The sequence below is a fragment of the Cajanus cajan genome, chromosome 2 (genome assembly GCF_000230855.2).
Source record: "Cajanus cajan strain Asha chromosome 2, NIPB_CcT2T_4, whole genome shotgun sequence".
NCBI lineage: Eukaryota > Viridiplantae > Streptophyta > Magnoliopsida > Fabales > Fabaceae > Cajanus > Cajanus cajan.
This window is the reverse complement of record NC_138518.1, coordinates 80,862,725-80,934,519: the sequence shown is the minus strand read 5'-3', so window position 1 is coordinate 80,934,519 and position 71,795 is coordinate 80,862,725. Positions and strand designations below refer to the sequence as shown.

General features: G+C 32.0%; 7 protein-coding genes across 13 annotated transcripts in view; 3 read left to right on the top strand and 4 right to left on the bottom strand.

Moving 5' to 3' along the window:
* LOC109799763 (lysine-specific demethylase JMJ18) overlaps positions 1-4,216 on the bottom strand; it is an 8,458-nt gene extending 4,242 nt beyond the window's left edge. Inside the window, exons 1-7 of one of the 2 annotated variants that reach the window (XM_083069284.1) lie at positions 3,784-4,216; positions 3,482-3,575; positions 2,074-2,145; positions 1,829-1,906; positions 1,225-1,737; positions 913-1,134; positions 257-418 (exon numbers count right to left, since the gene is read on the bottom strand). In XM_083069284.1, coding sequence (XP_082925410.1) covers positions 257-418; positions 913-1,134; positions 1,225-1,737; positions 1,829-1,906; positions 2,074-2,145; positions 3,482-3,523 — 1,089 coding nt within the window. In that variant the 5' untranslated portion in view covers positions 3,524-3,575; positions 3,784-4,216. The remainder of the gene's footprint in view (positions 1-256; positions 419-912; positions 1,135-1,224; positions 1,738-1,828; positions 1,907-2,073; positions 2,146-3,481; positions 3,576-3,783) is intronic. The other variant, XM_020360385.3, reaches the window with a different exon arrangement.
* Positions 4,217-8,210: 3,994 nt separating this feature from the next.
* On the bottom strand, positions 8,211-9,475 carry LOC109799362 (CASP-like protein 1B1). Its single transcript, XM_020359895.3, has 3 exons — positions 9,181-9,475; positions 8,931-9,054; positions 8,211-8,699 (listed from the first exon to the last, which is right to left on the bottom strand). Exons 1-3 carry the CDS (start codon positions 9,414-9,416, stop codon positions 8,475-8,477), a joined length of 585 nt encoding a protein of 194 aa, XP_020215484.1. The 5' UTR covers positions 9,417-9,475; the 3' UTR covers positions 8,211-8,474.
* Positions 9,476-18,602: 9,127 nt separating this feature from the next.
* On the top strand, positions 18,603-24,820 carry LOC109799407 (protein LOL2). 4 transcript variants are annotated; one of them, XM_020359957.3, is made up of 7 exons: positions 18,603-18,931; positions 19,294-19,407; positions 19,650-19,763; positions 22,148-22,254; positions 24,094-24,174; positions 24,266-24,337; positions 24,454-24,820. In XM_020359957.3, the coding sequence occupies exons 2-7, from the start codon at positions 19,296-19,298 to the stop codon at positions 24,493-24,495; spliced, it is 528 nt and encodes a 175-aa protein (XP_020215546.1). In that variant the 5' UTR covers positions 18,603-18,931; positions 19,294-19,295; the 3' UTR covers positions 24,496-24,820. The 4 variants fall into 4 exon arrangements, with proteins under 4 accessions (XP_020215546.1, XP_020215547.1, XP_020215543.1 ...); XM_020359958.3 differs by having other exon boundaries at positions 18,604-18,931; positions 19,653-19,763; XM_020359954.3 differs by having other exon boundaries at positions 18,604-18,931; positions 22,148-22,260.
* An 11,304-nt stretch (positions 24,821-36,124) lies between these two features.
* LOC109799632 (cationic amino acid transporter 1) lies at positions 36,125-42,293 on the bottom strand. 3 transcript variants are annotated; one of them, XM_020360230.3, is made up of 3 exons: positions 42,091-42,293; positions 41,608-42,020; positions 36,125-37,701 (listed from the first exon to the last, which is right to left on the bottom strand). In XM_020360230.3, exons 2-3 carry the CDS (start codon positions 42,017-42,019, stop codon positions 36,305-36,307), a joined length of 1,809 nt encoding a protein of 602 aa, XP_020215819.1. In that variant the 5' UTR covers position 42,020; positions 42,091-42,293; the 3' UTR covers positions 36,125-36,304. The 3 variants fall into 3 exon arrangements, with proteins under 3 accessions (XP_020215819.1, XP_082925409.1, XP_020215820.1); XM_083069283.1 differs by having other exon boundaries at positions 42,095-42,293; XM_020360231.3 differs by lacking the exon at positions 42,091-42,293 and having other exon boundaries at positions 41,608-42,077.
* Positions 42,294-50,390: 8,097 nt separating this feature from the next.
* On the top strand, positions 50,391-52,832 carry LOC109799492 (cationic amino acid transporter 1). Its single transcript, XM_020360062.3, has 3 exons — positions 50,391-50,531; positions 50,769-51,188; positions 51,271-52,832. Exons 2-3 carry the CDS (start codon positions 50,780-50,782, stop codon positions 52,698-52,700), a joined length of 1,839 nt encoding a protein of 612 aa, XP_020215651.1. The 5' UTR covers positions 50,391-50,531; positions 50,769-50,779; the 3' UTR covers positions 52,701-52,832.
* Positions 52,833-55,954: 3,122 nt separating this feature from the next.
* LOC109799478 (Ubiquitin carboxyl-terminal hydrolase family protein) lies at positions 55,955-60,486 on the top strand. The gene is made up of 2 exons (XM_020360050.3): positions 55,955-56,062; positions 57,339-60,486. Exon 2 carries the CDS (start codon positions 57,428-57,430, stop codon positions 58,703-58,705), a length of 1,278 nt encoding a protein of 425 aa, XP_020215639.1. The 5' UTR covers positions 55,955-56,062; positions 57,339-57,427; the 3' UTR covers positions 58,706-60,486.
* DDB1A (damaged DNA binding protein 1A) lies at positions 60,133-70,764 on the bottom strand. The gene is made up of 19 exons (XM_020359945.3): positions 70,451-70,764; positions 70,322-70,370; positions 70,180-70,239; positions 69,988-70,079; positions 69,024-69,075; positions 68,812-68,874; positions 68,645-68,694; positions 67,754-67,829; positions 66,999-67,208; positions 66,756-66,862; positions 66,466-66,574; positions 65,539-65,739; positions 65,187-65,402; positions 64,000-64,110; positions 62,789-63,064; positions 62,168-62,442; positions 61,684-62,035; positions 61,312-61,596; positions 60,133-61,091 (listed from the first exon to the last, which is right to left on the bottom strand). The coding sequence occupies exons 1-19, from the start codon at positions 70,552-70,554 to the stop codon at positions 60,510-60,512; spliced, it is 3,270 nt and encodes a 1,089-aa protein (XP_020215534.1). The 5' UTR covers positions 70,555-70,764; the 3' UTR covers positions 60,133-60,509.
* Between the last annotated feature and the right edge of the window lie 1,031 nt (positions 70,765-71,795).

The following is a 71,795-nucleotide window of genomic DNA, read 5'->3' as shown; positions in this document are numbered from 1 at the left end:
ACTTGTTCATAGTGACTTAAATATTATGTCATGGATTGGATAACCTAAATACATGTGTTGCCAAGTGGAGGCCCAAAAATAGTTTTTCATCTCCAACACAGGGCGAACAACCCTGGGGGATCAGAGCGTCATGCCTTTAACTAAAACATGAAGTGACACTCTAAAGTCTGTGTTTATGAAATTTCTATATGGAAACAGAATGAAAGCAACCGAAAAACTGAAATCAATGAGGGAAGTACAAATCCAAGGAGTATACCAATTCATTGAGTAGATTTGGTTGTTCTTCAAATAAATCAGGCAAGTACTTTCTCATCGCATCTTCCAAACCTGGAGCATGGCTTCCAGGTACTCCATACCATACTTTTGGGTCACCCCAATGCAGATAATTAAGTGAATAAAGATGATGGTCCTCCACATGCTGTTCCAAGGAGAGGAAATGAGAAAAAGGTGTTAGTTTTTATAGGAAAGTGTGAAGATCTGAAACAAAAGAAATGCAAAATTCAAGACATTATTACTTGCTTTATAGCTCAATATTTCAAACAAATCGACATTAAGCAGTGGAACCTAAAATATTATGAGAGAATGCATGCTGAGGATTCTATTATATTAGACATGATTCAGTAATCATGCAGTTCATAGTGACCCCTGTCTATATTCTAGTCTATGTCTAATACTAGTTCTAGTAGTTTATCTTCTCCATTGAACATTTAATTAAATTATATTTTTTATAAAAGAGACAGATGTTAAAAATTTCAACTCAGCTTTCATGAAAAATAACTACAAACTACATAACTCAATAGACTAATACAGAAAGTGATTCAAATGAAAATAAGTAATAATATCTTTTATGCTTTAAACATTGTTCTTTTGTAGATTTAGACTTCAAAAAAAAACGTAGTTCTCACTACTTACCCAGCAAAATGAGGAAAAGCACATTCCAACATACAGCCATGGAACTACAACTCCTGAGATATCACTTCCTTCAAAACATAATGCAGAACCTGGCAATCGAGGGAAGTTATTCAGATTCCAGCCAGACAGAGCATACAAATCTGAATCATTCTTAGTTAAGGATGATGTCTTAGGAAAACCACTTCCAAGTGCTCCTGTTTCCAAGTCAGCTCCATAATACACCTACAAAAAATAACAAAATAATATATAATTTCTTTGCTTAATTATGTGACAATAACACTAACAATGTCATCAACAAACTGCAAATAGTACCTCAACCTCATCGGTTGGTTTCTCTATTATTCGCCAGTATTCGCCTTCAATTTCCTCCACAGAGGGCCCCCATCTCTGCTGGTGACTATTATAACTAACTTTTCCATGTTCATTGGTGCCATTCAATCCAAAATAGCAATTTTTAAAAACATTAGCATATTGCTGAAAGTCTTGAAGTGTGAAAGCTGACCCTGATTGGAATCCAAACTTCTCATCAGGTTCAGAAGCAACATTAGCTTCAGAACCTGATTTGGCAGTTCTCCTACCCATGCCCATCTTTGACTGCTTTCTACGTTTTCGTTTCCTTCCCCTAATTTTCTTTTTCATGGGCTCCCTGTTCTGAAGCAAGTCAACTTGCTGAATACGAGTGGGAAATTTTGCATTTTCCCATAAATCTTTCTCCTTAAGAGGGCAAGGTGGTACCCAGCAAGCTGGAGGGACGATTCTACATATGCCATAAGGTTCAGCTTGGGGGCGAATCTTAGCTAAGTAGCCAAGTGTGTCTTCAAACTCCTGATAAGAAGAGTATAAACAAAAAGGTTAATTTAAAATACAATATTACCACCACCAAAAGCTATAATAATAATATCACAATTATATGCACCTCGATAGTTGGATAAAACACAGGTGCTTCATCAATTGTAGGCCGACATGCTCCAAGCGGATCCCATCTGGCTGCTATCTGCAGCATGACAACAATATACATATAAAATAATTTTTAAATTGATTTTTTCTTTTGAATATCCATACTGATATTTATAGGAAATATGTTTAAAAGACTGAAATTAGTATCTGATTTCATTGAGTACACCAAGACACAGTCACAGTGCAGTTGATCATGCTAAATACCTTTCTATGTCGTGGACTGCCAGAAGACTCAAGTGCATTTTCCATTTCTGGCTTATTTCTAAGAGGATTGTCCTGCAAAATATCACGTGTAAGAATGCTAAATTTGTTGACTCAATAAAAATTTATTGGAAGAAACATCAAAATCTAGCAAAGATCCATATTATTACAGCCACAGTATGTCCTTTCCAAAGGGATTGATTCAAACACTGTAACAGCTTACAGCTTAATTTCAAAGAGATTGAACTGAAAGTGTACATAAGTAAAAGTATGAAGGCACAAAGATAATCAGTGAATTGCAATCTCATGAAAAACAAATTAAAGAAATAGCCAAGCATTTGTGTTACACCAGCTAGAAATCGTGTGGAATTTCTGGAGTTTCTGGTAAAGCCAGAATAATGACTCGATCATGCAGTTAGTGCCATCTAATCTTCTAAAACAAGTCATACAACTTTGATGCCCTTTGTTTTGTTATACTTGTTAGGTATCAGCAGTGGAAGCCATGAGATAGATTTTAAATTTGATTGAAGTCCCAAGTAGGACCTCTTATTTGCATAAGCTTCCTCAAAAAATTCCCAAAATCAAATATAAAAAGAAGTGAGAAAGTAACAGTATTGACTTTGCTGCAGGATTGGAGATAACTCTCAGAATTAAAAGATAACAGGATGCCACCTTGTAGAAACCAAAACTTCAGTATCATAGCTGAATAAAAAACACTTGAAACGATGACTGAAAGATTCACTAAATTTAAGTAAATCGCATTTTCATAGCTCAAAAAAGAATGCTACCTCTTATTTTTAAGCTTTAACAAGATATAGAATTAGATTAACATTTTCAAATTTCAAATGCATGCAATGCTCATGAAACTGTATAACAAAAATGCAATTCAATACAAAACCGCGATCGAATGCCAGACATAAAACGTTCCAAAATGCTAAACAAATTACTTAGTCATCAGACCACCTGAGTGGGAAATTTCCAATCTTTCCAAACCCCAGAAAAGAAAAGTCATATAACATGTAAAGGCCTGCCTACAGTAAAAAGCTAAGGGTTTACAATTCCTGGGTAAATTACCATCATCCTTCTGGGGAGCAGAAATTAGCACAGCAACTAAACTAGAAATACCAAATGTGAAACAGCAATAGCTATCACAACACAATCACAAAGTCATAAGCAGAATGAGAAAAGATTAAAAAGAAAGAAAGAAAGAAAGGAAAAGATACAACAAAATAGCATCAGTTTTCAAATTCCATAAACAAGGAAAAGATCTGCAATTTGTTGTGATCCATAATAACAGAGGATAGAAAATTTAAACAGATGAACAGCACACGACTAAGAAACGCTCTAAAACACATAGCACATTGCCAAGGTTTACATCCAATAGAAAGAAAGAAAGAAAGAAAAAACCAACCTCTTTGGCGTGAGATTCTGCAGCCAATTTCAACTGTTTCATTCAATGCAAATTGTAAAATGAAGGATAAACCCAATTGAACAAGTTATGCAGCCTGCAACGAGAACAGAGACCATTGTAACTAACCTTTTCAGAGTCCCAATTAACCAAAGAAATATTCCACAAACAGTTTCCCACTTATCTATTACCCAACTAACTGACCCCAAACAGACCTTAAAAACTGCTAAAAGCAAAAACAAAAACAAAAACAAAAATAAAAACAAGAAAAGAAAAGCAACAACAAATGCAGAACGCAAACATACTCAATGCAGCAAAGTTCTTCGCAAAAAATTGTTTCCACCTTCTGAATTGAAACGACAACTGTTGCGTACAGAAGAATTAACCACCAAAATTCCTTCACAAATCAACACATCAAAGAAAACCCAAATGCAAATTCAATTGCATGTGTATATTATTATGATTATTGTATCTATCTATGTATGTACCAATCAATTTAGCAAACCCCAAAATTTTTTGTACAAATTGAAAAAGAATAAAATTCTACAAATCTTGGATTCTAATGCCCCAAATCAAATATTTGAGTGGCACGTAAGATAAAAATAGAAACAAAAGAATAGAGTGGGCTTAAAAAAAATGTAATATATTTTGACAGGTGGAATGGGAAAAAAATAAATTGATAGTTATTGGAAATAATGAGATGGATACGGGGCCCCAGCTAAAAACCCAACAGTGGTTACACTTACTCATATACAACAACACAAGACTTTAATTCCATTAATAATGATAATAACTCTTTTTTACCCAACAATTAAGAATGTAAAAAATGAAAATAAAATTATTGATACACATGAATATTCATAGATAAAATTTATTATGAATAAAAAATAAATATTATAAATAAATAATAAGTTATAAGTATTTTTTATACTTAAATATTAATGAGACGAATATAGATATCATAATATTATTCACGTATATATCTATTAATATTTAATTACATAATTATATTTTAAATTTATAAAAATAAAATATTTTAATAATTAAATTAAGTTTTTAAATTAAATAATCTTGATTAATAAAATTATGTATAATATTTGAATAATTTTAATTTTGACTTTTAAATTATTACTTTCAAAAAAGTTATTATAATAAATAAAAATTATTATTAAAACATTTTTAAAATTTTATTTATTTTATAAAATAAATATTTATATATATTCAAAAATATTAAAAATATATATATAAATATTTACTTAATGAATATTCGTACAAATGGAAAGACTAATATAAGATAAATAGTTATTCAAGAAAATGAATAATAGCGATTATTAGTTTATTATCTAAATCCACTCTATACCCACTTCACCTCAATGACATTCCTATCAACAACCAAAAAAATAAATAAATAAATAAATAAAAATAAAAAATAAAAATAATATTATTATTAAAGGGGAAAAAGAAGATATTTTTATATCTTTGAGAAAATTAGGGGACACGAAAGAAAGTGAACTGCTGTCTGCTATGGCAGCTGCTAAGATTCTAAACTGAAAGACGTGTAAGTGTACTTGAACTCGAACACTTCTGCTCTTATAATAAAAAATGAAAAATAAAAATTGTTGCCGACTTATAAATTTTAATTAATAACTTAATTATCTACTTCTAAGATTATGCTTTCAAAAATAATGTACCAGCAATGAGTTAGCATTGATTTAAATCTTATTTTAGTATCAAATATCATCGATAATATACTAAATAAAAATCATAACTAATTCATCGTTTTAGAACCTCTTTCGGGATTAGATAAAAATAACCATCTTTAGTAAAAAAATCATTAATAAATATATTTATAATACATTTTTTATTAAAAGATGTCGTACTAATATATCGTTTTAAAATTGATTGATGATAAAATTTCTTAAATATTTAAAAAAATATATTAGATTTTATCTTTTCATTTTTAGATAATCATGTTAATATAATTTATTTTATATTCAAAATTAGAATTTAAATCATGAATACTTTAGTTAATGAACACAAGTCAGATCATTTATATCAATCAGGTCGTCTTTCTTTCAAAAAAAACATAAAATAAAAGAGAAAGTAAGTCCAATAAATTATCAATACAGTTAAAATTGAACTCATAATCTTTAAGCAAGTATCGGGTTCAAGTTAAATGAAACATGATTAAAAAAACTATACTAAAAAATAGCTATTCAGGTTTTTCCTGTAAATAATAATAGTAGATATCATATGTAATTAAAATAAAAAATAAAAAAAAAGCAGGGATCAAAAGACTATTACAATTAAATATTGTTATAAATTATAGGGGGAAATCACAGTCTAATAGCATGTTTGAATACCTTAAAAATTGAGGTAACCATTAATGGATTTTCCTTGGGTTGAGCACAAGTTGCAGGAAGGGGATGATTATTTTAAAGATGAAGGTATTAAGGAAAAGGGATGGAAGAAAGCAACGAAGCACATAATGAATCTCAGCTTGCTTTCTTTCGGAGTTTGGTTTGTTTCACAAGTTGGCCTTACTACTCCTCATTACAAACTTTTTCATTTGCTATTATAACCATCACTTGGATTTTCTGCCATACTTGCATTTTTTTACTGATATATATATATATATAAAGTTTTTTTAGTGCATATATCTTTATTTTACTTTTTTTTCTTAGACTAATTTGCTTGAGACGAAATGTAAATAAAATTTAGTTAAAAATTATTTGAATTCAAATACTATTTATACAAATTAACTATTTATATCTAATTAGTTTACATTTTAATAACATATTATAATTAATTTAATTTTTTTTATTTTTTGGTTAAAAAATCTGATTAGTCATTTTTAGTGTGAAATATTCTCTTAATCACATTCTTTCATTCATAAAATTTAAATTTGATATTTTCCTTTTAAAAAAGTATAATACACTTATAATAATGATTTATGAATCACTTATATTTAAGTGTTTTTTTTCTTTCGAAATATCGTATTTATCATTCTACTAGTATGTAATAAATAAAATATTATATGTTATGAAGGGTCTTAGTAACAAATAATGATATTAAACTAAGAATATAATTATTTCATGAATAGGACTAAAAGATATTATTTAAGTATATTTTTATCTCAAATTTTGGATAAGTTGAATAAAAAAACTTTTAAAAAAATTAAATTAGCATAAATTAATTTTAATTTTTAAAAATATTTTTATACCATTACTTTTTCTCTTATAAATACCTATTGAGAAATTGATCTTATTTGGATCTTCATTTTTACAAACATATTTACACAAACTATGTATACTACACTACAACATTTGTTTCATTTAAGGGTATGTGGATCTTATTTAACTATATATAAAATCTTAATTGAACTACTTTTTAGATCCGGTCTTAGCTAGCCTAGTAATTATGATCAGGTCGACTAAAAATTTAAAAGAATATGTAAAAGTATTTATTATAGCTGAGCCATATAATTTTGTAAAATTTAGTAATTTAAACTATAAATATAAAATATATATACATATATATATATATATATTCATAAACAAAATATATCAATATATAAATATATCTTGGAATATATAAATTTTATTTTAAGAATAACATTTTATCATTAGTTTGGCAAAATTATATGCTTTAAAAATTATGTAATCTATACCAAAGAAAAAAAAAAAACATTATGTAACATCAAGGAAAGTTAAAATAGGCTAGCTGAGAACATAAACCGAATTTGAAAAGATCCTATAGAAAATTTTTTGTAGAGGGTGATAATCTTAAGGGGAAGGTTAAGATTAAATTCATAGAATATGTTTGAAAATAAGTTGGATGTATTTTTTTTTATTGAAAATAAAGAATATTTTTGAATAAATAAATTTTTTTAAATATTTAAATTATATTCAAATATGTTCATAGTGTACGTTGGGTTTATCGTTGAAACCCTATAAATTTACATTAAACAAAGAAAAAAATCTTAACTTGGTACGTTAAAATATGTGAATTTTTGTTTACATGATAGAAACGATTCGAAACACACTCTTGAATATGTTTCCTATTTGGGAAGGTTTTTCTTTTTGGTAAATATTTGGGAAGGTTGATTACTGTTAGATTTGATGTTTTTAAAATTAATAGGTCGATTTTTCCCCCTTCTACAACACCGTCCAAACAATGAGCAAGCTCATCCCAGACAGAGCCCACAAGCCCATTGTGAACATTCCTTTTCTCAGCCCAACCTCTTCACCACTTCCTTTTCGAGCCCAAACTGAAACTACTATAAAAACTCGTGGATTTCCATCGCACACACCCCAAAACTAAAACCTATTGACCACATTCTGAACATTCATTTCCTTCGTCTCTAAGAAGAGAATGTGATTTTTTTTTTAAAGGAATTCAAAATACTGATAATTCAAAAAAAAAATCAAAAGTATTTTTAGCAAATAATAATAATATACAGTTCAAAACAAAACACAAATTGAATAACAATATGAAAAGATAATATGTAAAAAAATCTTATACTCAACTCTTCAATTATATATTTTCATCTATATATGTTTGAGTTGGATCTGTCCTCTAACTAAGATATATCTTTCACATCTAAGTATAAAAATATTTTCATATATCTCGATTAAAGTTAACAGTGAATGTATGTATTGTAGACATAAACATCATTTTGAATTATATTTTTTCTATGTGAACTTTATTTTCTCTTCATAAAACATCTATATTCTTTTAATAGTCTCATCGAACCTTTCTCTCTTCAATATTACATCTTTCACATTTTTTGGGCATGTATCTCTTTTTCAAAAGTAGATACTTTATCTAATCTATAATATTACTGTTGTGAGAGGGGAGCAAAACTAAGAGCATTTTAAAAAAGATGAGGCAATATAAAGATAATAAAAGTACATGACATAATGTATCACACTGCACTAAACACAGGTGCATATAGAAAGCAGAATATGATGCATTAAGTGTAAGCATGCAGATGCTAAATGCGGTTTAGCTTGAGCAGCTTGGTGATGGACATGACAGTAACAACGAGGAGGAGAATGATGCCAATGAAAGATGCAACGAGGGCACCACCACCTCGGTTGCAGTATGCTTCGAATTTGTCACATATCTTCTCCCATCTTGCATGTGAATTACCATTCCTTCCTAACTCTGCCATGAATGTTGCTGCACCATCTCCCGTTGCTGCCAGAGCCATAATCATCTTCACCAAAAACTATATATAGTCAAAAACACTTTTCATATACTATTACAATAAGACTAGCTAGCTATTTTATTTATCCATTAAAATTACAATGTTTGATACTAGATTCAATTTTAAAATTATGTGTACGTTATTTCAACTCTTTATCATTAAATTGATTGTAATAGATCATATTAACTATTTTAAGAAAAGTATCAAATAAATGAAAAATTGTGTAAAATTTGAAGGTACCACGTCTAATATTGCAATGAGTCCAAGGCGAAGTCCTTTGTAATCATATTGGGGTCCTAATATATCCACTGCTATCACCATCAAGCTATAGACACTGGCAATTCCATTCACTATCACGAAGAATCTGCCTCATCGTAAATAAATAACATATACACAAGAAGGTTAAAATGTCTAATATAGTAATAGTTGCAATTCTAAGAAGTTATAAACGAAAACAAAGGGAACTTAAATCATGATTTGTAGAACTAACATAAAAGCAGGAGTGTGGTTAAACTTGGCAGTAAGGGGAATTGTTACTGGGGTGGTTCCAATGGTGGCAACTACCAAATTTTTGGTTTGTTTGTTAAGTGCCATAAGAAGTGTAGCAGATGCTGTGGCCAAAAATGAGATCACCCTAAGGGACAAAAGGACCCACTCCTTGTTGGGCTTGGGATCAGGAACAGCATTGAAACTAAGATCTAACTTTTCACCATTTTCTGAGGCCATTGAGCAAGTATTGGGCACTTCCTGAAGTCAGAAAATGAATGGAGATAATGCAAATGGCATAGGGGGATGGGTTATTATAGATTGGATAAAGCAAAATTGATCAACCATATCATTTGTTAAGTCTAAGAAGCTAAATCTGGGTTCTATGGGAATTCCTAAGGTTGTCTAACCAACTAAATTCAGTTGTTGTTAATTGGTGAGAAATATTATCTGAGTAGCTGCAACTCCATCATTTCAATTGAATCATGTAGCATAAAAAAATAATAGAGAATGTAGTGTTTCATATATCATACACACCCGGAAGTGAGAATTTTGATGGAAGAATTATTATTATTACTACTATCTAGCTAGTACGATGATGATGATGTTAGAACTTCTTAAGTATTTTTTCTTAAAAAGGAAAAAATATAAATCCATGCGATTGATTTATGAATCGATGAGCATGTAAGGTATGAATAAATTAACATATTGTTACAGGTTCAAACTTTATTTATAGTAGCTGCGTCCCCATTGAACTTTGACATTGAATAAATGAAGATGTGCCGTGTGCGTGGTGTGGGTGACATTAATCGGGCTTATCTAAATCAACAAGTCCCTATTAGTGTTGAAGTTTCTAAAAGAATGAGAGATTGGAGAAAACTTATGGAAGAGAAAATATTATTGTATCAGTGAGTTACATCTAAGGTGATAAACATCTATTTATAAAGTCATCAAAACTGTAACTAACTAACAGATTTTATTCTTTTTCTGTTATCCTTAACATCCCCCCTCAAACTCATGTTATCCTTGGAGGTAACCATGAGTTTGTGTCGAAATTCTTCAAACTGGAAACTGGAGAGAGACTTTGTGAGGATGTCAGCAACTTGAAACCTTGCTGGTAGGTGAATGACTTGAATTTCTCCTTTCATCACTTTGTCTCGGACAAAATATAAATCAAGTTCGAAATGTTTGGTACGAGAGTGCAAAATAGGATTGGCTGCCAATAGAACTGCACCAAGGTTATCACAATATGTTTTTGGAACAGGAACAGAGATGTATAGTTCACTAAGTAGTGACTTTAACCAAACCAACTCTGCAGTGACAGCTGCGATTCCACGATATTCTGCTTCAGTGCTACTTCTGGAGACAGCTTGTTGTTTTCTTGAACACCAAGAGACTAGGTTCTGCCCTAGATAAACACAAAATCCAGTGGTGGATTTTCTATCATCCAAATCTGATCCCCAATCTGAATCAGAGTATGCAGTTAAATTCAGCTGAGAAGATTTCTTGAGGTGTAGGCCATAGTGAACTGTTCCTTGTAAATACCTCAGTATTCTTTTTACTGCTTTCCAGTGATGTTCTTGAGGATTGTGCATGAATTGACAGACCCTATTGATGGAAAACGAGAGTTCAGGTCTTGTAATAGTGATGTATTGAAGTCCACCCACAATTGATCTATAGAAGGTGGGATCTGTCACGGCAGCTGAACCATTTGCTTGAAGTTTAAGGCCTGAAACCATTGGTGTTGGTTGTGATTTGGAGTCAGTCATCTTGGCTCTATGAAGAAGATCTCTAATATACTTTGCTTGTGAAAGAACGAGTCCTCCATCTGTAGTGTTACTTACTTCAATTCCCAGAAAATAGTGTAGAGGTCCAAGGTCTTTAAGCTTAAACATAGAATTGAGTTTAGTAACCAAAGAAACAACCTCAGATTTGGAACTGCCAGTGACTATGATATCATCCACATAGACCAGGACCAAAAGAGTGAATGTTTGAGTGATTTTAATGAATAAAGAGGTGTCACTCTTTGCTGCTGTAAAACCCATTGTGATGAGAAAGTGACTAAGAGTTTGAAACCAAGATCGCGGAGCCTGCTTAAGGCCATAAATTGATTTTTGCAGCCTGCACACTTTCCCTTTCTCTCTGGAATCAAATCCAGGAGGTTGATTCATATACACAATCTCTTTAAGAATACCATGAAGAAATGCATTATTGATGTCAATTTGATGCATATGCCACTGTTTTGAAAGAGCTAAGGTTAAGACAACTCTTACTGTTGTAGGTTTTACCACAGGACTGAATGTGTCTGTAAAATCAAAACCCTCTCTTTGATGATAGCCCTTGGCTACAAGACGTGCTTTGTGTTTTTGAAAACTACCATCTGCATTAAATTTGCTTTTAAAGACCCATTTGCACCCTATTGCTTTACATCCAGGAGGTAAATCCACAAGGGTCCATGTATTGTTCTTTATTAGAGCTTCATATTCTTCTTTCATAGCTTGACACCATTCGGGTTTGGAGAGAGCTTCCTTCACTGTGTGTGGCTCAATTGTGCTATCATATATGTGGTCTGTAGCTTTTGCAGTATATATTTTTGGCCTAAAAATGCCTGCCTTAGCACGAGTTGTCATTGAATGAGCATTAGTTCGAGATTGTAGAACTGTAGAGCCTGTATCAGTAATAGAACTAGAAACAGGAACAATTGGATTAGTAGTATTTGCATCATCATTAGGAACAATTATAGTAGCATTAGTGGTATTAGCAATATTACAATTTTCATGAGAATTATTGTCAGCAGTAGGAATGAGCACAGTGAGTGGAGGACTAGGATGAGAAGTATATATATCTAAAATAGAAGATGAAAGGAAGGGATTCGGAGAATGTTTATAAGGGAAAAAAGATTCATTAAATTTGACATGTCTGGATATATAGCACTTGCCTGTAGGAGACAGGCACTTGTATCCCTTATGTTGGTTGCTATACCCCAAGAAAAGACACTGATGAGATTTGAAATCAAGTTTATGTTGGTTATATGGTCGAAGAAGGGGATAACAGGCACAACCAAAAGTTTTCAAAAAGTTGTAGTCAGGGGGTTTATGAAAGAGAATTTGGTAAGGGCTTGTGTTTTGCAAGGAAGGTGTTGGGAGGAGATTAATGAGAGTTGTTGCAGTGACAAAAGCTTCACCCCAAAAAAGAAGAGGAAGAGAGGCATTGGCAAGTAAGGTTAGGCCAGTTTCAGTTATATGTCTATGTTTTCTTTCTGGTCTGCCATTCTGTTCATGTGTGTGAGGACAAGACAGCCTGTGTTGTATTCCATTTTCAGTGAGATATTTGGTAAATTTTAAGTATTCTTTTGCATTATCCGTTTGAATAGCTTTTAATCTATAGCCTAATTGTAATTCAGCAGTAGTTTTGAATTTATTGAAAGCATCAAAAGCTTGAGACTTTGTATGAAGAAGGAATATCCAAGAATATTTTGAAAAGGCATCAATGAAAATTATATAATATCTAGCACCAGAACTAGATGCCACGGGAGAAGGACCCCAAATATCAGAAAAAACAAGTTGTAAAGGTGTATTATATTCAGTTGTTGAATCTGCAAAGGGCAGTTGATGTGCTTTACTCATACAACAGGAATCACAAAGAAAAGAATCTGGAATTTGATTACATGTGATGTTGTTTTTATTTAGAACTAATCTAACAATCCTAGGAGATGGGTGACCAAGCCTTGAGTGCCAAAGCTGGAAAAGTTGTTGTGAAGATCTTTGAGTGGGATGGGCAGAAATTGGCTGAACTTTTTGTAGTTGAGGAAAGACATACAAGCCTCCTCTAAGCTGTCCTTGAAGGATTATTTCCTTGGTATCCTGTGTTTTTACATTACAATGGTGAGGATAGAATTCAAAAAATACACCATTGTCAAGGGCAAACTTTGAGACACTAAGTAGATTTTTAGTTATAGAAGGTACATGTAGTAGATTATGCAGAGAAAACTGTTTTGATGATTGTGGAGTATGAACATAAGAATGGCCAACATGAGAAATTTGTAAATTTGTACCGTTACCAATATTCACTGAGTCTGCTCCTGTATAAGTACTTTTCGTAGAAAGATTAGATTCATCATGTGTGATGTGATGGGATGCACCTGAGTCAGGATACCATAGAGGATCCAACACGGTTGAGGGTGTGGCAAGAGAAAAAGACTCGGAGACTTCATTGCCACGATTTGTATATTGAGTGTTGTTTGCTTGAGGTTGATTCTGATATTCCTGATTGTACCTATGCCAACAATCAATAGCAATATGTCCAGTTTTTCCACAAATTTGACAAGGAACTTTACCTTGGCTCCACGAATTATGTCCTGTGGCGTTCCAGTTGGATCTGCCATTGCCTCTACCATTTGTGAATCTACCCCTATTATGAAAGTTTCCACTTCTGTTGTTTGATCTACCACCACGAAAAACTCCTCTAAAATTAGAATCACTTCTCCCACGACTTTGATTTGAATTCTGCCATTGGGAGGGTCCAGAAACAATGTTTGCTTGAATCAGAACTGAATCAGAATGCTTTCTTTTCTCAATCCTTTCTTCTTGAGCTAGTAAAAGAGCCTCAATCTCATCGACAGTATATGGGTCTAGTCTTGATGTAACCGAAGTTACAAATCCATCAAAATCTTCTGGTAAACCATCTAAAATTGCATCAATGTGATCTTCCTCTGAGAGTACAGTACCTACAGCCGCAAGAGAATCAACAATTTTCTTTATTTCTAAAAGATACTCATTTACCCCTTTATCTTTCTTGATCATTCGGAGTTGAAGTTTGAGTTTCTTGATCGTTGCACGAGTATGTGATGCAAAATAGACTTCCAATCGCATCCAAATTTGATGTGCGTTCTTTAATCCCACCATTTTCGTCAAGATCGGGGTAGACATGGAAGCAAGTAACCAGGCAACGAGCAATTGATCTTGTTGTATGTAATTTAGGTATTCTGAATTCTCAATTTCTTTGGCTTCATCTTCTTTGGATGCATATCGCGATGGAACCTCATTCCCACGGATAAATTTCTCAAGTTTCCATCCACGAATGCTTGCAAGAACCTGTTGCTGCCATACCAAGAAATTTTCATCGTCGAGCTTGATCGCAATTGACGTTGCAAATGTTTGAGGGGTGAATTGCGCCGCAGAAGTCATGTTGAACCGTTTACGCTCTGGATACCATGTTGAAGTTTCTAAAAGAATGAGAGATTGGAGAAAACTTATGGAAGAGAAAATATTATTGTATCAGTGAGTTACATCTAAGGTGATAAACATCTATTTATAAAGTCATCAAAACTGTAACTAACTAACAGATTTTATTCTTTTTCTGTTATCCTTAACAATTAGAGGGTAAAATAAGTAATTTTAATTTTGTACTACTTTCAAGCTGACTTTTTTTTTTCTTTGAACATTATCTCGATTTCATTTATTGCAATCTTTTTCTCATGTCTTATTCTCTCAACAATATAATTATTGTTTTTATATTTAAATATTACTGTCATCTAGACTACATTAAAGTTTCTTTTTTTCAAAAGCTTATTATATTTACATCACGATATTGATATTTTGATGCAAAATACTTTATTGATATTGAATTTATTAAAAAAAATTAATTATTAACTCTTCTTTACTATGCTTAGATACCAACCACACCGTAAGCACGATAAAAAATAATAATAAAGCTATTTTGTCTTTTTAATACACATTATGAGAAGATATTTTTTTTTTAAAAAAATAAATTTAAAATTATTTACAGTGAGGACCATTTTAAGCAAACATATTATCTTCAATAAATCAATAGATGTCATTATATAAATATATAAACAAATTCAACGGTTATCGATGAAAACATGAATCAACTAATAAAGTCTATGCAATTATTATGTTAAATGTTTGAATAAAAAACTTTGTTGTATATAGTAATCTTATTTGACTTGAAAAATATTATCTACAAAGTTTACGATTTGACTTAGATTGATTTTGAATATGATTGACCTAATGATAAGGTTCTTAAAGTTTAAGTTTTAGGTTCATTAATAAAAATTTATTTATTATTAGTTTTAAAATTTTTATATAAAACAAAAAAAAATCATATGTATTAACAAAATACCTCATATATTTTTGCTTTCTCTGCTTTCTTTTGTATTCCTACGTTAAAAGAAATACTTCATATATTAACATCCTGATTTTTCAGGTAAAGACTTATTTCATACAGTCATTTGAAAAAACCTGTACTTCAAAGAAAAATCAAATTTAATCAATCAAATATAATCTTTTATGAATTTGATTAAATAAATGGTTTCAATTTTTAATTTATTTTTTGAGGGGAAACTATTTATATTTTTAATCACTAAACAAATGAAATTTCATAAGATTAGAATTTCGGACCGGTACAAATTCCTCTATTAGTTAATTTTTCAGTTAAGGAAAAATACTTATTATATACTAAAATAAATATAAAAAATTATTCAGATATTAAATTTCATCATAAATGGTGCCATAACTTTGCATTTAACTTACGAATAGCAAGTGAAAATGATTTCAATTTTATGTTAAGATAGAATTGGAAAATATTACAAGTTTACTATATTCATGGTTTTTTTTAATCAATTTGAATGGAATAAATAAAATGAAGTTTGCTTGTTTTCAAATTTTTCAAACAAGGATTTTAATGATTTATTTGATTTTTATTGTTAAAATAAATTTAGTTTTCTTTTTTACTGAGACCTTGTTTAAGGTGAAAATAAAAAAACGATACCACTTGGTTTATTGTTTTTTTAATTTTTTTTTAGAGCAGTTTCATATGTTGAATAGTTTGAATCAAATTCTCAAAAGTTTATCATTCTAGAATAAGCAAAAAGGTGACTTTAAATTACTGTCAAGGGACATTTTGCTTATGCGTTACGAAGAAGTATACTATATTTTAGGTTTAATGCTTTAATTAATCATCTAAATCAACATCATTTTGTTTTAGTTTCAATACTTACAAATTTTAAGTTTTATTCTCTGTACAAACATTTTTTTTACGTTTTAATTTCAATGTCCTTATATGGTTAGAAAATTCATAATATGGACTAAAATATATATAAAAAAAATTACTCGTATAAAAATTAAAACGGATAATTTTGAATATAAAAACTTAAACAAAAAGATAATTCAAGTATAATAATCAAAGAATTAATTAAACTTATATTTTATGATTTTCAATCTCATTTATATCCTTTAAAGATAATTATTTAAAATGAAAATAAAATAAATATATCAATTAGATACTAATTATTATATGCACATCTATCTATTTATTTTTATAGATTAAATATGTTTTGTTCCTTAAATTTAAGATAAATTTATTTTTTATCTTTCAAATTTAAAACTATTTTTTTAGTCATATAATTTTAAAAAAATTATTTTAGTCCATTAAATTACCAATAATACATTTAAAGGTTACATATTAAAACAATTATACAATATTAATTGAGTTTAATGTGATATTTTCAGTGATAAATGTACTAGTAAATAAATTTAATGCGACGATGTTTTACATGTTCTCTAACTAATTATTATACATATATGTGTCTATTTATTTTTATGACTTGAATATGTTTTTGTCCATCAAATTTAAGGTAAATTTATTTTTGATTTCTTAAATAGTCATGTAATTTTAAAAAAAATATTTTAGTCCTTTAGGTTACTAATAACACATCCAAAATCTTATTATAGTCTGTATAATTTTTGAAATTTTATTTTAATTATTATACTTAAATTTTGTTAAAAAATCTGTTAAACGATAATGAGTGTGTTTATTTTTTTTATATAAAAGTATTTTTTAAATAAAATAAATATTTTTTATTCTTTGTGTGTTTGGTTAAACCTTTTTTTTTAAATAAATATTTTTTTTTTATTTTTTTAGAAACAACTCTTGTATGTTTTTTAAAGACTTGTTTTTTTTTTAACTTCTTATTTAGGAATACTCCTTATTAAGTTTAAACAAATAAATCTAATATATTCTACCTTAATAATTACTGTTTTTTGAGGCAATCTACCACCACTTTTACAGTGAAATTTGACTTCATGCTCCATTTCTCTCCCATGAGTAAGAACTCATGAAACACAAAAGTATCTACTATTATAGTGGTATCATTATCAATGTTCCTTTCTTCAAGATCAAAAATAACTATATTGATTAATTTAAGATTATCAAGATTATTGTCACTTATCGCAATTGTTACAGTAACCACAAATAGGACACCTCATTGGAGAAGATAAATTATTGGTCCAATTTTACTATTGATAATAGTCAAATATGACATTTCACAACTCGAAAAGGACGCACATGAAAAATATGATGAAATGTATTTTAAAATTTAATCTAAAAAATTAAAAATAATATATCTACGTGATAATAATAGAATGAAATATAAAAAATATAATATATATTTCATTTGTAACATAGAAATTTTTTTTTAACATAACGATAAAAATTATTTTTAAAATATTGTAAAAGATTAGGGATGAAATAATAAAAAAATTTATGAAAATTAAGAATGAAAAAAATATAAATTATATGAACCAAAAATTATATTTAAACTTTATTCTTTTCAACATTTACTTTTTTTTAATAGTTAATTTAAGTATGAATTATGACCTTTTATTTGTTTTGATAATATGCTGTTGTCATTTCTGTATGTCGCATATATTATATATATCATTCACAGATAAATTATTGTTAACGAAATATAAATTCTTTCATAAATCTATCCACAATTTATTTTGAATTATAATATGTAAATAACTACTACATACCATTATATAAGAAACAACTGTACGTCCCAATCCCACGCGTAGCATCGGTGCATGTTGTGGGAAAAATAAAAACACCTCATATTAGGACATATCCATTTTATGAAAAATAAGAAGTTGTTGATGAAATTAATTAATTTCATTATATGTATTATTGATGAAAAAAATATATTCAATTGTCCAGTTAAATTATTATTAGTACTTGATTTAAAAAAAAATATTTATTACAAAAGTTAAAAAATATAATTTTTATTTTACTATGTCTAAACAACAACAACAATAATATTTTTTTAACTATAATAAAGATGACAACTTTTTTGGATCTACACATTTTTTTATTTGAATCATTTTTTAAATTATTCTACAAATTATTTACACTCTTCTATTAATTACCCATTAATATATAATTTTTATAATTTTTTTTTAAATAAAGAGACACTTCGATTTTTTTTCTAATATAATAATGATGATGAATTCAACAGATTAGTTTTTACCATAAATGAATAATAATAAAGCGAGTAATGTTTTATACTTTTATGATCATTTAAATGAATGAATGAATAATAATAATAAATAAATAATAAAAAGTGGACTAATAGTCGCTGAAGAAATTTCCGATGAGAAGATGATGAGGAAACATTGGTAGAAGAAATTGAAGAGAGAGAGAGAGAGAAAGAGGGTTGGATTGGTTTTCTTCTTCTTTTTTCCAAAGAGAATCTAATCTCAATCCTCAACCTCTTCATTAGTCATTACACACGTATCTTCTGATTTCTTCAATTCCTCCCTCAATCTTTTCTTTTCCTCCCTTCACATCCTCCTTTTCTCCGAAGCGAAACCAACAAAGATTTTAGTTTTTTGTTTTCTAGTTTTGTTATTTGGCTTGCTTCTCTGAATCGGTTGTTGCAGAAGGGTCGGGAGCCGCAGGTATTGTCAGATCTTTTGTTATTTTCATTATTTTATTTGTTTTTAATTTTCTGTTTTTGGGTTTTTTTGGGGTGTTTTGTTTGGTTATCGGAACCATACGTGTCGTTTTTTTTGGCATTTAATGTATTCGAAGCTTGAACATCTTGTTTCTCGAGCTTTGTGGTTGGTAATATTTGTCTGCAGAGCAGGTGCCGTATGTTTTTGATTTGGATCAGGCATTCTGGTGTATGGTTACCTGTTTTACTAGCAATGGGAATTTTGGTTAATTGATTATTGATTCAATTGTGTGTGACTTGTAAGGGGTTGTATTGTATGGTTTCATTTTGGTAGAGTTTCGTGGTGAATTGCGTTTAAATTTGCAGCTATGCAGAGCCAACTTGTGTGCAATGGTTGTAGGAGCCTTCTGCTTTACCCGAGAGGGGCAACCAATGTTTGTTGTGCATTGTGCAACACCATTACCTCTGTTCCTCCACCTGGTAATCTCATTGGCTGTTTATGTTATTGAAATTTTAAGATTAGGGAAACTTATATGTTATATATCGGTTTGTTTCCCTCTTCATCTGTTTGGTATGTGCTAAATTGCTAATTATTCAATTTGGAACAAATGTGGAAGATTAAGCTAGCAACAAATCATGCTTCTTGCTGGATTAATTATTTAATGTAGTCAGATACCATTTTGATGTTTATTCTGACGAGCCTTACCGTAATAACGCTCCAGCAGGGATGGAAATGTCTCAACTTTATTGTGGAGGTTGTAGGACATTGCTAATGTACACACGTGGAGCTACAAGTGTGAGATGTTCCTGCTGTCACACTGTAAACCTTGTTCCAGGTACTACTACATATTAGTATGCTGCCAGCATGTGATGTGAGGCTTAGTGGTATAGTACTGATTTTGGTGGAGTGTATGTTAATTTGCTTGTTAGTATAAATGTTCTATTTTATATTTGTGGTGATGTTTTGTTGGATTACTTGGTGGTTCAATATGGTTAATCATGAATGGTGTTACCGAATCCTAGTGTATCCTCACTGTTTATATTTTTTTTCTGTTTGTTGATAAGAGGCGGTAAATGGGGGCTTAGTGAAAGGTTTGATTGTTGGACCTGAGAGCATGGAGGTCTGTCACCTACAATTCAGTATTCACAGATGATACTGCTCTTTTGGACACAGATCAAAATAACTATTAAATGTGTTTACTTTTTTCTTTGCATCTCACTTTTGAGGTCATTTATGGTCTTTCTTAGTCTTGCTAAATGCACTTTGGCTGTTATCTGTGTTGTGAGTAATTTAGTAATGTTAGTCATTGAGAAAAAAAAAAACCAAAAGTTAGGTTGTCCACAAATTCTTTCTGGTACTGGTCCATTTGTTAATCTTAGTGTTTCATTGTGGGAAACTCTAGTGATCCTTTGTTTTGAGATGCTGCTGGCCTGCCGCTTAAGAAAATTGTTTCCAGCTGGGCAATTAGAAATAATATTTCTCTTTTTGGGAGGTCGTGTGAGCTTGATTCAGTCTTCCTCATCTAGTATCCCTCTCTACTTTCTTCTTGTTTGAAATTCCTCTAGTGTGTAAGATAAGATTGAAAAAATCATGTGAGATTCCTTTCACATGCGGTTTGAAATTGTAATAGGGTCATCTGATTATTTGTGAGTTTGTTGTAAGGCTAAAACAAGGATGATGGCTTAGTCTTGGTTGTTCAGTTTCTAAGAACATCACTCATGGAAAAATGGTGGTTGCTTCCCTTGGATAATTTATAGTATCTACAGTATTCACAACAACAGCTGGGATGCCAAGACTGCAACCTATGTTACATTTGCAATTCCTTGGAAGTTTTGAGCTGTTCAACTGTGATTTTGGACAGTGTGTTCACTTTTCTTGTCTTTGGCCGTGGTTTGTGTGAGTTTTTGTTTTCTGTAGGATTACAATATTGTTATTTCTTGTGTTCTTGGTATTTCATCTATTCTGACTTCCTTGTTTTTATCCTGTTATTTTCTGCTGGTTTTGGTTTTTATTCTTGTCATTCTCTGCTTATTTCTGCAAAAAGGTTTTAGATTAAAAATGGCATCTCTTGTAGAGTACTATGTCCAATGGTTGTTGTGATCGTAATTTTATTGTTATTGGGCCTGTGTTATTTTACATGGACATATATATTCTTGAATATAGTTTTGATAATAAGTAGGAACTGACATCTCATGTTACGATTTCACTTTTTACATTTTTACCTGTGTACTAGAGTTTGAATCCAAACTGTTTACTTCCATATCCTTTTCTGCAACACTCTAATGAAGCTAAGAACAAGCAGATTTGATGTAAAGAAAACCCCATATATCTATGACACTGTTATTGAGATTTTGAACTCATTGGGTTCATTATCTGAAATGAGGTTTGGTTTTGCCAAAATGCTTTCCAAAAAATGGTTGCAATTGGGATCCTAAGCTGATGAATGCATGTTGGACAATGGAGACAATGGAGGGAACACAAATGAAACAGAAATGGAGTAAATGATGAGAATAGTGCATGACTGTGAAGCCTTAAATGAGAAAAGTAGTAAAAGAATATGTTTCTGTATCAGAATTTCCCCCTCCTCCCCCCAACAAAAACAGAAGAAGCGACCTTCATCAATTTTCCTTCATGATCAATCAATAAATATGTTGATTTTTGACTTTTATCCTTGCTTTCATGCCTTTTTACAGTCTAGAGAAGAACAATCTTAAATCACACAGATATAAAAATAGGATTGTGTTATTAACTTATTATAATTGGCCAGCAGATGTTATGTTATTTATAGCCAGCTGCTTGTTAATCTGGCATTAAGTTTATTTCTTTGTTAAAAAAAAATATTTTTTCATAATCAATTTTTCACTTTCATTCTGGAATTTCGATATTCATAATTTTGAATTGCACTTTAATTATTAGTCCAAGTTTAGTGTTATTTTCATTCTGTCCATTTTATTCTTGGTGACTATGTCTATTTGTACTGATGAATGCAATTTGTTTACTCTTTTGAGCTACCTCAAGGACCTTATAGGCATAAAGTTTTACTCTCTCATATGATATAAGATGTTGGTGCTATGCAATGTTGCTTTAATCAGTTCTGTTTTCTTATCCTCATGTTAGTCCAATGATGAATTCCTTGTTATATTTCAATAACCTATGCTTATTATTTAATTAGCTGTTTACTGACTGTCTGTTTATGGGCTTTGTATGTTCATTATAAAGCATCTAATCAAGTAGCTCATGTCCATTGTGGGAACTGCCGGACAACACTCATGTATCCCTATGGAGCTCCCTCAGTCAAATGTGCTCTTTGTCACTATATTACCAATGTCAGTGTAAGTTTTTATTTATAGAACTATGTTAATCTGGCGATTGACTTTTTAGTTTCAACTAATGCTTTTAAGGTTTTAAAATGAAACTCAAGTGATTTTCTGTCCTTTGATCTGGGCTCCATTTTAATGTAAATTTATATGACTTCCTGCAGTCATGTTATTGTCAACTTTATTAATGCATTTAATGTCCATGGCCTCTTGTTTTCCCTCACTCAGAATCTTGTTGAGACTATGTATGTGCTAGAAATTAGGATTGATTGGATTTGAAAAATAGGAAGTTATGGCTACTTAGAAATTTGAAAAATCTTAAAATTCAGGAAAATCTGGTTTGTTGGTTTCTTTTCAGATCCTGAAACTCATTTCTCTCTCTTTGCTCTAAGACTATAAGAGACTTGAGACACTCTATGTATACTTGATTTCAGATTCAGTAACATCCAAGGTTCAATGAGAAAACCAACCACCATGTCCATACTTTTATAAAGAAATCAGTGCTCTGAATGGCTAAGGACTGAAAAGAGAAGCTAAAAATAATTTTTGCTTTGGAGTTAATTGGGGAGGAGGGAGAAGTTACTCAATTTTTGTTTACCAGTTTTTTCTACAAGATGCAATTGGGTATAGTTCATGGTCATGATCAAGCCTCGGGCATTTTGATATCAAGAATATAAAAAAATTTCATCGATTTGTACTATGAAGAGCACATTAACATCTGATTTTGGACCTTGGTCTTTGTCAAACTGTTCATATAAAAGTGTTTCAATAGGTCTTTCATACACAACTCCACTCCATTCCTTTTTTAAAATCATAGAAACAAGAGATTTCCTCTACCTTCCTCTTCTGTGCCATTTACTCCTACAACCACTTAGGATTTGTTGGGAGCATGAGGGGAGTAGGAAAGCAAATTGATAGCAAGAGGGATAGAAGTTTAACTTTCTTTCCATTGTTTCGATTTTTAAATATTACAAGAAGGGATAACATGAAATTTCCCTTTCTCTCTCTCTTTTTTTTTTTTTTGAACTCAAGTTGAATTTGGAGGTTTACTTGTTAACTCTTAATTTCTACTTTTATTTTTTTAATTAAAAAAAATAAGGGAGTGATAGAAACCTTTACTGACTTTTTTGTTCCAAGACTCCCATTTTTCTCTTTCCAAACACAGGATTAGGGACTCTGTTACTGAATTTAGTGCTTGATCACGGTGTTTAGAATTTGAGCACAATAGATTAAAATGCAGTGTCTGCTATTAGTTATCTCCTCTTAAAGTTTTTGGTTGTTGGGTAGCTTCTGCTGTAAATTAGTTTCCTCTATCATGTCATAACTGGACATACCTAGAGAGAAATAGAGAAAAATACTAAAAAAGTTGGTATAGGGAAGGTAGAGTATGTTACATGGTAGGTATTTATTTTTTATAACTTGTGACCTGTGTTTTCTAATGGGAAAGGCTTTCATATATCAGTAGCTTGAACTCCGAAGATATTTAGCTATTATGGTAGTGGCCTTTTTGTTACCATCCATGTCCTGTTTAATCTTCATAAGCATGGCCATTTGAGTAATCTCATGCTTGCAAACACAGGTTGGGATCCAGCCTTAAAAAAAGATTGGAGCCTATAGTGTGTTCAAACCTACTTATATATCCTACCCCTTGGGTAACTTACTAGAATCTCATTCAACGTTGGATGCATCTGGAAAGGGTTATGATATACTGAATATATTATTATGAGATTGTCAATTCTCCTTTAGACTTCTCAATTTTTGTTTCTTGGGAGCATGATATGTTTAATCTTTTGGACTTGGTTTTTATACTGTTTCCTCGTTTTTGCTCCTCTGTCCTGTCTTTTGTAGATGAACAATGGAAGGCTTCCAATCCCTGTTCATAGACCTAATGGGACAACCAATGCTGGAACCTTGCCTTCTACTTCAACAGTATGCTTTTATTTTATTTTTGTGACTACTCATACTAAGGATGTACTAGTTGCTTTTTCTTTTCTGATTATATGATTTCATGTACCTGCAGTCAATGCCCCAATCTCAAAGTCAAACAGTAGTGGTAGAAAATCCTATGTCTGTGGATTCAAGTGGGAAATTGGTAACTATTATTTCTTTCATTTTTAGTTTGGTTATCTATTTTTCTTTTGCTTATGAGTGATTCTCCGGTTGCCATGATCATAGCAAGATTTCTTAAAAGAATTTGACATGTCACAGGTGAGCAATGTTGTTGTTGGAGTTACAACAGATAAGAAATAATGGCAGCACATATAGAGGGTACAGTACCACCTTTGCTGTCACAAGAAGATATTGTTTGTGTATATGAATATATGATATTGCAGCCTGAAACGGTTTATTTGAAATGAATACTTTTCCAATACAAGGGTTGGACGGATATCATGTATGTACGTATTGTATATGAGGAGAACAAATCGTGAAAAGGGCATAAAACCTGTTAGTGTTTTGTGTGATTGCCAGAGCCTACTTTGTTGTTTCCTTGGTATCCATACCCAAATCAATTGGTTCATTCAGATTATATGTTATCCTACAAGTCCTAAACTAGAAAATGCTACTTTTTCTTTCATGGCTTGTGAAGCTTGTGCTTTTCTTGATGATCTGTTAGATACATGTGTTGTAATATTTGATGATGTTGTGCAACCATTGCATGATAAATTATCTCATTTGACTCTTAGCTAAAAAAAATAAAAAAAGCTGTTGAAAAGCATTTTCAGGAAAATTTTGAACATTTGTCATTATCTTTGCTCAAATGCCACCCATTGGCTGCGTTGGTATAAAATGTATGCTATATTTGTTGAAAAATCTTTGTTTAATCACTTGAAAATAAAATAAGAAACACATAAAAAGGAGGAAGCATTTGGTAGTATCACGTAGGTAATTCATAGATCGTGACTTTTCTTCTGAGTAATTTTTTTTTTCAAAAAAAATAACTTTTAAGAGAGTAAAATAATAAAAATAAAATAAAATAGATTTTTCTGTAAGTTAAAATTAGTTTATATATATGTTTTATTGTTGAAGCTCTTTTTTTTTTTTTTTAGTTTTTTAAAATTTTATTTTTAATTTATTTATAAGTTAATTCTAATTTATTGAGAAGTTTATTTTAACTTTTTCTCTTGGAGAAATTTATATTAGAAGCTTGACCTTTTTTTTTTTTTTTTAAGATTTTGTGTTAACAGTTAATTTGAATGTTAATGAAATGTTAGGCTCGCCATTACTTATGTTACGTGGGTGAATATCTAACTCTTGGTCATTTATGACTTATAAGAATAACCCTTAAAATTTAATATAAATCATAATTATTAAATAGAGTAAATAAATTTCTTATCATATATATATACATATATATATATATATATATATATATATATATATATATATATATATATATATAATTTAAGCAACTCTTCACTCTAATTTAGTATTTTTTTTTCATTCTTTTTACACATTTTAAATAGGTTTTATTATTTCACAATTTCTATTTAGATGTCACAATTCTTAAATGGGTCACTTGTACACATAACACCTCAAATACTACAGTTCAACTCAACAATGCTCGATATCAAAGTCTAAATAAATGTATAATTTAGATAAAGATAAATTTGTATTTTCTAATCATGGACATGAAAAAAATAAATAAAATCAGCAAAGTATCAGATTTGGATATTATATGATAAGGAGATTTGAAATATTTTACAGCAATATAGATTTATAATTTAGGTAAAGATAATATAATATTTGATTATAATATCCAAGATTAACTCACTGACACAGCTATCTTAAATTACTAAATAGTAATGTATATAAAATTTAGGACTCTTTATAAAATAAATAAATTTTGATTTTAATTTTTAAAATTTTAAATTTTTTATTCTTTTAAAACTTGTAAATATTATTTTTGGTATTTGTGAAATGAATAATTTTTTTTATTTTAATTTCTGTAGTATGTTTTACTTCGATTTTTATTCTTTTAAAATTTAAAATCATTATTTTTATTATAAACAATTATTTTAAAAATAGATAAATAATAATTATTTTAAAGATTTATACGAATTTTCAGAAAGGTCAAACATATAATATCATAATAGTCGTAAATAATACTTATATAATCACTTAACATTTTAATAAACAAAAGGTAGTTAAAAATAATCATATAAAAATAAAAATAAAAATTAAAAACAATAGTTCCAATTTTAGAAGATGAAAAACAAAAAATATATTTTACAAGAACCAAAATCAAAATTAGCTAATTTATATGAATTAAAAATATATTTAAATAAAATTTTAATATTTGATTTACCTACATAATATCTTATTGATCTATATAAGAATATAATATCTGATTGATGCAACTACCTTAGACTTTTAGTTATTTAATAATTATATATAAAGAGATTAAATGACTCCAAAAATAATTTATGATAAAATTACTTTACTTAATAACTCATAATATATTTTAATTGAGGATTTGAGTATATGTATATGTGTGAAAGAACAAATTAAATTTGAATTATTAGATAAAAATGATAGTGATGGATTGACACTTCTAATAAAGAATAATTCATTTGATTCTTAATACAATAGTTCTTTTGATTTTGATTATTTAGTATATATTAGATCAATTTATTTTCATTTATTGAGAGCTTATTTGAACAATTTTTATAATATAAAAGCACTTTTTTTCTTTTTATTTGAATCACAACAATTGAAACATTTAAACAGGAGATGGAATGAATAAAAGAAATTGTATTAGTGAACTAAAAAAAATTAAAACAACAATGTTATAAAATATTAATAGAATGAATTACTATGACAAGATATTAAAATTACTTGATTATAAATTTTTAATTAATATTACATTTCAAATAGTTATTAGAATAAAATAAAAATTAATAACTTCTACTCAAATGGCTAGAGAGAAAAAACTGTGGGTTGTATCAAAGAAAATTCAAGGGGAATTATAAGCCTATTAAGTCAATCCAATCCTTCATAATCTCGTTCCATACTAATAATTTCTCAAGCAACACCAAATATGAATATGTTCGGATTAAAGTTACAAAAGTAATTTTGAGAATTATAATGTATATATACTTTATACTTTTCATTACAACTAGCATTTTGTCTAGTTGGATTTTTCCTAAAGGGTGTCACATATATTTAGGAAAAATAGAGATAAACAAACTGTTGACGGTAATAGAAAATGTAAGATATATGAAGTTAAAAAAAATATTTATGTGAATGAAAAGTATATATGGTATATTATTTTCATTCCCATCAACAAAAGTTACTAAAGTTCAAATTGTACGCTAAATTTATATTATTATTTTTATTTAAATAATAAGATAAAAATTGATGTTAAATATACTTTTTTAATATTTCTATGTTTTTAATTTTATTTTTACATATGAATCTTAAACAAATAATATAATATTATGTATTTATAACTAATTTTTAAATAAAAAATTTTAAAAATCACAAAAATTAATCAAATTATATTGCAAAAAATTTATTTTACCCTCCAAAAAAAATTATCAAGCATGTTGAAAATATAAATATTATTGTTAGTACTAACAATTGAATATTATGCTAAGTGAGTGATACTTTGAGCTCATTAATGATGTCTTTGATTACTTGTTCTTTATGAATAAATGCATATTTATATTAGAGTAATATAAACAACTATCTTGAATAAAAACATTATATTGGACCAATCATGTGGTCTTTATTAATGGTCATATTAAGGAGAAAAACTGTAACGACCTGGCTGGTCACTACACCCGGCATAGCACACTAGAAACACCAGACAAATAGAACAAGTATATAAATATAGGATCTAGAATATATAGATATACAAGGTTCCAGTCTGACTAGAGTTAAAGTGTACTAAAGAAAATTACAACCAAATGCTACTATCCCAAGTAGCCACAAGCAAAATAACATCACCAAGCAAAACAGCTGCAAAGTCCGCCAGAGACTCACCACAAGACGCCCATCTATTCCTGCCCTGCTCCCATACATAGTATGATCATCGCAGTCCAATAACATGGAAAGCAACAAAAAGGTAAGCTAGTGAAATAAAAATTCAACATACAATTATATAAATATCAATATAAATAACAACAGATACAGTTATCAGCACACTTGTACAGCTTATACCACTCAACAATATCAGCACCGCAATGCGGCAATATCAGCACTGCTCAGCAGCAACAACAGCACCACTCTAGTGGCTATAACGGCACCGCAAAGCGGCAACAACAGCACCGCCTTAGCGGTTAGAATCAGCACCACATGTGTGGCTAACAACAGCACCGACTTAGCGGCTATAATATCACCCAACCCAGCATATCTCAGCACAGCACAACACAGCACAGCACAGCACAACACAGTAATTCAACAAAATTATTACTTTCTACAATTCAGCCCAACGGTCTATAATTCCGCTATACTATATAATTTCTCTTATTAATCCATTGATTCCAGCTCAACAATACACCTCTAATACCACTAACATATTTATCTCAACTTTATCCCCTAATCATCACAGCATATTCATCAAATTCACTTGGCTCAGCATATAACATCATTGATTAACAATTTCGGCACAACTCAACAGTCAACATCATATAGATCATCATCTCCTTGCGCGCCCGGCGCACTCGAGGTCGCGCCCAGCGCGGCTCAACCCGAGAGCACCAAGGCTCTCCCGCGCCTGGCGTAATTCCAAATTGCGCCCAGCGCCTGCCTGGCAGAGACTCAAGGAGTCTCGTGCGCCCAGTGGGGCCTAACCTGCGCCCAGCGTGGGGAAGGCAGAGACCTACCAGGGTCTCGCGCCCAGCGCAATTCACAATTGCGCCCGGCTTGCTCTTGGCAGAGACTCCCAAGGAGCCTTCGCGCCCAGTGAGTCCAAAAGTGCGCCTAGCGCGGTCCAAGTATCCCAAAAACATGTTACTCTTGATATCGCGCCCAGCGCAGCTCGAGTCACGCCCGGCGCGGGCCAACCAGAGACTCTCATTTGCAAGCTCGCCCAGCGCACACAGCCTTGCGCCCGGCGGGCTTGCCTAAACAGAGTCTCCTGGTGGTCGCGCGCCCGACGCGAAGAACAGCGCCCAGCGCGAACTCATCAGTAACTTCCCCAAGTTTAAAAAAATTGCTCAAAACCTGCAAATCTTAACAGAAAACAAGCATGCAATCCAGCCAAAATGCCACATTCTCATCAAACATCAAGAAAAATACCTCATTTTCCACATGCAACCACAATCCAAGAATTTCCTCAAAATTTCTCAAAAATCCCGAAAACCCCAAAAGCTTAACTTTAGAAGTTCTCAACCAAAATCATCAGTTCTCAGCTGTTTAAATGAGTCCCCAGACCCCCCGTTAACCAAAACACAGCATAAAACTAATTTCCCTTACCTCAAAATGAAGATCGCAACTTCCGGGAATGAGAAAGGAGAAGAAGGAGAAAAGCTCCACGAAGAAGAAAGTAACCCACGCCTCAGTTAGTCCTCAACACCCGAAACAGCACCTTGAATTCACACCCCAAGAAGAAAGATTAGTGAAGTGAGGAGGGAGGAGTAAGGAGAGTAAGGGTGAAGGGAAATGGAAAGTGAGTGGGAGAGGGGGGTGTCGGGGAGAGAAAAAAAAATCAAAAGGGGAAGTAGGGTCTCACAAAAACTAATTTGTAGTATATGAAAGAGACTATATCGATTAAAGTGATGTACAACTATCATGACATAAATTAATTCAAATTTTTAATTATGAAATTACGATGAACCCAATATATAAAATAATTTAGTCATTTTAATATACATTATGTTAGTTTAATTAATTTTCATTATGAAAAATGTCACATGAGTCAAGTGAAAGAATGTAAGATAATTATGTTTAATGTGAAGGGCATGTGACGTATAAAAGGACCAATGAATAAATAATTAAATAATTAATGACTAAATTGTAAATGAGTTTAATAAAACAATTTATGAAAATAATTATTATTTGATGGGAATAATAACTTTTATGGTTATAAATACTCATTAATATGAAACAAGATTCCCTCCCTAACAAAAAATATTCTTTTAAATCCTAGTTAATGAGTAAAAAAAAAGTCAAAGGAAGTAACATTTTAATTTCCTTTTTCTCTTAATAAGATTAAAGTGTTCTAAGATTTAAGAAAAATTTTACGATAAAAAAAGTTATGCATAATATAATACTATTTCTTTGTTATATAAAAAGGTAAACAATAACCTACTATTCATTTATTATATAAAAATCGTGAATTTCAAAAATTATTTTAATTTTCTATAATTGATAATGTTAGAAAACTATACAAATTACACTTTTTTCCTCTTTTGGTTTATGTTCAAAAAGTCGTGACTCAATCTCAATATCTTTGGTCAAAGAAAAAGCGTGAATTAATATGTTTAGAATTTGAATTTTTCATGCATTTACTAGAATTGTTTATTTTTCTTTGAGTTGGGCAGGTTAGTATGAATAAGACTCGTTGAGTTCCGCAGTTCAGTAAGAGCAAACACAGCATTGATTCTAAAATTCTAAACAACATTGAGCATAAACGAAGAACAACAACAAAGGAGAAGCATATGGATTCTTCTCCCTCTGATTCACCAAACAAACAGGTAACAAAAATGTTTTCCACCCTCTTGTTTCCAAACATTGTGGTTATGCATGAACCTCGTAGCATATACAACACCCATAAGAGAACATACAGGGACATATGTTAGAGTTAGAACAAAAGAAAACATTTTAATTGAAAACGAGAAGTAATGCTAAATTTCAAGTATGTGTTGAATAGGAGATGAATTTTATTTTCGATAATCATGCCAAGTTTCTACAATAAAATACCTAACCTTCATCAAAGAAATGAATCTAAACAGAAAACCACTGTAAAAATATATTAATAACATTTTAAGTTGTTCAGTTTTTTGTTTCCAAAACAGGTAACATCTCTTGTTTTAGAAACATTGACAGAAAAATCTCCATGAAACGCGATTTGATTCTTGATTTGATAAAGGAAAGCGTGGCTGTTGTGGTGCATATAAAATTTAATGGTCAAACAAACATATTGCATGAAAAGGTTATATTGTAGCAGAAGAGAGACAAGGGTATATTATAACACTGCACTGACACTGGACTCGTACACAACCACAACTGCTCTTTTCTTTGTCCTAAGAAACGATCTTCTTAGAGTCTTATTGTTTGGTAACTCTGAGAAGTAAGAATGTGTCACTAAACAAGCATAAAGAAGAAAGAAGAACGAGAAGGGGAAGCAAGTTGAGTAGAGGTTATGGATTCTTTTCACTCTGATTCACCCACCAACCAGGTAATTGTTTACAACTATCGTGGTTATGTGTATACCTTGTAGCATTTGTTTACAATTTTATTTCTACAAAAATGTTTCGATACCATGACATGTATTCCACAAAGAATGAAACTGATTTAATGGAGGCATTTTGTAGAAATAAAATGATATTAAAAAGATGATTTTTCTGACCTGTCTTTTCTCTTTCCCATGTCATTGGTTACTTCATAATTTACGCATTGTTGGTATGTGTTCAATGTTTGTTCAGTCAGAATCTTGGGAGTTCCCTCCTTCCCAGAGAAAGCATTTGATTCCGGATTCCTCTACAATATATGACCGCCGTGCCTCTTTGAGATCAGCAAAGAAGTTTGTAGAAACTAAAAAAACATCTGAGGTCATTTTAATATGGGTGCATTGAAATTTTTGCAAACTCATGATATGGTAAAAGACATACTTATGATGAGTATTATTGATGATTTATGTGATGCTTGTCAATTGGGAAAAATGCATAGAAAGTCTTTTTCATCAACAAATGTCACACGAGTAAAGGAAAAATTGGAGCTTATTCACACTGATTTGTATGGTCCAATGAGTGTTCCTTCTCTTAGCCAAAGCAAATATTTTCTTCTGTTTATTGATGATTTGACAAGAATGACATGGGTGTATTTTTTATCAAGCAAAGCTCAAACTTTTGATGTCTTTAAAAAGTTTAGAGCCATGGTGGAGTCTTAAAGTGGCTGCAAAATTAAAATGTTTAGATCTGACAATGGGAACGAGTATACATCTAATGAGTTTAATGCATTTTGTGAAGATATAGGCATTGTTCATCAATTGACAGTAAGTTATATTCCTGAACAAAATAGAGTTTTTGAGAGAAAAAATAGAACAGTTATGGAGATAGCAAGATGTTTAATTGCTGAAAAGAAATTGCCTAAATGTTTTTGGGCTGAAGCTGTTTATGCAGCCGTGTATCTTTTGAATAGGCTACCAACAAGAGTTGTTCAAGAGAAAACACCAATTGAAGCTCGGAATGGAGTGAAACTCACTGCCAAACACTTTGAAGATTTTTGGATCTATTTGTTGTACTCATGTTGCAGCAACAAAAAGATCCAAATTAGATGACAAAGCTAAAATGGGGATTTTCTTAGGCTATGTTGCAAACTCCAAAGGTTACCGGGTGTACAATATGAGGTTAAAATAGATTGTGATCAACAAGGATATTCTAATTGATGAGAATGCATGCTGGAATTGGGAAAATAATGAAGTTTAAAGGAGTACAAAAATAGAACAGTTGACAACCAATTTCAACCAGGAGCAAGCTGCAAATGAGAATAAAAATCATATTGCTGGATCTTATTCTCCTGTGCTAAAATCCAAGTTTTTGGCTAAAATTTATGAAAAATGCAATTTTGTTATAAGTGAGCCTTCTTGTTTTGAAGAGGCTTCAATGCATGAAGAATGGAAAGATGCAATGAAGGATGAGCTGGCCATGATTAACAAAAATGACACTTGGGAACTTACTTCAAACCCCAAGGACAAACATGTGATTGGCGTCAAATGGGTTTATAGAATAAAATTAAATCCAGATGGTTCCATCCACAAGCACAAAGCAAGGCTTGTTGTGAAGGGGTATTCTCAAATGGCTGGAATTGATTATGGTGATACATTTGTGCCGGTTGCTAGGCATGAAACAATTAGATTAATTGTTGCATTAGCGGCTCAATATGGATGGAAAATCTTTCACTTGGATGTTAAATCTGCCTTTTTAAATTGAGTATTGCAAGAAGAAATATATGTTGAACAATCTGATGGTTTTATTGTTGTAGGTCATGAAGAAAAAGTTTATAGGCCTCATAAAGCCTTGTATGGGCTGAAACAGGCTCCAAGAGCTTGGTACAACAGAATTGATTCTCATTTTCTGCAAAATAATTTCAGGAGGAGCCAAAATGAGCCTACTTTTTATGTGAAAGATTGTGGCAATGGAAAGAAAATTATGGTTTCACTTTATGTTGATGATTTATTGATTACAGGTGATGATGTTGATGAAATTGAAGAATTTAAAAATAGCATGTTGCAGGTTTTTGAAATGACAGATCTTGGAGTGATGAGGTATTTTTTGGGGATGGAAGTGCATCAGATTGATGATGGAATTTTTCTCACAGAAAAAGTATGCAAATGACTTGCTGAAAAAATTCAAATTGGAAAATTGTAATCCTGTTTCAACTCCACTTGTTGTCAACGAAAAGCTCTCCAAGGCTGACGGTGATGCAAAGGCAGATGTGACTTAATATAGAAGTTTGGTTGGTAGTCTTCTTTATTTGACTGCAACCAAACCAGATTTGATGTTCTGCAGTAGTTTACTTTCAAGGTTCATGCATTCACCAAGTTTAACACACTTTGGTGTAGGCAAAAGAGTGTTGAGATACTTGAAAGGTACTACTAATTTTGGCATTTGGTATAGCAAAAGTAATGAAAGGTTGAAGGTTTTTTTGATAGTGATTGGGTTGGATCTATTGATGACTCTAAGAGCACAACATGATATGTTTTTTCACTTGGTAATGATGGAACTTTAAGAAGCAAGATGTGGTTGTTCAATCCTCTACCGAGGCTAAATATGTAGCTGCAGCAGTTGCCTCAAATCAAGCTATATGAGTCAAGAAAGTCTTGACAGATTTGAGTCATGTGCAAATGGAACCTATTGTGCTATGGTGTGATAACAAGTCAGCCATTTCAAATGCTAAAAATCCAATTCAACATGGAAGAACCAAGCATATCAATGTCAAATTTCATGCTATAAGGGAAGCTGAGAAGAATGGAGATGTTCAGTTGATGTATTGCAGGTTCGAGGAGCAATTGGCAGACATACTCATTAAGGCCCTTCCAAGTGCTAAGTTTAATGAGCTAAGAAACAAGTTGGGAGTCCTTAAGAAAAGTTTTAAGGAGTGTTAAAGCAGTAAAACTTTTTCTTTATTTTTTACTGCTATAATTAATTAAGGTTTTTTGTATTAGTGGGTAAAGTTCTGCTGTAATTATGTTTGCTTAGTTCAGTAGACAATATCTTGTTAGATTTCTGATTTTAGGCAAATCTATACACTTAATGATGGTTGGAACATGTGTTTTACTGACAGCATTTATGGGTTCTATGTATGGCTGTCATTTTTCATGTATTTGCCTTATATATGAATGAAAAACAAGCAGAATGGTATGGTTATTTAGCAAATATGAAATTGTTCAATTCCCTAACCTTTCCTCTTCTCTGTTTTATGGTTTTTATGATTTTATGTTTTATGCTTCTGCTGTCCATTGCATGTCTTAATAGATGAACACAGTTGGAGTTGAAGGATATCAAGTGAGGCCAGAATATGAGTCTATATTAAGAAAAATTCTCACCAATTATGGAGATAATTTTAAGGATTCTACAATATCCACAACGATGTTACGTCCAATGTTATTAGAGATGAAATGTGACATTATTTCAGACTTGCAAGACAAGGATCTCCATAAAATCACAGAAGATGAGCTGCATAGCATGATTGCTCTTGTCAATGAAATACAAAATATGAAAGTGAACATTAAGTGGTTTCACTTAAGACTGGAAGATATACTTCACACAAGGCAGATTCTTAATCAATCTACCGTGCTTATAGAGAAAAAAATATATCAACAAAAAGATCGTTGAAACTATCAAGAGAGAATTAAAAGAATGTGAAGTAAGAAAGAATGCAGTAGCAGCAAAGTCCAATTATTGTGTGATAAAGAGAGTACCTGCAAGGAGTCACTAGCTAAAGCAGAAGATGAGTGTGCTAGGATATCTGAAACTATCACATACGCTAAAACTAAAATGAGAACCTTTGTTAATCGCTCTCTGGCAGAAGATTTTCACATTGAGCTTCATCATGATATATGTATATGCCACAATAATAAGTTTTGTATGTATTGAACACTAAATATCAGTGTGGATACCGTATAATTTTGAAAAACATGTCCATGCTTAGTGAGAATTTTTTTTAATATGGACTTATTCTGCCTCACTTGATATCTCCAACTTCAACCATGTTTAATGGTAAACTTTATCCAGCAGAATTAACCTCATCACACTCATTGTCTCACATACTAACAATTTCATTAAGGTTGAGTTCAGACATTGAAATAGACTCGCTATCATTGTCTGCTTCTTGATATGCTTGAATTATAATATCCTCAACCAAAGATTATGATACATGTATACTTCATATGCCACTGCAAATGTTTCAATTTGTTGAGTGATGACCGGTTCCACAAATTAAAAGGCATTTGTATGGAATAATGGTCAAGTATTACCTGTAGTTCTATATCTGGACTGTTTTTTTCCTCTTTATCAAATACAGGGTGTTTACAAACAACCTAATATTTACAAGACAATTAATATTTTTAAATTATAAAAAGGAAATTATGTGTCCCGTAAAAATTAGTTGAGGTTATAATAATTATAATTATACAACAATTTATCGTAGATGTCACTAAATAAAAGAAAAAGAAAAAGAAAAAAGAAAAAGATAACACGATAGAAAAAAGACATAAAAAAAAATAGATATTAATAAAATATTTAAAATAAAAGAGTTGTCCAAACATCCTCTACAGACTACAGATAATATTGAGCATAAATAACAAACTCACTCACACAATACAAAAGTAAAGAAATTATTTGCAAAAGCCTAATGACTAGTTACACAGTTCTCTCATCAACCCTTTTGCATATCAATCATTCGAAACCGTTGCAAGAGACACTTCCCCTTTTGCCCCTTCCTCCACCTGGTTCCACTCCTTCTCAACTTGGACAGAACTTTTTTGGCTCTCAAACCCTTTGGCTGTGTCATAAGAAGCATGTAACCCCAATAGCACATAGTACACCAAGAGCAACCCTGTCCACACCCCAAACCTGATAAACGAATCCCTATCAATAGACCCAAGAAGGAATATGTTGATAGCAATAGACAAAGAAGGTAGCCACGGAACCAAGGGCACCCCCCACAGTTTGGGTTTCTTAGCCTGCGGAACCCAGAACCAAATACCTCCAGTTCCTAAAATCCACAACGGCACACAAATAGCATACCCAACATAACCATCACTGCTTGCCCAATAACCAGAAATGCCACATGAAGAACCAACAATCAGCACAAGGCACAGGATGAGCCTCACTTGATTCTTCTTTGTGGTTACCCCGCTTGAGTAATAGCGACGCACTAGAAGCGCCAAGGCTACAAGCATGAAGATGAAAAGAGTGGAAATAGACAAGAGGCTTGAGAGAATCTGAAGATCAGTGAAGAAAGAAATCACAGCTGTGGCTGCAAGCATCGAGATTGTGGCGTTCATGGGTGTGCCAGTTCTCTCATCAACATGAGCGAACCAAGGAGGCATCATGTGGGTGCGTGCAATGTGGGTTAGGTAACGAGCTTGACCCACTGCACTGACCAACAACACAGTGGTCATTCCCTTCAACGCACCAAATGCAACAATGTACTTAGCCCAATCCATTCCCACAGCGCTAAATGCAACCGAATAGGGAGCATCTTTGTCGATGTCGATGTAGTTTTGCATGAGGCATAGTGTCACTGCTAGCAAGCAATATGCCAAGGTGGTGATCACCATTGAGCCCACAAGACCAATGGGAATGTCCTTAGCGGGGTTCTTGGTTTCTTCAGCCATGGTTGCGACTGCATCGAAGCCAACATAAGCGAAGAAAAGAACAGCTGAGGCTTTGAATATGCCACGGACTCCGAAAGGGTCGAAGTCGGTGTAGTTTGCAGGGTTGGCCTTGGTGAGGCCAGCGATTATGATGAAGGCGATGATGAGTAAGTGGATGATAGTGGCGATGAAGTTGAAGATGGAAGAGCCTTTGGTGCTGTAGACTGCGAGGGTGGTGATGGCGATGAGGACTGCGATGGAAATAGGGTCGAGATGGCCGTAGTCGGGGTTCATGTTGTGGACTATTATACGAAAGTCGTCGGGGTGTTTGCCACAGAGGGTGGCGAAATAAGAGGTCCATGACCGAGCCACGGCCGCGCCGCCTATTACGTACTCAAGGAGGATGTTTCCGGCAGCTATGAAGGCCACGAAGTCTCCCAGTTCTACTCTTAAGTACGCAAATGATCCTCCTGCCACAAACAAAAGACCCAAAATGCTTCTTAGTAGAATTCGAACATGCGAGAAACTCTATAGATTATTAAGCATCAGGTCTGATACCATATTGGATTGGGTTGGTCTACAAGTGAGAATTGATTAAAAAAACAAATGTTTAGAATTGTTAGATACAACAACAACTCTTTAATTTATCCACTTTTATATTTATTCTAAATTAAAATTTATTAATATTATTAAAAATTGTCAATAATTACAAATAATCTTATATCATAATTTAATTTTTGTAGTATATCTAAAATACAATTTATATATTTAAATATATTTAATTATTATATATTTTAATTATAGTATGATTTATATATTAAGAATTAAGTATACTTATTAATTACAATTGTATTATATAAAATAAATATTTATAATGTATAATTAATGTAAGACTAAAGTACTAATACATTTTTTTGGTACACCATAGAAGAGAAAAGAAAACTAAACTAAACTCTCTGATGAGAGACCCCCAGAGAAAATACTAATACATATATAATATATAAATTTCAAAATTATTTATAATCTCAATTATTAGTTCTCTAACTAAAAATTATTAGTATATATTTACTTCTAAAAAGCATTTCACCCATCAGCATTCTTGTTTAATACGAGAACTATACATGCGAAAGACACGTAAACATGACTTAGCAGTTACAACAATTTTATTATTATTATTAAATCACACTTCATAGTTTGTACATATTTAATGAAAAAGGATTAGTACAAAATACTAATTAACATTTTTCTTCTCTCCTTTTATAAGACTCTTTTGTTTTTTTTTTATTTTACTAAGAAATATAAATATTTTTTCTTTCCAGTCTCAATAGTAACTATTTACTTATTAAATATACTCCTAAAATGGGTCTAATAAAAGAGAATTAGAGTAAAATGCATAATATCTTAAATTTAAACTTCAGTGCTATCATTATAATTTTAATTAATTTAAAAATAGAGATTTCCAAAGTGTAATTTTTCTGATAACTAATCAGGAGAAAGCGCGACTAGGACTAGGATATACATGGATTCTTGTGTTCACGTCAATCTTCACGTGTCACATTCGTTATTCAAACAAGCAACGCCGCCAAAAGTGGACCATCGGTTAATTTGACTTTGACGCCTTAGTATTATCATAGTTGCATTTTGCCCTCCTTTTCTTTGTGCCTAAATCTTCTATTTGGTGGCGTTATTTTCTATGGACTAGGACATTCCACTAGTGGACCATATTTTCTCTGGGCTAACCGCTAACACATTCAACTAGTACACTCACCATAAAAATAAAAATAAATACTCTACACTTTAGTTTTGCTTGTCTTATGTTACTGTATGAATTATTAAATGTATTGAACCTGTTTTCAATGTAAAATACACATATACCGATACCTTCTTTTTTTTTTTTTACATAAATATCTTAAAATTTCATCTTAAAATAATTTGTTTCGTTCATAAGATAAATAAAATTTGGTTAAACCTATCAAAGATAAAACTCAAACACGGTTCAAATAATTCGATTTTGAATTCAAAATCTAATATTATATAAAAAAAACTATTCCACTCAAATTGACTATATATATATAAGGGAACATATCAAATAAGAGAGAATTTATTATGAGAGATGAGATAAATTTCCTTATATATATATATATATATATATATATATATATATATATATATATATATATATAATTTCTTATTTCTAATCTATTTTGATTGATGTTTTCCACTTTTATTTATGCATGCATGCTTATTTTACTTATCCAGACGTAAGTTGAGTCTAATAAACAACTTGACTTTTGGCATTTGTCTTTATTAGTCTCTCTACTTCTCCGTCTTCTTACTCGAATTTCTTTAAACAAGAAATTTGATTTGCGTAGGAAAAAAAATATAAATGATAAATAAAGAGTATATAAATTATAAATAATCTTCTGTTTATAAGTTAATTTTAAAAAATTGGATTAATTGACTCATAATTTATATTCTAAGACAATATCAGAATAATTATATATTTACTCTAAATGAATCATCTATCATTTACACATACATCAAATTTAATAATACTATACTAAAAAAGATATATTAAAAAAATTTAAATCTCACATTAAAAAATGACAAATAAAAAATTAAATTAAACGTATTTTATATAAGAAACGGTGGTTAATTTTAAGCAACCTAACTTACGAATTCAGCGGCTGGAATTGGAATTATTTAATAGCAACATGTGCTCACTTTTAAGATACGGGTACGTAAGAACTAACAGTAGTGTAGATGCTCATATATGATTTCGCCTTTTTTGTATCGGATATCTGAGCGTTCCCACTGTTTTTCCTCCCCATGTGTTTGTTTTCGTTTTCTAGTGCCATTATTTATTCCATTGTAAGTTAATTTTAATTTAATACAAAAACAAGTCAACCTTTTGCGCTCGTCTTCGCATCTTCTTTCTCAATATTTATGTTTTTCAAACTAACCGACATTTTTAAATTTTACTATTACTTTTATAAAGGATGAAACCAGTATGGCCTTACATATCGATTTATGTGGGACATCACAGTATTTAACTATTTATCTCTATACATGTGTTTAAAAAATATTATATTATATATTAGTTTATAATGAATATTTATATTTAATATATAACTATTAACACTAATGTTTTCCATATCTAAGTTCATTAGCTTACTTAGATTTATTGAGCTTTTTATAAGTCTTGTATAGAACATGTCAGTATGTCACATAAACAAACTTTTATGTTAAGCAAAACTATTAAAATGGTCAAACCAAATAATTTATAACAAATTAGACAAAAAAAACTTAATGGTGTGTTTGGATGAAAAATTTTACAGATTCAAAGAATTTTAAATCTTTGGTATTTGAATTACTTTGATTTCAATTTCTATCATTCTTAAAATATTTTGTTTGGATAAATCAATTCAAATTTATCAAATTTTAAATTGTTAGCTTGGATATGATAATTTGATTTCACCATGGTAAAATTAATTTTAAAAATATATTTATATGTTGCGATTTTTAAATTAAATTTTATAAAGATAAATATTAACTAATTTTTAAATATTTAATAATTTTAAAAATTAATATTAAATAATTTTTAAAAATTTTAAAAATTATTCTAAATATTTCAATAATTAAAAATATGAAGAGATAAGATATAAGATAAAATACAAATAAAATAAGAAGAAGAAAAAATATAAAAAATTTCAAATTCTTACTTTTTTATGTGAGAATTTAAAATTCTACTATTTCAAGGAATTTCACAAATGCTTGAATTTCAAATTTTTTTATAAATTCTCCGTCTATACAAATTATTTCATCTAAAAAAATTTAAAATTTTTCAAATAAATGAATTGCTCCGTTTAAATTTTTCATTCAAACACACTGTAATATTTATGCACAGCAAAATCTTTGTAGCCAGTCTTAAGTTGTTTCCACTCCAAACCTACTAAATCAAACTAATTAGAAATGATTTTACAACCCGAACAGATAAACCTAACGATGTTTTTAAGCAAACCAATATGTTTAAACTTTTAAATTAAATTATAGTATAGTACACTTTTAAAATTTTGCGGTAGTTGCAGTTGCAGCTGCAGTTGGCAATTAGGATGACGCGTTTTTAGGAACGTGTATCTCTCTGTTACTACTAATTTGAGGTAACAGAAATTCATAGAAAGAGGATGAGGCAGCATTTTTTACGGTGCAGTGCAGTGCGTTTAGTGAATAATACTAGTATCACTATAGTGATGAAAAGTGCGGCCATCTTTTAGTACTAATTAAATTCACATAACAAAATTAATCACAGAGATAGCAAAACAAAGCGCGTGAACCAAATAAGTAAATAATAAAAGCAAGAATGCGAGAGAAGGAACCTGCGACGGGAATTTCGACGGCGAACTCGGTGTAGCAGAAGACGGAGAACAAGGCGGAGACGCCGGAAACGACGTAGGAGAGCACCACGGCGGGTCCGGCCTCCGTCTTGGCCTCGAGGCCGGTGAGGACGAATATGCCGGAGCCGATGACGGCGCCGATCCCGAACCACATGAGGTCCCACCAGTTGAGCGTCTTCTTCATCTCGTGGCTGCTCCGAGCCTTCATCTCCACCACCTCGGCGTGGTCCTCCGATCGGGCCAGCACGCGATCCTTCAGCCGCGACGGCGTCTCCATCACCGCTCTCGCGTAGTTTCCCCAACTCTTGAACGACTCCTCCGGGAAGAAGTCGTTTCGACGGAACGTGCACCCTCGCCTCCGCACGCCGCCTTCAATCGCGCCGTCGCCTCCCATCCTGCGAAAACGCAATGTGTCAGTGTGAACGATTATGATGGAAAGATGCGTTTGAGAAAATTGGTTTCCACCTGCTTTTTATTAGGTTATTCTCTCGCTACGTAGTGAGAGTGAAAGCTGAAAAGTGGTTAACGATTCCAAGTGAGAATAGGATTATATGCAGTCTCTCATAATTCTCTCAGAAGACTTTTCTGTATCCAGACTTATAACTTGCATGATGCAGAAATCGTTGACCTAAATAATAATTTAATTGATTTGCATTATTGAAAAAATAGGGAGGAATAAAAACACACCTATTAAACACTTTACTTCACATTATTATTGGATTCCTTTTATAAATAATTATTTTTGGACATCTCATTTTTTTAAAGCTTAATTGCATTTTTTTTTATCTATTATGGTATTTTAGTCACTAAAATTTTAATTAACTAAAATATAAAATTATATTATAAAATATATATTTAAACATTTTTTTAAAATATCTCATCAACAATTCTTATTTATTTTTATGTCTTACATTAAAGCATTTAAGACTTTTAATGTCTCTCTCGTCCATATTTATGAGTTTGATGTCTTCGGTTCTTTCTTTTTTCACTTTTGAATTATTTCAGTTTTTGAAAGATGGCAACGACGACTCTGTTTCCTAGATGCTACTTGCTAGTACTTGTTTTTATTTTTTTCAAAATCCAAACCATGAGTCAAATCCTTTGTAGGATTCTGGTGTCTTTTCCTATTCTTAACATCATCAAGTTCTTGTAGCTGCGGTAAATGTTAAACAAGTCTATCTCCAAATCAAATTAAGTTTAGTTTTTTCATGCTTGCAATGTTTTATTAATTTAGTTTTTTAGGCTTATATACGTATTCAGTTTTTTTTAGGCAAAGAAGTTCAGGCATGAGTGACACTATTATAATAAGCCCAATGAAATAGATATATATATATAGAAAGTGTCCTAGATGTGCAATAAATTTAGGTCAAAATACTTTTCATATAATAGTTTAGGAAAAGACTGATTACTGGTACTAATTAGGAGATTTTATTTCCCTATTTTCTATTATTCTTTATTATCGATGGCATATATATAGTCTGATTCATGATTGTATTTCAATGTCAATTAATAAAATTTATATTATTTTGTTTAATATTTAATTTCCCTTCCAATAGTGGAAGAATTTGAGGTACCACATTTGCATTTGAAATATGGATCAGAGCAAACAACTGGCCGGTTAATTAATTAATTAATTAATTATATATGGAAATAGATCAAATGATATCGATATATTTTTATTAATTATTATATCTTTCAATAATTATATATTAAATATGAATTTTATTAATTTAACTATTAAATTATAATTTTATATTATCTTATATGTTTATGTCAAATTTTAATTAAATAATCATTTAAAAATAATCAAATTATTCATATTTTAGTATATTTTAAAATTATATATTATGTAATTTATATGAATGAAATATTAAATTAGTTTAAATTAATATATATTTTTATATATGATATATAGGAGTATAAAATTTTTAATATAACGATAAGTTTTAAAAAATTTATATTTAACATATAGTTATTGAGCAGTATAATAATTGATAAAAATTACACATTTATAACTTTTACAACTATTATATTGTTCAATAATTTTATATATAAAAAATTTGTCGATCTAATAATTTTACCTGGATTATATAAACAGTTTTATATTAATCTAAAATTATTTGATATTTCATTCATATAGGTTAATTAACATAAAATAAACTTTTCAAAATATATTCTTAAATATAAATAATTTGATCATATTATTATTATTATTATTATCAATTTTAACAAAATTTGGTATATGCAATCAAGGTAATATTATAAAATTATTATTCAACGGTTGAATTGACAAAATTTACCTTTTATATGAAATTATTGAACAATATAATAATTAATAAAAATTATATCAATATAATTTGATCCTTGCGTTTATATATATATATATATATATATATATATATATATATATATATATATATATATATATATATATATATATATATATATATCATTTGCTTCTTTTATTTCTCCTTAATAGAATTTGACTTGTATAACAGAGATATCACATGAATATTTTATCCTTGATAAGCCATATTTTGGTATTTTAGAAGAATTTTTAGTTAAAACATTGTTGGTTCCTTAAGGTTTATAAATAAAGAATCAACTTTCATATTCTTTTCTATTTTACTTTTCCTTTTTTTTAATTTGCTTCTATTGTTGTTTTATTTTCACTGAATGTATGTTTTCTTTCTCTAGATCACTTGGCATTTTTTTTTCATGATAAAAACTTGTGTCCACGATAACTAGACTCATCAAATTTATTCAAAAGGTTATGCTTCACTTTCTTATCACAAATATTCACAAGCATTTTGTTTTCTTGCTCTATATATTAGGCTCGTAGCAGCTTAATTTTATTGCATCCATTCATAATTTTGTTGGTTTTGCAAGTGGTGCTTTTACAAAGATGAATGATTTGATGACATTACAAGTTATATTAAACTAAGAAAATAGATTTAGGGAGACTTTTAAGACGATTTTAATATTGTTTCCAAGTTATATTAAATTAAGAAATATTATTGTCTCTCAAAGTTTCTCCCTTTAGGTTGAAGCAATCAAGAAAAGTTAAATCACAACGAAGATTTAAAGTTGAGTTTTTTTATGACTTGAGTTATTGAACATTGAAATGATGTTTAATTCATTTGAAGGCTAATAAAATACCTTAAAAAAAAAGTGATTTCCTTACAATAGTAGTGAAGTGTTTGCAATAATGTTTTATTGCAGTGTATAGACATGATAGCTTTAAAAGATACTGCAAGATACTTTACTTATTTCCAAGCTTTGTTCTATTTTGAAACTTAATTTTGACATATTTCTAGGATATATATATGTCATCAAGGATGAGACTTTCTTTTTTAATTCCATTATATACATTTGTCTTATTAAATTTTACCTATTTTTAATATTGTATTTATTTAATATATTAATATTTCTCGTAGATATATTTTATCTTTAGGATATTAATTAGGTATAGACCGATAATCACAATTTTAAAAATCATTGTTTAAAATTTCTTCTAACAATTCATAAAGGTCAACTAATTGTGTTTGTGACAATTAAAATAGTCAAAAATTGCCACTAGAGACTTTAAGTTTTCTTGGCCATTTAAAGGGGTCTTTACCACATTAAATATAAATGTCAATAAGATTTTTATCGATCAGAATACAATGACGACTAATAATTAATTGCTAGGAAAAAATTTAGTGGTTGTTTACATAATCATTAAAGAGCATATTAATAGTTGTTAAAAATAGTTTTTGATGTAATGTAATTTTTTTATTTTCTAATAAATTTTAATCAATTAAAGAAAGTGTGTTTTTAACATTTTTCTATAATTTATTATATTTTTATATATTTTTTCTCTCTCACTAGTTAGGTGTTTGATTGCTGTCTAAATATATTTTTGTTTGTTTGTTATATGTTGCTAGTGTTTGAAGCATTAGTTGTTTCATCGATGATTTTTTGTATAATTAATACACATGCTATGTGCTTAACCGGTTTTTATGAATTAGTAGAAATTAAAAAAATATACGTAGACGGAATGAAGTAAGCGGGTGATTAATTATTTGATAATTACAGATGATGGAGACGAAGTGACGAATGAACATGTCACGCACGTGGAGGACAGAAGGAGACAGGATGAAGTCAAACGGTGACAAACAGTGTGCTTATAATAGTGCAATCATTTAATTTAATTATATAATGAGTTTTAAAAATTAGTTTAAGGATTGTATCGGATAGGTCCACTGAAGCGTTAGAGTTTCGTGACTGTGCAGTGTGACCCGAACAATGAAGGAGTACTCCACGATCCAAGGCTGTTCGATCGGTCAAGGGATACTCACTCTAATATCATGTATTAACTTGATTAAAAACTAACATCATAATGTTTCATTAGTCGAATTTGTAACGATAATTTTATTTTATCTATTTATATTTATAATTCATTTTTAAAAGATATGTAATGCATACATGATATACTTAATCATTATGATTATTCACTAACTTTAATATTATAATCTCTTTTGCATGTAATGTACAAACATCCACTTTTTCACAATAACATGTGAAGTTGTGTAAATTATAATACTCATCACCTGATTGATATACATGGAGATTATACGTACATATAGATACAAATTAATTAATGAATCCTTGTAAATCATATTATTATTATTTTAATTAATTTAATTAGAAATATTTTATAATAGGAAATTCTATTATATTGTATATTATAAAAAATATATATTACTTAATATCACCATATTTATTTTCTTAAATTTTCTCATTTTTAATTTATAAAAATAATATTATATTCAAATTATAAATATCATATCAACAAGTCATTGATACAAGTAAATCTGGATTTAATCTCATTAATCAATATCTCATTTTCGAGTTTTATAAATAAAAAAAACGTAATTAAAAATGAAGGCTCTACTAAATTCTATAATCCAAATTCTCATAAAGAGACTAATCAGTATCAAAATTGATAAATATTTTTAATAAATATGATTATCAAAAAGTAGTATATATTAATTATTAAAAATATTAATTATTTAATTTAAACTAATCAAGGTAATTATATTACAACTAATATACCGGAAATTCTTTATATTTATATTTCATCTGATTTTTTTTTCATAAGAACATATTATTATCTTTAAATTTAATAACTAAAATGAATACAACAAATATATATTCTGATAGCATTATTAACCAATAAATATTTTAATTTATATTAATTAAATAAAGTGATATCATGACTAGTAAACGGGATATTCTCTCTATTTTTATTTTATCGAGTTTCTTTTTTATGTTTATATATATCAACAATCAAAGATTCTATATACCATATATAAATCAAAATCAAATACGGTAATTAATTAATGGAATTACTATTATATAGAAAAGAATAAGAAATAAAAGATTAAATTACATTATTCTCCTTTTAAAAGATAAGAGTTAGTATTATACTATTCACCCTCTTATATAAAAATATATAATTTAATTTATTTAACTTATAAAATTAAAGTAAATTATAATATCACCCATATAGATATAAGTATAGAGTATACCACTCTTCTTTTATATATTAAAATGTAAAATCACTTACACTTTTATCCTTGAACTTACATCATAGTAAAAATAATTTCTAATCATTATATTATTTTTAATTAGACTAAATTACATTTTTCTCTCTATAATATTTAATTTACAATTTAAGTTTTTCAATTTTAATTTTGTGACTTTAGTATCCAAATATGTAAAATTCACAATTTTGATAAAATTAACAAATGTTCATCTATTATTATTAAATCATTATTCGAAAGATTAAGTACATAACTTCACAAATAAATTTAATAATATTTAAATTAAACTATACTTTTAATTTTTTATCCTCATAAAAATAATAAAAAAATATAAAAATGGGTGATAATAAGTATCAAAAAATAAAATTTAATATAACTATTATTAAATAATAAATATTAATTATCACATTATTTATTTAATTAATAAAATTATAATTAATATTACAATTTAATTAACTAATATGTAATTAAATATTTAATCATTGGACCAATTATGAATTTTACAAAATAAAATGACTAAATTTTTTTAAATAATTTTGAGATATAAAAATCAAGAATTAAAGTTATAGAAGCATCAAAAATGTAATTTAGTATTTTAATTAGTATGTATTTTTATAATAATAATTATATATATATATAACAAAGAAAATGTTTGAAATTTTAATTTTTAAGTAATAATTTTTTTATAACATGTGTCAAGAAAAAGGAAAGCTGAAATTTGAAATTGATATCATAATTTTTATAATCAACCATAGATCTTTAAGATATTAATCAATTTAGATTCGTTTAAAATATATATATATATATATATATATATAAAAGATGAATTTGAGTTAGGATTTATGTGAATAAATTGAGATGAAAATCAATAACGATCTCTATTTTTCCCTTGAGTATGTTACTATTATTCTTCCTCCTTTTATGACTCAACAATTATTTTATTTCTTTTTTTTTTACTATGAATTTCATTTTTTTAATTTTTATATTGTGAAATTAGAATTTTTTTTAATATATTTTTAAAAGGAAATTAACATAATTAAGATATCATGGTATCTTATAATTTAATTAAAATTTTTAAAAATTCAAATCAATTAAAAATTTTAAAAATTTATCTTTGACTTTTTTTAAATTTGAATATATGAAAAAAAAATCTTAAACTTTTATCGTATGTTAAAAATTCAAAAAATTCTGCAAAATCTACAAAGTAGAATCCATTAAAATCCTGACTTAAAAGTCTCATAAAATTTATTAAAATTCTCATGTAAAGTCCTGTAAAGTCTTTTAAAATCTACAAGACTTTTTTCAATTTAAAAAATCCTTTAAAATCATAATTCAATACACCTCTCTTACACTTTTCTCCCTTAACTTACATCATAATAAAGATAATTTTTAATCATTATATAATTAATTAGACTAAATTACATTTTTCTCTCGATAACATTTGTATCTGTCAAATGATACACTCGTAATCTTCTAGTAATCTGAAGGTCGATCGAGAGCTCTGAGTTGATATTTCGACTGGGGAAAGTACCTGCAAAAGATACTCCGACGTTCAAGTCATGACAAACATGAATATCGATAGTAATAAATAAACAGTGACTTTACTTCGAGATATGAACTATTTATACTAACATTAAGGAGCCTTGTACCAAGGTTACCAAATTAGGTAATACACTTGGTAATTGACTATGTTCGTTGATTAGCTATTATCCACTAATTAAGGCTAATTAACAACCACTTACGGGGAGTCCAACTTCTTCACCTAATCGGCTATTAAAGGTGTCAAACGGGTTTTAACTATCGAGGGTGTCGAACGAGTTTCGGCTACCGAGGGTACCGAAGGAAGTTGCACGTCCTTAGAAGGTTTTTGGCCATCGAAGGTGTTGAATACAGCTCGACCACTAAGGGTGCCGATCGAGATCGACTACATTTATGCCGAGGGGTATGTCCGAAAGGCCTTCCCCATACAACATTTAATTTACAATTTTAGTTTTTCAATTTTAATCTCGCAACTTTAGTCTCCAAATATGTAAAATCCAAAATTTTGATAAAACTAACAAATGTTCATCTATTATCATTAAACCATTATTTAGAAGATTAAGTAAATAACTTCACAAATAAATTTAATAATATTTAATTTAAATTAAATTATACTTTTAATTTTCTATCCTCATAAAAAATAATTTAAAAAATATGAAAATAGGTGATAATAAGAATAAAAAATATAATTTAATATAAATATTATTAAATAATAAATATTAATTAATTATCACGTTATTTATTTAATTAAAAAATTATAATTAATGTTAGAATTTAATTGATTAATATATAATTAAATATTTAATCATTGGACCAATTACGAATTATACAAAATAGAACGACTAAATTTTTTTAAATAATTTTGAGATATAAAAACCACGAATTAAATATTATATAAAGATCAAAGTGTAATTTAGTATTTTAATTAGTATATATTTTTATAATAATATTTTAACATGTATAGATTAACACATGGGATGTCAAAATCAATATTTCCCCTTTTTTTTCTATGTAAGTTATGTAATTGAGTTTTTTTATATATAACTACTTTTCTCATTCAATCATTTTTTTCCATATCAATTTTTCTTAATTAACTCGTTTAAATTTATTCATCTATATTTTTCAACGTTTTTTTTTATAATCATACACAGTTAACTCAGTTATAGATCGTTTGATCCGATCCAACTTTAACAACATAAAAGACACTAAAAGTAGAAAAGAAAAAAAAAATATAGTTAAATTTCGTTGAACCTAAATACAAAATTAGTTTTCTTTTTTTCGTCTGGTTAACGTACTATAACCATGCATTCAACAGAAACATAGCCTGGAAAGTTAGCTCAATCTAGCAAGTTACTCTTTCAACATGAGGGTATACATGCCTATCAAAATGGACCAAATTAATAAAAAATCAATGAAACCAAATTAAATAAAACCAACAAAATATTAAATTAGCCTATACAATACAATCACGAAAGATCGATTTAGCTCTGAAAAAAATTAAATTAGCTTATACAACCACGAAAGATCAATTTAGCTCTGAAAATGCACAATCTTAGTAACGAAAGGTAGACAATTCCTTATTAGGCACACGCACACACTCATCGTGACTTATATTATTATTGTATATATAATTCAAAGCACTATTGACTCTTGAATTACTTTCTTTCTATCTCTCTCTCTCTCTCTCTCACGCCGTCATCTCTTACCTTTTCTCCCACCTTCACTCCCTTAATTTGTTCCGATAGATTTTACAAGTTAATTTCCTCTTCATAATTGTCTGTAAGTAATTTAATTTTATTACATAGGTGCATCTTTATTCCTCTCTCAAACTTAGTTTGTGTCGTGTTAGTAAGTATCAGGAGAATAACGTCATGCATGTCTTGACATAAGAGGAAAAAATAATAATATAATAACATGGCAAAACCTAATGAACGTAAGAAGTTGGAATAGATTGGTAGGGTTGTGGTTATGTTGAAATTAACGTTATTACATGGATGTTGGTTGTGATGTATATAGAGAGGAGCAAAATGGAAACGGAAGGTGGGAACAGGGTTGCGCGGAGAAGGGCGTGCACGTTTGAAAGAGACGATTTCTTCCCAGAGGAATCGTTCAGGAGCTGGGGTAGCTATGGGAAAGCGTTGTGGCAGACACCCAAGAGGTTCAAGACTCAGGTCATGACCCGATCCAAGGACGAGACCGAGCTAGTGGCGTTGAAGGGACGGAGCAGCAACGAGATGAAGAAGACGCTCAACTCTTGGGACCTCATATGGTTCGGCATCGGCGCCGTCATCGGCTCCGGCATTTTCGTCATCACCGGCCTCGAGGCGCGCGACGCCGCTGGCCCCGCCGTCATCCTCTCTTTCATCGTTTCCGGCCTCTCCGCCTTGCTCTCCGTCTTCTGCTACACCGAATTCGCCGTCGAAATTCCCGTCGCAGGTTTTCCCCCTAATTAATCCTGCCAAAATAGTTGAGTCCTATTTTATTTTTGCCGATAATTATTGTTTGAGAATTTTTTCAGGTGGGTCATTTGCGTACTTAAGAGTTGAACTGGGAGACTTGGTGGCCTTCATAGCCGCCGGAAACATCCTCCTTGAGTACGTAATAGGCGGCGCCGCCATATCACGGTCATGGACCTCATATTTTGCGACCTTATGCAACAAACAGCCTGATGAGTTTCGCATAATAATCCCCAACATGGACCCCGACTACAGCCATCTGGACCCCATAGCCGTGGTGGTTCTCATAGCCATAGCCATGCTGGCAATGTTCAGCACGAAAACCTCCTCCGTCTTCAACAACGTGGCCACCATCATCCACTCCCTCATCCTGGTCTTCATCGTCATCGCCGGCTTCATCAAAGCCGACCCCCAGAACCTCACCCCCTTCGCCCCCTACGGCGCGCGCGGCGTCATCAAGGCCTCCGCGGTTCTCTTCTTCGCGTACTTGGGCTTCGACGCCGTCTCAACCATGGCGGAGGAAACGAAGAACCCCGCCAGGGACATTCCCGTGGGCCTGGTGGGGTCGATGACCATCACCACCATCATCTACTGCCTCCTCTCGCTAACGCTCTGCCTGGTGCAGTCCTACAAGGACATCGACGTGGACGCGCCGTTCTCCGTGGCGTTTCACGCCGTGGGGTGGGACTGGGCTAAGTACATCGTGGCGCTTGGCGCCTTGAAGGGAATGACGACCGTGTTGTTGGTGACTATCGTGGGTGAGTCTCGCTACCTAACCCACATTGCACGCACGCACATGATGCCTCCTTGGTTCGGGCACGTGGATGAGAAAACCGGTACCCCTGTGAACGCCACCGTGGCAATGATCATGGTGACGGCGGTCATCGCTTTCTTCACCAACTTCCGCGTTCTCTCGAACCTGTTGTCGATCTCCACCCTGCTGATCTTCATGCTGGTGGCGGTGGCGCTTCTGGTGCGGCGCTACTACTCGAGTGGGGTAACGACAAAGGGGAATCAAGTGAGGCTGATAGTGTGCCTTGTCCTGATCATGGGGTCTTCGTGCGGCATTTCTGGGCTTTGGGCGAAGGAGGTTGATGGTTGGGTTGGGTATGCGATTTGTGTGGTGTTGTGGGTGTTGGGGAGTGGAGGTCTTTGCGTTTTTGTGCCGATGGCGAAGCAGCCGAAGCGGTGGGGGGTGCCTTTGGTGCCGTGGCTGCCGGCGTTGTCCATTTTGATAAACGTGCTCCTTCTTGGGTCAATCGACGTGGAGTCGTATATTAGGTTTGCGGTGTGGACGGCGTTTCTCTTGGTTTACTATGCTCTTGTGGGGGTGCATGCTTCTTATGACACTGCCAAGGACTTTGAGTGCAAAAGGAATGCAAACCAGGTTGAGGTTGAGGTTGAGGTTGAGGTTGAGATTGAGAAAGTGCTCAACCAGGTGGAACGGGGGGTGCACGCTGTCGCTCAACCAACTATATCCCAAAAATGTTGACTACCTCATGCTTTAAAATAATTATACAATTATTTATTTATTTATTTATTTATTTCTCTAAAATATTATATAATTCCATATGACCTCTAAGTTGTATAATATTTTATGTAAATGAGATTTTCATTCCTTTCATTTTTTTCAATTTTATGTTCAATATTGATTATATGTTCAAATTATTATGCATGTCGTATACATGAATCTTTTTAAAAAGAAAATTGGTGTAACTTTTTAATAGTTCCCTTAAATGAAAACTTTGGCTCTAACCCTGATTATATCATTACTATAATTCAATTACTTGAGTAGAATGTATAAGTATTTTAAATTCTTTTGATACAAAGTTCGATTTTACATATACAAAAATAAAAAATGCAGTAAAATTATTGATGAATTAGATTATTGTCTTTAAAGTAGTACTACAAATAAATATAAATTATCAAGTAAATTAATTTAAGATATGAGAAATAAGCATATTTAAGACATAAAATAATGTATATATATATATATATATATATATATATATATTTAATATATATATGTGTAGTATATATTTGCTTATATATAATTTATGATATATTTTATATTTTATATTTCATATTCAAAGTAAAACATGTCTTTTTATATAATAATTATTATTATTATGATTATTATTATTATTATAAAATAACTAATATATTTAAAGATACAGTTTAGAGTAGACATATGTTTTTAGAGTTTTGAGAACTTATTTTGATACAATTTAAAAGAGTTACTGCGAATTTCTCTACTTAAAAAATATATAAATAAAAAGTATTTTTCGTGTAAAAGCTCTTAAAATTAAATATCGCGACATTATCTACTTCACGCCCGAGGAAAACCTTATGAAATTTCACAATGTACATTTCTAAAATTATAATATAAAAAAAATAATTAAAAAGTCATGAAGTAGTCTAGATGTGAGACCCCCCGTACTGACTTTTCTCCAACTCACCTTCTCTCTAAACTTCCACTTTCATACTTCACTACTCTCGCTTCTCCTTTCTCTCATTTTGAACTTGTGGTTTTGGTGACTGAAGGTGCTGATTGAAGGTTGAAATTCTTGTCGAACCGTGTTGTGCGGAGCCTCTTCCTTCATCTTCTTCTCCAACTCTCTTCCTCTTCATTCCGTTTCTCTTCCCGGAAGCTCGGATTCTTCACCCGAGGTAAGGGAAGTTAGTTTTCTTGCTGCGTTTTGGTTGAAATGGGTTTGAGAACTCATTGGGTTGTTAAAGATTGTCGGATTCTTGGCTGATTTGGGGGAAATATTGAGTTTTGGGGACTTTGGGGTTTTGAGAAAATTCTTGGTTTTTATTTGATTTGTGGATGCATGTATGAAAAAATGTCGTTTTCGAACTCTTGGATGGGAATGTGACACTTTGGCTGGATTGCATGTACTTGAAAGTGATTTTACAGGTGTTTGGGGAAATTTTTGAACTGGGTAGGGTTGCAGATGAGCTTCGCGCTGAGCGCTGTTCATCCCGCTGAGCGCGTGATCGCCAGGGGACCTCATTTAGTCAAGCTCGCTGAGCGCCTTGATGAGTGCGCTGGGCGCGCTTGAGAATGTGGGTCTCTGGTTGGCCCTCGCTGGGCGCGACTTGGACTGCGCTAAGCGCGATACCCATTGTAACTTGTTGTTGGGCTCTAGAGGCTGCGCTAAGCGCGGCCCTTGTCGCGCTGGGCGTGAGACTCCTTGGAAGTCTTAGCCTCGCGGGCGCTAGGCGCAATTTTGAATTACGCTGGGCGCGAGACCAAGGGGTGGTCTCTGCCTACCCCGCGCTGAGCGCTAGGTTAGGTACGCCGGGCGTGGGAGACTTCTTGAAGTCTCTGCCTGGCCTGCGCTGGGCGCAATGGATGTTGTGCCAAGCGCGGGAGAGCCTTGTGCTCTCTGGCTGAGTCCTGCTGAGCGCGAGCATGCTTGCGCTGGGCGTGCTGGCCCCCTGGTGCTCTCTGGTTGTACCGCGCTGGGCGTAACCATGAGTGCGCCGGGCGTGGGGATGAGAAATCTTTATATGTTGGTTGATGTTGTTTTATACTTAGTTGAGTTGAAATAGATGAATATATTGTGATGACTAATGGATGATGTTGGTTGATTGATGTTGTGTTGTATACTTGTGTTGTGCTATAAGTTGACATATTGAGTTGTAAAGTTGAGTTGTGTTGAAAGTTGATGTTGAGTTGTCCAGTTGAGTTGTGTTGAAGGTTGATGTTGAGTTGTCCAGCTGTGTTGTGTTGCAAGTTGATATGTTGAGTAGCAAAAGTTGGGTTGTATTGAATGTTGATATGGATTGTTGTAGGCCTAAATGGCTGAGTTGTTGTAAGCCTAAATGGCTGAGTTGTTGTAGGCCTAAATGGCTGAGTTGTTGTAGGCCTTAATGGCTGAGTTGTTGTAGGCCAAAGCGGCTGAGTTGTTGTAGGAGATCTCCGAGGTGATATGCGTGACGACGCATTTGTATTCAATTGCTGGTTGGTTGTATAAATTGATGGATAGTAGAATGTTGTTGTATTGGCGGTTGAAGTTGTTCTAATTACTTGAATTTTGTTATACGTTGTTTCTTTCTATACTAGCTTACCCTTTTCTGTTTCCTTGTGGTTGGACTGCTATGATCGTACTATGTACGAGAGCAGAACAGGAATAGGTGTTTGGTTCGTGATGAGTAGGCAGCTGGTAGGCGGAGCTGGCTATGTTTGATTGGTGTTTTGTTGTAGTGGCTACTAGGTGTAGCGGTTGGCGTTGTATCTTGTAACCCTAGTCGGAGTAGGACTTTGTATATAATTATATTCTAGAACCTATATTTATATACTTGTTCTTTCTGCCTAATGTTTCCGGTGTTCAGTGGTGCGTGTAGGACCTGTCGGGTCGTTACACTAGAAACCAATAAAAATTAACAGAAAAATTTAAACGACATTGTTTAAACAATTTGTCTCCATCAATTATTTCACATATATATTTTTTATATTATTTTTATTTCTTTCAAATTTCTATAATTTTGAGTTTTATTTTTTAATCCTTGTATAAATAGATGATAAAGATTAAAAAAGAAATAAAAATAATACATCGAGACCGAAGAAATATTTTTATTTATAATGACTTAAAAAGAAAATTTTACGCAGTTATTATAAGTACTAAATGGATATTTAACTTAATTTATCCTTTTGAATTTGGAATAGTGGTTGGCATTTTCTTTTGAGTAATGCTACATTCAATAAAAATCTGTCTTATTTTGGGTTATGACCCAAGCCCAGCCCAGCCCATTGAAGTCTTTTCTTTTTGACACTCATTTTATTGCTTTGCCTTAACCTAACCTCTTCCCTGCTTTCCTCACAAACGGGTTCAACACTCGATCATGGTGAGTTCTCTGTTTCTTAATCCTTATTTGTTTCTTACGTCAAAATCTTCACCACCAAGTGCTATTTTTCTTAATTGTGTGTGACTTTAGTTTTATGAAGATTCATAGAATCCCACTTTTAAGTTAAGGATGTCAAATAAAGTATATGTAGGATCATTAATATGATGGATGCGATAAGGTATATCTGCTGTGTCTGTGCGTCTGTTGGTTTTTATTTTTTAGTTTTCTGTTCTTAGGTCATTGCATTTCTGGTCACCATGTGAGGTGGAATAAAATGTCCAATGACTTTTTTAAAATAAAGACGTTGGTTTATTGGACCTAAGTCCTTCTCTTTCTATGGTGCAAGAAAAAAATATTCTGTTTTAACTGCATAGGTGATTGGTAGATTACTGGGTTTATTGCACAGCTAGTCAACTTAGACTATTGGTAATGAATTTATTAACACTAGTATAGTAAGAGAAGCTTTCTCTGGCATCATTCTGTGAAATAGAAAATTTATTATGCAGTTGGGATTAGATAGTAATCAAACAGATCAGTATGAAATAGAGTTTATTGTAACAAATTTATTGCTCAACTATGTGTAAATATGGGTAACTTAATTTAGAGTTAGCATATACATCACTTTGGTTACAAATTTAGAGAGTCCTAGAGAAATTTGGTACAACTCTTACCTCTTGGTTTAATTAATTTCAGGCATCAATTTCTATTCAGTGTAAGCGTTGATTATGTTTTAATTTGTTAAATTTGAATCCTTTCTATCTTTCATTAATTCAGAATCATGTTTTGCCTTGTGCCCTCTTCCCCACATAAAAAGGTCCTTTAATTTTCAGTGAGCCTTAAATATTAAAAGAAGCCATTTGTAATATTATTGACTCGAGTCATTTGTACATGCTGTTGTACCATTGGTTTGGTTTTCAAAGGTTGACTGATTATCCATCTTAGATTTATCATGTGTTCAAACTGAATCATGAGTTTTTGTTCCTAAACTTCTGACTTTTGATAATCCAATTTTGTGTTTTATGTGTGTAGAAAACTTACAGAGTCCACTATTGTTGGCCTTTTGGCCCTAGCCCACATGAGCTAGGGCTGGCTCATCTGACAGATCTATAAGATTAATTGTGATGTAAAGAAATATATTAGCTTTTGGAAAGGTCATGCTTTCCATGATAATTAGCTCAAACATTTGATTATATTTTTGTTGTTATAATTTTGCTTTATTTTTGATCGTCCTAGGATATTGATTAAATTTTCTTGAATCCAATTTTTACATATGCAGTTGCATTTCTTGAAGCAATATGTGAGATAACTACAAGTGCGAAGGGCATCTTGCAGTCCAAGTTATGCTATCCATTATCAGTTTATATTATGTTTCAATGGTTATTTGGTATTGCAAGAAATTTTGGCTTTGTTCGCAGTATTCAACAAGGATACATTTACCAGCAGAAGTTTAGTCTGGTGAACGTAAAGTTGAAATGGGTGAAAGATAGGACATTGGATGCTGTAGTTGCTGGTCAGAGGGATCTTAAAGCAGCTGGGATCCTTGTTTCAATAATTTATTCTTCTTCTGAATGCTGCCTTCCAATATACCATCTTTCTCGCCATCGTGGACAGCTTGGTCTTCCCGGTGACCTCAAACTCTCCACCTTTATCAGAAGATATCCCAATATATTTATCGAGTCATATTTTCGTGATACTGGAGGCTCTCCTGTCCCATGTTTCAGTTTGAGTCCTGAAGCCTTGGAGCTCCATCGTGAGGAAATCAACATCCTTCGGCAAAGTCAGTTGGAACTCAGGGATAGGCTGTGTAAATTGCTTATGCTCACAAGTGATGGGGTCCTTCCACTACAAACCATTGACCAGTTAAAATGGGACTTGGGTTTACCTTATGATTACCAGCATTCTTTTATTCGGAATCACCCTGAAAGGTTCTCATATGTTCACCTCCCTGATGATCGTGTTGGCTTGAAATTGTTATTTTGGGATGACAAGCTTGCTATCTCAGAGTTACAGAAGAATGCTTTTCTACAACAAAAGGCAGATGACATAAAAATTGGATCATTAGCATTTCCCATTAGTTTCACCCGGGGTTTTGGTCTGAAAAGAAAATGCATGGAGTGGTTGAAAGAGTGGCAGAAACTCCCCTATACTTCACCATACATCAATGCCTCTCATTTGGATCCTCGTACTGATGTATTTGAGAAAAGGATAGTTGGAGTCTTCCATGAGCTCCTTCACCTTACCCTTCACAAGCAAACTGAGCGCAAGAATGTTAGCAATTTGCGTACACCCTTGGCCCTACCTCAGAAGTTTACAAAAGCGTTTGAGCGTCATCCTGGTATTTTTTATATTTCCAAGAAAAGTGATACCCAGACAGTTGTTCTTAGGGAGGCCTATAATGGCCTGGAACCTGTGCAGAAGCACCCCCTTGTACAAATTAGAGAGGAATTCGCAAGCCTACTCAAGAAAGGGCTATTGGATAGGAGTAGGGGTGTATACAAAAAATGCAAAGATACTAATTTGGTGGAGGGTCTGAGAAAGGAGGTTTGCATTGCTGAAAAAACTAACCAGCTTAGTCCTAAGGATGAATCAGGTTCCATGTTTCCTGAATATGATTCCGATGGCCCTCTACAAAACCCTTGCTGATATATGTAAAAGTGGTATTTATCTTTGGCTTAGTGAGAATCTTGAAATCTGACCTATATGGGATGTTGCATATTACTTCTGTTATCCACTTCTGACACTTGTGAAGATCTGTCAATAACCAAATATAGCAGCAATGCTATGATCTTAGCAAGGGAGAGCATTGTCTGATTAGATGTAATATTCTGGAATAAGGGTTACAGCTTAATCTTGTTAGAAGATTAATGGCATGGCAAAGATAGATACAGGTACAGCTACAGATGAAAATCTAATTTAAAAAGTGAGTAGATACTATAGTTCAAGAGCTTTCTTTGGCAAGTTGAGATGTTTGTTTCAGGGGTTTATGGGAGGTGGTTTTGATAAAAACGACTATATTTTTTCTGTTATATTAGTATATATATACAGCAGGGCTCTATGTTTCAAAGACCTCTGGCTGCAGTGAAACAGTTTTTCGCCATGAGTAATGATTGTCCAGGACCTATTTCTGTTGTGAGTTACAAACAATAAGGTCTTACTAAACCACAAAGGCGAGGTGTCTTGCCTCCATCCATTAAGACCAAATGCGAAATTGCGAATAAAATGGAATAAAACCACTTTTTATCCCTGTAATTAGAGCAGAGCTGCATTGATTTCTCACTTCATATTCTCTCAGTGACAGATAAGCTAATGGACGTCTTAATCTCTATTTCTTTCCCTTGAAAAACAAATTAATCCTTGAAAGTAATGAGGTTTAGTGATTTAAGATCTGATTATATTTAAGCTAGATATATACATGGACCTATATACATTTTAAATACACTTTGTCGATTCGTATAGAAAATTGTTGAACCTTGTTATTTTCTCGAAAACCAAAGCACATTTCATCCTTAAATTTGCCGAGAATGCAATTCTGTTGCGGATGCTCTTGCAAAGAAAGGTTTATCAGATCCCGGTAGCCTTAGAATTTGAGTTTCTTCAAAGTTTTATTTCCTTGTTTCTCACGGCTGATGCTTCCGTGTTGTGTATGAGCACCAGTTCCTGATCGTTGTTTGGGCTATAGCCCCTTCGGCTCATCAAAAAGCTATAAAGCCCCTTTTAATCCTTGTATCCTCTTAATTCTTAAATCAATCATGTATTCGTGTTATTTTATTTTGAATATTTTGCAATATTCAAAACATTAAAATATATATATTCAAATACCATTTCAGCTAATTTTCGTAACATTGCTCTTTTTTCATTTAAAACTTATTTTGGCCGTCAACGGATTTTCATACCAATTTTATAATATTATATCAATTTAACACAAATGGTATATATGCACTAAATAAAAGCTACTGCTCAATGAAATCAAAAGTCCTCCAATGATTAAAAAAAAATACAAATTTTCAATGGCCAGATTTATGCCTCGAAAATCTTTCTAATGACATTTTTAATATTCAACAAAAAAAAAATTAAACAAGTGAAGCTTTAGATATATATTGGACGTTAGATCCGACCACTCACCTGTTAACATGACAAGTGAAGCGTATGACAACTTGGAAGCGAATAATACAACAATGATCGTGTCCAAAAAAGTGTCGAATGGAAAGCAATATTATGCCTTGGAACACGACATGCATATTATACACCATTTGTGAATCATGTATTGTAAAACGCAAACCATTCCCCCTAGTCTCAGCAAAGTCGAAGGCAAAAGCCGGGGGAAAAGAACAACATTTTAAGTTATTTTAACCCCACCGACCCCCTCAAAGAAAAAATAGGGACGAACAATGTTAAACGACGACAAAAGAAAAATAAACAAACAACGAAGCTACAAGCTAGTATAAACTCAGTGCAATCTTGTCAACTCTTCAACTCTCTTGCATAACTCCTCTACTGAAACATCCATTGCCTTGGAAATCTCATCCATCTTACTGCGGTTGAGATCAAGAAATGATTCAATCAAATCCCCATCTAAAAAGTTTCTGGCTTCAACCGTTTTCTTCTCATTGTTAAATGACCTCCATTGCTCATGGCTGAGCCCTCCAACGCCTTTAATTACCTTCCTCAAGTTCGACTGAAGCTTCTCCAAGAAAACATACTGATCATGAGGAAGAGAGGCAATTACCCCAATAACACCATTAATGGTGCCAAAGATTACAGTTGGAATCTGGCCCACATCAGAATCTGGCAAGCGCATAACAAGGGAGCCGTGCCGGAACCGATTGATAAATTCCCCAAGGTGATACTCACCAACCACTTCAAGACGACCTCGCTCTTCATCAGTGGCACCTTCACTATTTTTCCGAACAGTGAACAGATTAAAACTATTTTCTGCACCTAGGTATATGTCATCATCAAGAATTTCAACGGCTGACATCCAATTTGCATTGTAGTCACGAGCCCTTTCCTCAATAGCACCTTCTTCATGCTAACAGAAACAACAATTTATCATTCCAAAAGAACACGGTATGCTCACTATGTATACAGAAATCAGTTATTCATCCAAAACAAAAAGCAGCACAATAGTTAAAAATTCAACAAAACCAGCCAGAAACTTCTAACTACGAAAGGAGAAAAAGGAAAGCACAATGATGGAAAGGTTCGCATTGAAGACTAAAGTTCAACATTAAGAAAACTCAGAAGCGTACCTTGTAGATTAACAAGGAAATTGACTTCATCAGATCACCAACTACAATAAAATCTCCTCTAGTTTGCACATAAAGTGCTAGGATGTGTCCATGATGTCCACATTCAGACTGCAATTCATGGGTACCATCATCCCGGAGTACCCACTTGTACAGCTGAATTTTTTGATTAATAGCAGCAAGCAATTTACCATTAAATGCATTCAAGCAATAAACAGCTCCTTTTGTCTCCTTTTCGGCAATTAGCTGTAGCTTTCCATCTTCAACAGTAAAAACAAGAATTCTTCCCTACATGTATTAAAATGGGCAAAGGAAGCAGGATATCAGAAGCTTTGACCAAGAAAAATGCTGAAAAATACAAATTTCTTGACTTACTTTGGTTGGTTCATTTTCCTCTGGCAATACATATGCAGTTCCAACACAGTAATACACATTATTATCATCTGAGAAGGAGCAGCTAATTATAAAGCAACCATACTCATAAGTGTCAAGAGAATAAGTTGATATGAACTCAAATGTTTGGTCATCCAGCAAGCGAACAAAGTGCATTTCAGAGTCTTCACCACTTGTTGGGTTGTATTTCAAACTACAAATAGCGAAAGTCCTAGATTGCTCCTGGTGGCAGATACGTCGTGCATGCTCCCCCAGCGGAATAGAGCGAATATGAAGTTTTTGTATGTCATCAATGGTTCCAATAGTAAGCTCACCTTCTTTTGCAATTGCCAAACTGTTTTAGAAGTAAATAGTGGATCATCACTAGTGAAGGACTTAGAATCAAAATGTACAAGATCCAAAAGCAGCACAAGGGGATATATCAATAATTAAAGTTAGTCAAACCAGCAAAGACCAAGCAAGATACCTGTCTGGAAAAGCAGCAGAATTGAAGGGACACATGTGACTCACTTCCTTCAGATTCACATTACTATAAAGTAATTTTTTGTTACTGCTATAAATCACAGTTGGTCTATCAGATGCAGCAAATACGTGGGTAGCATTCTTGGAAGAGAACGTCCGTAGTGTAATAGGCTGTGTTCCAAGGGATACCTTTTTCCTATCTGTTAACTCACCAGTACTTGTGTTCAACATAAAGTTTAGGAGATGGCCATCACCAAGGGCACATAGCAAGTAAGATATCTGGAGAATAAAATGAAAAGGCAACAAATCAATAGGATACTTTTAACAAGGAAACTACCATTAAACTTGTAACATTGGAAGTCTAGAAACGCCTTAATTTAATCCTTGACCAACATTACAAAATTAGTTAACATGAGCAGATAACAGTAAAAATGATATTAATGTTGCTGATCTAGCATATATCCCGCACAACTGCTTGCACATGTAAAAATCCGAAATCTGTACTCCAAAAATTGAACTTACAAGACATGCGCATTCCAAATCATGATCAAGCAATAAAAAAAAGTAGAATCAAAATAAAATAAAAACACAAAAAATAAATTAAGATAACTCAAGGAAAGCCTACCCCTTCAAAGGCACAAAGAAGAACAGATCGAGGTATGATCTCCCCACCTAATTGTTCCTTTGTGATGAGATTTAGATCAGGAAGAGAAAAAACTCTAACACTTATGTCTGTCCACATTCCAACTGCTGCTAGATGACTGTGATTGGGATTTTCACCAATGGGATTTATGTCCAGGCATGAAATCTCATACTCAAGTTGTGCATGCTTTACTTCCTGTAATATGCCATCTCCAATTTCAAGGTAAACTAAATGCCCTCCTCCTGTGGCCAACAAAACCTGCATCCAGATGTAACAATAATTACCAATTTGACAGCAAACTCAACGTGTATTGTAATAGTAAAATCCAGCAATGGAACTGCATATAGTGCAAAAGTAATGATATCAGTAGAGCTTGATTGGATATCAATACCAAAACTACTCGTGGGGATCCAGAAATAATATCAAAGGCCGAGTTTTGAAGTTGCGGCCAAGCACAAAATGTATTTTGCCAGCAGCAAAAATATTGATACTTCTGGACAATTAATTATAGTATTTCCATACTAACTAACCAAAATTATGTTTGGCTGAACAGTCAAAGATATAAAACAAATGCTAAGGAATTTTGCACAAATAAGTTAATGACCAAGTGTATCAAAATCTGGAATTTTCTAACCTTTGGAGAGGAGTTTTTCAGTGATGAAAAATCCTGTCAACTTTTAAGGAAATAAAAAAGTAAAATATGCATTGTAACTTATTTTCAGTATAAAACATGTTCCTGTTCATGTTGAAAATTTAATATTAGAGCTTCACTAAACACCAAAAAAACAGTTCATAGAGAATCAAAGAACATGATTCTTCAAGTAAACGAATTATTTGGAGTAGGCAATGTTGTCAAGATTGACATCTTACCCATGAGGTTTAGGTGAAAAAGACAGAAAGTAGAGGTCGTGACAAAAAATAGTTTAGAATGACTGAGAGGTCATGGTTAGGTGAGAACAGAAGATAGAGCACAAAAGGAGGCAAAAACCTCTCTCAATGTGTGACTAAGAGAAAGGGTTCTGAGCGAACTGCAATGTAAGAGATGGAATGCAGAGCACCAAGTCAAAGTTGAAAAGTGCGAGGCCGAAACTAGGCCTTTTGATTGAGGGAACCAATTGTAATTAGAAAACCACCAAGCAAATATCGCCTATAATTTTAGAAGATAACATTTTTATAAAGTATTGAAATCAAACCTGGGTAGCATTTGCTGTAGCTACATTTACTGAATAGCCTGATGGTGCATGCCATTCATTTCGGAGCTCTCTTGTTGTAGAACTGACCAGTCTTACAGAGCTCGAAGTGACCTGTTATGTTGGTTTATTAGTTAATGGCATGTGACTTTCACAAAATAAAATAAAATAAACTAAAAAACATAGAACAGCCTGGCAAAAGAGCATTAATTTCTGGCATCCATTTATGAAGATTATTCAGATTAACTACAAAGGAGCATGCATATTAGGAAAAATCAAAGTCTCATATCAACTAAAGATAAGGCAAACAAAGAGTTTATAAGTGAAAAACAATCCTCATCTTGTAAGCCGATTTTGTAAGATTAAGTTAGGCCCAAAAACAACATTTTAAGATGGTATCATAGTTATCCTAGATCTCCTAAAAAGATCACCCATCATTTATGCATGCATCAAGCCCAAGAGTGTTGGGCGTGAGGGGGATGTATTCAAAAAAATTCAAGTCCCACTTATCATAGATCATTAAAAAAGATCACCTACCATTTATCCACACACCAAGTCCAATAATGTTAGGTGTGAGAGGATGTACTAGGAAAAATCCAAGCGCACGTCAACTAGAAATAAGGCAAACAAAGAGTTTATAAGTGAGGGACAACTCTCACCTTGCAAGCCGATTTTGTAGGGTTAAATTAGGCCCAAAATACACATTCTAACTTCTAAGTATGTTTTTATAAGAAACCAAAATTTATTAAAATTATAAACATGAAAATATAACACACCTACCCACACACATCTATAGCAACATTACAACACCAGGTAATTTTTATATAGATGTCCATAAGATTAAACATGCCATTAATCATTATAGAAAACAAAAGGAAAAGGTTTTATTATACCAGAAGAATATCTATTTACAGTGATCAACATGAAGTTTTTTTTATTCATAATCAATATTAAGTTGTTTGAGTAACAATTTGAAAATTAAAGGAGAGAAATCCTGTAGGAAAAATACAATAAATAGGCAGCCTAACAGTAAAATTGATTATAAATCTATATCGATATGATAAAACAAATCCACAACTCTGAATAGCTTTCTCAATATCCATTTTTCTTAAACTTAGTCAGAGAGATGTAGGTGTTAAATCAAGTAGAAAAGAAACCCAGTACGGTGAGAAAATAAGGTAAGAACCTACTTGAACAAGTTGATTATGAACTGCATCATGGCAAAATAATGTCTGCACTTGAGAACAGAATCCCTCAATCTCTGTTTCTTCCAGCTCATCCTCAAGATTCATTGCTAAGATTCTTGTTTCACTTATAAAACTCACAACCAGAAAAGTGTCAAAAGGATCATCTGTTGAGGATCTTAGTGACCACATTCCTTTGATACCTTGAAGTTCTACTGATGCCTAGATCAAACACATGCATAAAAAATTAATATTTTGTAAATCATGTGTCACTTGATATAAAGATGTTTTCCTTTCCATTTCTACATGTCTTGGGTGCAAAGGTTCCTCCACAGAGGTGAGAGGAAGGAGAGCTGACCTGTTCATTAATTCCTATTCCATTACGAACAACGCGAAGAGAACCATCCTTGTAAGCTCCAGAACAAGTTACAACCTGACCTTGGCCCTGCCTTTCAAGATCTACCACACAGAAGTCAACAATAGGCCCCAAATTGACATACCTTTCCAATACTTCCACATAAGAACCTTTTGCATCAGGCTGTAGATTTAGTTTTATAAGCTGCATTTTACCATCAGAAATTGTCAGTATGTTTTGACTGAATATGGAAGCAAAAGTAATCAGCTATGGATATGCCATTATACACTTCAAAGTCTTTAAAGCTACATGAACAGAGGAAACAATGAAGAAGAAATTGCAAAAGCTTTCTAGTGCAAGTTTGTTCTTCCCCTCCCTTGCTATCTTGTATTATTAGAGTAAAAATATTAGAAGGAAAAAAAATACTTAGAAAAAGAACTTAAAATATTGGGTGAAGCAGCTCCCCCTTATATTGTCTTATTGCCTTATGTTCTTATTAATTTATTATATTATTTTATTTGTTTGTTATAAAGTTGGAATGTCAAATATTTATTATATATGCTGTAAAATTATGTTTGAGTACCAGGATAGGTTTTTTAAGTAACATTTCAAAAGTCTCTTCAAGTTCTACTTAAACTCAAGTTTGACAACCTTGCTATTTACTACATAAACAAAACTATGCTCTCTAAGCTATTTATTTAAAACAGTACTTGCAAGACTCCAAATTCTCAAACCTCAATACAATTAATAAGCAATAAACCCAACATAAGATACATATTCCATTTCATATAAAAAATAATGAAATAAGTCATAGCCTCCATACTAGTTCAAAACTAGTACCTGGGGAGTCAGAAATTTGGAAATAATTATCTTTATGTTATGAACCCAAAACGAAAATTTATACAGTAATTTTTAAGTTCATTACTCCACCTGTGAATCTCCATAACTTGAACCAATGTAGACAAAAGCATTATCAAGGTATGATATTGTAGATGCAATGGAAGTCTCCCCAAGGGGCTCAATTTTGAGTCCAGTAACCCTACAAAATAAATTTGCATGATAAACCATAAGATTACAACAGTTAAAATACTGATCCATTGGTTTTTCTTTTTGATAAAAAATACAGATTATTTCTTTAAACAAAATACTAATAGTCTAATACTCCAAGACAGCAACAAACTGTTAAGCCAACATGAAAATGAGAATGAGAGATCACATACTTCTCTTTCTCATGGGTGATTACAAGTAGGCTAATCATCCCTGTATGGTCACCAAGTAAATATCTCGAACCATCAGGATCAACTCTTCCATAGGCTTTCGTAATTGACTGAAAAGCACATAAGGCACAATCAAGATTTAAGAGAAGTCCAAAAAACATGTAATGTATAAATACAGTCAGCAAAAATTCAAAAATTCACTGCAGATGATTTAAATGGGAGTAGCAAAAATATTCTTTAACATACAGGTCTGATTGGGATAGCCTTGAAAGCATTAGCACTGCAATATACTATAGTTTCTTCTCCGATAATAAGCACACCACAAAGAGGTGGGGGAACTGGTATCAATAAATCAGCTCCATTATCAAGATTGTTCTGGGACCATGGACCTTCAACAAAATCTTTATCCTTCAGTGCAACCTCATATGTTTTAACATGACGAGCATCTTTGTTATCCTGTCATTGATGAAAATATAATATCAAAACATCAAATTGTATGCTAAACGCAGTTATGTTTTACAATCAAATATATATTGCATAAAGGAAATGCAAGAAAAATATGCAGCAGAAATTTTTCATAGATGAAAGAATCATAAAAACATTTAATACATAAGTTATGCATAAATATGAATATGCCCAACCATAAACTGAAACTAAAAGAGTGCAACTATGACATATGGATCACAAACGCTCTTCAGCACTCTTTAAATTCTATCTCAAAGCTGTGTCAACAATTCTAATACAAGTCCACGTGATGCTGACTCTTCTATGTCACTTCTAAAACGCAAATTACATGTATTGCCTGTGAATATTTTTGTTTCTTCTGTGTCTCAAATATGTCACTTGACTCACTTCTAAGCCCCACCCACCCACTCCCAAGGACCAAGATAAAAGAACAGAGGACAGCAAAGAAGCAAAATAAGACAACAGCTCACAGAGCCTATTCAATAAACTAATCAACTAACAACACCAAAAAACATAGGTTGAATAAAATTAGAAACCTGGTAAAGAACCACAATAGTTGGCTTTGAACAACCATAAAGAAATTTGATATCCAAAACTTGGAGCTCCTCAAGCCTGAAAACAAATGCATCATAATTTTAATAAACTATATTAGAAACAGAAACAAAAGAGGGAAAAAGAGAAACAAAATACAGAAACAAATGCATCATAATTTTAACAAACACTCCTCAAGCCTACTTGTCAAAACTGGAAGCCACAAAACTCTCTAACCATCACTTGGCTGGTTGATTTAATGGGGCCAACCATTGGGAACCCTCATTTATTTCTCCAAACAGCTAAGGATGTATTGGAAAGCAGTCTGCGATTGCTATTTTGACATAAAGAACTCATCTCAGATATTTTATCTCAAGACTTGACTGTGGCAGTCCAGTCCGAGACCAAGATGTCATAACCTATTACAACATCATGGTTAATCTTTGACAGGCCATACAACCACTTGGCCAAGATAAATGATTTCTTTAAGGCAGATATATTCAAAGCCCAAGATAAATGAGGTATCTTAAATGTCAGACCAGTAGAAAATTTGGATTTTAAAACCATCGCCTCAATTAAACATAAATTAAGCCAATTAGTATAAGTATATTCATACTTTCTTTTGTTTTTTCATAGAAAGCTATAAATAAGTTTGCTGCTGACCCAAAACCTTCATGCATGAGATGCAGAATCCACTTTTCAATCTCACCTTATGTAAAGACACCAACTATATCCAACTTAACAGGCTCACAGTTCATACATGCACAGTTAGGACTGTGATAACTGGTAATCATTAATCAAGGTTATAGACTCATGGTAACAAGTACTACATTTATGCATACCTAGCAAACGTAATAGAATCTATGTGTAGACAACCAAGAGAATAATATGATTACCTTATATTAAATGCTTCCTTGAGCTGCCCTTTATTGTCAAACGGAATAACCTGGAAGATCAATGAACAGTGAATCATTCAAATACTTAATATAACACTGTAAATTAAACATATTGTTATTCTAATATAATATTTTTACAGAATAGTGAATGAGGAGAAGTTGCATACTTTAAACAAACCATCATACAAGTGGAGTCCAATCAACCTACAATCAGGATCAATAATGCCAATCTGCAGAAAAGGAATGGGATAACAGCTGAACAACTTTCATCTGATCCTAAACTAGATAAAGCATTAACGTTGTTAAAAATATCAAAACTGAAACAATACAATAACTACCAAAGTTTTATTAGTAGATAGACGTAAAACAATTTAAATACCTGGCCGTTATCTGTGGGACGACCTATACGGTCAGAAACATCCCCCATTGCCCTGGATGACATTAACAGAGAGAATTAAACAAATAAAAAAGACAAACATTATTTCCTTTATTAGGAAATTCAACTTATAATATAATATACAGAAATTGGAAAGCCTTATTGTTTCTTTGAGCTATTTTAGCTCACTATTTCATTTTTGTTCATTTTTTAGGAGGATTTCCACCACCACCACCCTAAACATGTACAATCTCTTTCAGACTTACACACATGCACACATTTAAATTAGGGACCCATTCTTATTTTGACTCACAATTCCCAACTTAACTCCAACTCTGAAGTCCTGTTTGGATCCCAAAAGACCCAGACAATACCTATTGAATTAACATAAGTAATGTCAGGACTCAGGAAAACATTTCAATCTTTATTCTTCACAGAAATTCCCAGTCAGTAGGCTTAAGACACTGTACTTCAAAACCAACAAGTTGTCAACCAATAATCCCACTCTAAAGAAATTAAAAGAAGCTTCCTAACGCACAAGACTCGGTCTGGGGGAGGTCAGATGCATTCAATCTGGATTTTGTGGTCATACATACCGAACTTGCTATGTTAAGTACAAGCACATACAAAATACATGTGAGAAACATTATTTTCTCCGCACTCCTTCATCTGGCAACACCAGAAAGCTTAGCTGTGATAAATAATGTAGTTAATCTATTAATAAAGATACCGCTTCAAAGTTATGTAACTCATTTATAAAATGCATACAAAGTTCCCTGTTTTAAACCAAGTAACTAATTGGATTATTGCATTACAGAATTCACAAAGAGATTGTCAGTACCCTAGATGACTGCTTGTACGGTTCCTAAATCATAATTGCTAAAGATTAAAATGAATGTTGATTTCAATCTTCAAAAAAAAAAAAAAAAACACGAGTAAGTCGTTGCTGCTGCTTCCTCGTGCATACCTTGTGACAAGCTCGCCAGTCTCGGAATCCCATTGAAGAACACAGAATTTGTATCTTTCAGTTGCAATAAAGAGATAATCCTGTGCTTCACCCTGTTTGAGACCAAAACATGCACACAAAAACAAATTATGAAAGAATAAAACTAAAATACCAGGCAAAAACTAAAAAATTAACATGTTACAATTGTCTCACATGAGGGCGGAAGAGTTCGAGTGTGGCAATTCTTCCGTATATTGGAACGTCCAACATAGGCTGCAAAAAGCGAGGGTTGGGTGTCACATTTATCCGATAGAGAAGACAAGAAAACGATTGGAGTAATGGAATAGAGAGAGACCTGCAAGCCCTGAGGAGAAAGCAAATGAATCTCGATGCGCGTGCATTTCCTGGAAGAGAAACGAAGTGAAAGGGTTAAGAAATTGAAAGAGAGGAGAAAGGAACCCTAAGAAGAAAGGGAAATGAATACGCGATAATGAGATTGAGGTCTTGAGGACTGGTGAAGTTGCCGACGCATGAGTGGGTGACGTTGGTGGGTTTGTGAGCTGTGACTACGTAGTTCCATATACTCATCCTTCTCTCTTCTCTTCACTCTCTCACAGTCGATAGGGGTGAAGAATGAAATCTGAAAGGGTTCGGAGTGGTTAACCGCTTCGCTGCGCCACAACGCAACAGCGACCTCTTTCACTCTCACAATTTCTTAAGAGAGGACACAAGAGAAGTGTGGAGCGGCTTTACGCTCTTGCGGCCTTGCCCTCGTTTCAATCAGGCCCCGGTAAAGTGAGTGTGTGTGTGTGTGTAAGTTGGTTTTTTTTTTTCTTCTTTTTTTATTTACCTTTTACATGATTGTGAGTAGAGAAATAGGATAAAAAAATAGAAAAAATAAGTGAATAAAAATTTGATTGTTTAATCTAAAATAAATAGGTGAAAAATAATATCATATATGTTTGATAAAATATAAAAAAGAATAAATAATAGAATAAAATTATAAAGAAATACCGAGTACAAGTAAAAATGTAAGAAATAAAATATATAAAAATAAAAACAAAATAATAATTTTTTTAAATCAAAATCACTTGATTAATCTAATTAAAGGTTAAAAATAATTTTTTAGTAATGAGTTGAACAAATTATTGAACTTAATGCAATAATTCTTATTTGACAAAATGAGAAATCTATTATTGTTCCAGCCAAAAGGTGGACTAGGATTTTCTTTCCTAGATCAAACCCCTGAGTCAGAACATTCAAGAGTGTAATCTGCCTCTTATACTATCTCGTCCATGGGCCTCACAGGCCCCGTGAACGCGGAGATTTTTATGACAGTTTTAATATGGAAATCTTTTATCATTAAAGATATGATTTTATCTTTAATACCAGATCAGTACTTACGTGGGAAGGTTTGATTGGATTCTAACCGAGTCCCCTCCATGTAGAGGAGTAAGATCGGGCTTTTGCCGAGTTCACCCACGTGGCGAGGTAAGGTCGGACTCTGGCCAAGCTCACCATGGGGTCAGGTCGGGCTTTTGTCGAGTTCACCCACGTGGCGAGATAAGGTCGGACTCTGGCCGAGTTCACCCTCGTGACGGAGTCAGATTGGACCCTTTGCCGAGTTCACCCACATGGCGAGGTAAGGTCGGACTCTGGTCGAGTGTGTTCCTGTGGTGAGGTAACAAGGGTCTCGATCATTTTCCTATGAGCCGTATCGGAAATAAATCGAGACGGTACAATTATCAAATTAGTTTCCTTGTAACTTTTTAAGACAATGGGTTTATAATAAATTTAAAGAATTTAACAGCATTAAGTAATGAAAATTA

Excerpts from the sequence above, each read along its gene's own strand:
- LOC109799362 (XM_020359895.3), bottom strand. The coding sequence starts at position 9,416 with ATGGCCTCAGAAAATGGTGAAAAGTTAGATCTTAGTTTCAATGCTGTT. Across the intron at positions 9,055-9,180 it reads AACCACACTCCTGCTTTTAT|ATTCTTCGTGATAGTGAATG; the intron begins GTTAGTTCTACA and ends ACGATGAGGCAG. Across the intron at positions 8,700-8,930 it reads TCATTGCAATATTAGACGTG|ATGATTATGGCTCTGGCAGC; the intron begins GTACCTTCAAAT and ends TTTTTGGTGAAG.
- LOC109799407 (XM_020359954.3), top strand. The coding sequence starts at position 19,296 with ATGCAGAGCCAACTTGTGTGCAATGGTTGTAGGAGCCTTCTGCTTTAC. Across the intron at positions 19,408-19,649 it reads TACCTCTGTTCCTCCACCTG|CAGGGATGGAAATGTCTCAA; the intron begins GTAATCTCATTG and ends ATAACGCTCCAG. Across the intron at positions 24,175-24,265 it reads CCTTGCCTTCTACTTCAACA|TCAATGCCCCAATCTCAAAG; the intron begins GTATGCTTTTAT and ends ATGTACCTGCAG.
- LOC109799632 (XM_020360230.3), bottom strand. The coding sequence starts at position 42,019 with ATGGGAGGCGACGGCGCGATTGAAGGCGGCGTGCGGAGGCGAGGGTGC. Across the intron at positions 37,702-41,607 it reads CGTCGAAATTCCCGTCGCAG|GAGGATCATTTGCGTACTTA; the intron begins GTTCCTTCTCTC and ends TGTTTGTGGCAG.
- LOC109799492 (XM_020360062.3), top strand. The coding sequence starts at position 50,780 with ATGGAAACGGAAGGTGGGAACAGGGTTGCGCGGAGAAGGGCGTGCACG. Across the intron at positions 51,189-51,270 it reads CGTCGAAATTCCCGTCGCAG|GTGGGTCATTTGCGTACTTA; the intron begins GTTTTCCCCCTA and ends GAATTTTTTCAG.
- LOC109799478 (XM_020360050.3), top strand. The coding sequence starts at position 57,428 with ATGTTTCAATGGTTATTTGGTATTGCAAGAAATTTTGGCTTTGTTCGC.
- DDB1A (XM_020359945.3), bottom strand. The coding sequence starts at position 70,554 with ATGAGTATATGGAACTACGTAGTCACAGCTCACAAACCCACCAACGTC. Across the intron at positions 68,875-69,023 it reads GTCCCACAGATAACGGCCAG|ATTGGCATTATTGATCCTGA; the intron begins GTATTTAAATTG and ends CCTTTTCTGCAG. Across the intron at positions 66,863-66,998 it reads AGGCTATCCCAATCAGACCT|TCAATTACGAAAGCCTATGG; the intron begins GTATGTTAAAGA and ends TGTGCTTTTCAG.